This window comes from Trichosurus vulpecula, chromosome 5 (genome assembly GCF_011100635.1).
Source record: "Trichosurus vulpecula isolate mTriVul1 chromosome 5, mTriVul1.pri, whole genome shotgun sequence".
Classification (NCBI taxonomy): Eukaryota; Metazoa; Chordata; class Mammalia; order Diprotodontia; family Phalangeridae; genus Trichosurus; species Trichosurus vulpecula.
In genome coordinates this window covers 103,010,001-103,082,089 of record NC_050577.1, presented here as the reverse complement: position 1 = coordinate 103,082,089, position 72,089 = coordinate 103,010,001, and the positions used below count along the sequence as shown (strand labels likewise).

Genomic DNA, 72,089 nt, shown 5'->3' with positions numbered 1-72,089 from the left:
AAAGAATCTACTGATCTCCCCCTGAAAGAGTTGCCAAAAGCAAACTTCCAGGAATATTATAGCCACCTTCCAGATCTTTCAGGTCAAGGAGAAAATGATGCAAGTAGCTAGAAAGAAACAATTCAGATATTGAGGAGTCATATTCAGGATTACACAGGATTTAGGTGCTTCTACATTAAAAGATGGGAGGGCTTGTAATATGATATTCTGGAAGACAAAGGACTTTGGGTTACGACATAGAATCAGCCACCCAGCAAAACAAAACATAATCTTACAGGGCAAAAAAGTGGTCATTCAATGAAATAGGGGCCTTTTAAACATTTCTGATAAAAAGACCAGAGCTAAACAGAAAACTCAGTTTTCAAATACAAGACTCAAGAGAAGCATAAAAAAGTAAAGGGAAAGAAAAAAAAAACATAAGTTATTCAATTAAAATTTTCACATCCCCACATGGGAAGATAAGACTTGTAATTCTTAAGAACTGTATCTCTATTAGGGCAATTAGAAGTGGCACACATAGACAGAGGATACAGGTAATTTTGACTTTGAGGGGATGATATTAAAAAAATTAAGGGGTGAGAAAGGAATACACTGGGAGAAAAGGGAAGGGACAGGCAGAAAAGGGTAAATTATATCACATGAGGAGGCATGAAAGCTCTATTATAGTGGAGGGAAAAAAGGGGGAGGGGCGGTAAGCCTTGTTTGAATCTAACTCATCATATTTGGCTCAAAGAAGGAATGACACACACCCTCAGTTTGGTATAAACTTTTGTCTTACGCTATAGGGAAGAAGGAAGGTAAGGGACCAACAAAAGAGCAAAAAAGGGAGGACAGATTGAGGGAGGAGGTGGTTAGAAGCAAAATGCTGGGGAGGAGTGACATGGAAAGAGAAGAAAGTATGAGCAGGGTAAAAATAGGATGGAGGAAAATACACAGTAATCATAACTGTGAATGTGAATGAAATGAACTCTCACAAAACTGAGGTTGATAGTGCATTAGATTACATACCAGAATTCTACAATATGTTGTTTACCAGAAACACATCTGAAGCAGAGAGAGACCCACAGAGTAAAAGTAAAAGGGTGGAGTAGAATATATTATGCTTCAGCTGAAGTAGAAAAGGCAAGGGTTGCAATCATGCTTTCAGCCAAAGCAAAAGCAAAAATAGATCTAATTAAAAGAGATAAGGAAGGAAACTATATCTTGCTAAAAGGTGCCATAGACAATGAAGGAATATCAATAGTAAACATCTGTGCACCAAATGATGCAGCATCTAAATTTCTAAAGGAGAAGGTAAATGGGTTACAGGAGGAAACAGTAAAACTATACTAGTGGGGGAACTCAACTTTCTCCTCTCAGAATTAGATAAATCTAACCATAAAATAAACAAGAAAGAAGTTAAGGGGATGGATAGAATTTTATAAAATTATAAATTACAGTGTACTGGAGAGAATGGAATGGGGATAGACAGGAAAATATCTTTTTCTCAGTGTTACATGGCACCTACACAAAAATTGACCATTTATTTGGACATTAAAAACCTCACAATCAGATTTATAAAAGCAGAAATATTAAATGAATCCTTTTCACATCATGATGCAATAAAAATTATATTCCATAAAGGGCAGCTGAAAGAATGATTAAAAAATAATTGGAAATGAAATAGTGTAATCCTAAAGAATATATAGGTCAAAGAAAAAAAATTATAGAAACAATAAATAATTTCATCAAAGAGAATGATCACAATGAGACCACCTACCAAAATTTATGGAATGTAGCCAAAGCAGTACTTAGGGGAAAATTTATATGTTCAAAATTCTTACATCAATAAAATAGAGAATGAGCAGTTCAATGAATTGGGCTTGCAGCTAAAAAAAGAAGCTAAAAAAAATAACGAATTAAAATTACCCAATTAAACAACAAGTTGCAAATTCTGAAAATCAAAGGAGAGATTAATAAAATTGAAAGTAAGAAAACACTGAACTAAAAAATAAAACTAAGAGCTGGTTTTCTGAAAAAAAAAAGATAAATCATTCATTAATTTGATTAAAAAAGAGAAGAAAACCCAATATAAAGTATCAAAAATGAAAAGGGTAAATTCACAACCAATGAGGAGGAAATTAGAGCAATAATTAGGAACTATTTTGCCCTATTTTATGCCAATAAATCTGACAACCTAGGTAAAATGAATGAATATATATACAAAAAATTAAATTGCCCAGATTAAGAGAAGAGGAAATAGAATATTTAAATAACCCCATTTTAGAGAAAGAAATTGAACAAGCTATCAATGAACTCTCTAATAAAAAATCCCTAGATGGATTCGCAAGTGAATTCATTTAAAGCACTATTAATTTCAATACAATATAAACTACTTAGGAAAATAGGCAAAGAAAGATTCCTACCAATTTCCTTTTATGACACAAATATAGTACATATACTAAACCAGGAAGATCCAAAACAAAGAAAGAAAACTACAGACCAATTTCCCTAATTAATATTTATGGAAAAATTTTAAATAAAATGCTGGCAAGGAGACTACAGCGATACTTCACCAGGATTATTATACTACTACAGGTGGGATATATACCAAGAATGCAGGGCTGGTTCAGTATTAGGAAAAATATCAGCATAATTAACCATATCAATAACAAAACCAACAGAAACCATATGATTATATCGATAGATCCTAAAAATACTTTTGACAAAATACAGCTCTTATTCCTATTAAAAACGCTAGAGAACATAGAAATGAATGGATCTTTCCTTAAAATGATATGTAGTATCTATCTAAAATCATTAGCAGGTATCATCTGTAATGAGGATAAGCTAAAAGCTTCCCAATAAGATCAGGGGTGAAACAAAGATGACCATTATCATCATTAATATTTAATGTTGTACTGGAAATGTAAGCTTCAGCAATAAGGGAAGGAAATGAAATTGAAGGAATTAGAATAGGCAATGAGGAAACAAAACTGTTGTGCTTTGCAGATGATATGATGGTATACTTAAAGAATCCTAGAGAATCAACTAAAAACCATTTGAAATGATTAACAACTTTAGTAAAGTTGCAAGATATAAAATAAACCCACACAAATGATCAACATTTCTGTATATTACCACCAAAACTTAGCTGCAAAAGGTAGAAAGAGAAATACCCCTTAAAATCAATGTGGACAACATAGAATACTTTGGGAGTCTAACTGCCAAGTCAAATGCAGGAACTATATGAACACAATTACAAAATGCTTTTCACACAAATAAAGTCTGTTCCAAACAACAGGAAAATAGTAATTGTTGCTGGGTAGGCCAAACCAATATAATAAAAATGACAATGCTCCCTAATTAATTTATGTATTCACTCAGTTCAATTAATTCATTTATAACACTCAAACTACCAAAAATTATTTTGTAGAGATAGAAAAATTATAAAAAATTCATCAGGAAGAACAGAAATTCAAGAAAATAGAGGGAATTAATGACAAAAAAATGCAAAGGAAGGTGACCTATCAATACCGGACCTCAAACTGTATTATAAACTGGCAATCATCAAGCCATCTACTACTGGCTAAGAAATAGAGTAGTAGATCAGTGAAATAGATTAGACACGTAAGACAGTTATAAATGACCACACTAATCTACTGTTTCATAAAGCCAAAGACCCTGGCTTCAGAGATAAAAACTATCTGACTGCTGGGAGAACTGGAAAACAGTATGGCAGAAACTAGACATAGACCAACATCTTACGCTGTTATACTAAGGTAAAGACAAAATGGTACATGATTTAGACATAAAGGATGATACCATAAGCCAATTAAGAGAGCAAGGAATAGTTTATCTGTCAGACCTATGGAGAAAGAAAGAATTTATGAGGAAAGAAAAGAGTAAAATGGATAATTTTATTTATACTAATTCAAAAAGTTTTTGAACAACCAAAAGCAATGCAATCAAGATGAGAAGGAAAGCAGAAAGCTGGGCAATGTTGTTTATAACAAGTGTCTCTGATAAAGGCTTTATTTCTCAAATATGTACATAACTGAGTCAAATTTACAAGAACACAAACCATTCCCCAGTTGAGAAATGGTGAAAGGATATGAACAAGAAATTTTCAGGTTGGACCAGATGGCTTCTGAGGTTCTTGTTTGCTCTGCATCAATAATCCTCCTATCATCTGCTGAAGGTCACACAGCTAATATTTGATAGGGCTTGAACTTTGGTTCCAAATTCAATATTCTTTCCTTTGTATTAGTAATCTTGATTAAAAAAATATTTAGTAGCTCCCCGTTTGATCCAGGGGAAAATATAAAATACATCTGGGAAATTTAAGGCCCCCTGCAGTCTGGTTCTCACCTACCATTCCCAGTTCACCTAATATTCTTCATTTCACATACAAGCAGTTAATCTGGCCCCTGAACATACCAATTCATCGTGTGCTTCCTAGGCTTTCCCTAGGTAGTCCCTCACTATACCTTCTCTGTCCCCCCCTGTCTCTTGGAATCCTTATCTTCTTTCAAGGTACAGCTCAGGCAATTCCCTCTTACACAAGGATTTTTCAGATCCTCCTCCTCTCTCTCTGTCTCTGTCTTTCTCTGTCCCTGTTTCTGTCTGTCTCTTTCTTTGTCTGTCTGTCTCTGTCCTTATCTCTGTCTTTGTCTCTACCTCTCTGTCTGTTTGTCTGTCCTGTCCTTTCTCCCTCACCCCTCTCCTGCTGAAGAATGTAAGCTCTTTACCAGTAGCGTCTGTGTTGACTTTTGTATTGGCATCCTCCATGCACCTATGGTATTTTACATTTAGCTGCTGATTAGCAGTTTTAGCACCCTTCCTAAGTGGACAGTACACTGCAACTGGAGTCAGGACGACCAGGTTTTAAATTCAGCCTCAGATATTTACTAGCCCTGTGCCCCTGGGTAAATCACTAAACCTCTTCCTGCCTTAGTTTCCTCCACTATAAAATGGGATAATAATAGCACCCACTTCCCCAAAATCTCAAATAAGATATGATTTATAAAGTGCTTTGCTTTTTGAATTGAATTACAATTTCTGTTGTTTGGTCATTTGTGCTATTTTTTCTTATGAAAAAAATATTTTAATTTTTGAAGCAAAGCAGTCATTATTACTGACAATCGATAATAAATGAATTAGTAATCAAATTTCGAGGATTCTAGTAAAGCACATCTAGGTTGTGTGTTTGGGAGGGGTTTTGGTGGGGGTGAGGTGGGGTAACTTACAACAAGTCCTCCCCTAATGTTACTTACTGGGATATACTTAACTACTACCATCTAGTGGTAATGAGAAGTGCTGAAAAGAAGAAATGAGCCCAGGTGAAAACAAGAACACATATACCACCGCCATTCCCATTGCGGAAGAACCAACTAAGGGGTTGTAAGCAGGGTTGCATAGCCCAGAAACTATGACGGTAAACAATGCTGGCTCCTTTAATAACTAAGAAGCAAGTGGGAGGACTGTGAAGGAGCAGAATGACGTTACGATGTTGGATTCTTGGCAATAGTACATCGCAAGTAGCTTCATTTCATTTCTGGGTTTTTCTGAGATCACTGCAGCAACACAGGTAGAATTCTTGGGTGAGAGGGATATGTCTAATGCACAAATATGAGAAATGTTTTCAGCATTTCCTAAATTATGGGTTTTCATACTTCTTTAATATTATTTTCTTCAATATCCCCACATTTCCTTTATCCTCAAAGGCTGGTGAAATTTTAATTCTAAAATGAGTCCCTCCCATCTTCCCTGTAATTCTGCTTTATCTTTTTGCAGTTTTCACCCAGTGCTCCTTATTCTCCTCCTTGGGGAAAAGCAGGACAGATTTCATCCATTGTCCAGGAAACAACCCATTAAAAACTTCCCTAAGTCTTCTCTTCTTCAGTAATTGCTCCAACTACCTTCAACCAATTCTCATATGGCTTCATATTGAGGCTCTTCACCATTCTTGTTGCCTTCCTCAAGATACTCTCCAGTTTATTGATGTCCTTCCTAATATTTGATACTTGGAATTGAATTGGAATTGATGCCATGCTCCACATGTGTTCTTTTTTTTATTTTTAGTTTACAACACTACATAATTTTGAATTCCAGATTTTCTTCCCTCCCTCCCCTGCTCCCTCCCCAAGACAGCATGGAATCCCATATAACTTCCACACATAACTTTGCATTGAATTAATTTACACACTAGTCAAGTTGTGGAGAAGAATTATGACCAGTGGAATGAATCATGAGAAAGAAGAAACAGAACCAAAAAAAAAAAAACCAAAACCTAAAAACAAAAACAAAAGAGACAAAAAAAAAGGAAAAAAAGGCGAGCATGAAATGTGCCTCAATCTGCATTCATACTTCATAGTTCTTTCTCTGGATGTAGATAGTATTCTCCATCGTGAGTCCTTTGGAGTTGTCTTTGCACCTTGTATTGCTGAGAAGAGCAAAGTCTGTCAGGGTTGGTCCTCACAGAATCCATATATCTGTGGTTGTGTATAATGTTCTCCTGGCTCCGCTCCGCTCACTCAGCATTGTGTCGTGTAGGTTTTTCCAGGTTGTTATGAAGTCTGTATCGTCCCCATTTCTTATAGCACAATAGTATTCCATTACCTTCATATACCACAGCTTGTTCAGCCATTCCCCAATTGATGGGCATCCTTTTGATTTCCAATTCTTAGCTAGCACAAAAAGAGCTGCTATAAATATTTTTGTACATATGGGTCCTTTTCCCACTTGTATGATCTCTTTGGGACACAACCCTAGAAGTGGTATTGCTGGGTCAAAGGGTATGAACATTTTTATAGCCCTTTGGGCATAGTTCCAAATTGCTCTCCAGAATGGCTGGATCAGTTCACAACTCCACCAGCAGTGTAACAATGTTCCAATTTTCCCACATCCTCTCCAGCATTTCTCATTTTCCTGTTTTGTTATTTTAGCCAATCTGACAGGAGAGATGTGGTATCTAAGAGTTGTTTTGATTTGCATTTCTCTAATCAGTAGTCATTTTGAGCATTTTTTCATATGCCTATAGATATCTTTAATTTCTTCCTCTGAAAACTGCCTGTTCATAACCTTTGACCATTTCTCAATTGGGGAATGACTTGTATTCCTATATATTTGGCTCAGTTCCCTGTATATTTTAGAAATGAGGCCTTTATCAGTGACACCAGTTGTAAAGATTTTCTCCCAATTTTCTGCTTCCCTCCTAATCTACGTTGCATTAGCTTTTTTGTACAAAAACATTTCAATTTAACATAACCAAAATTATCCATTTTTCATTTTGTAATGTTCTCTATCTCTTGTTGTGTCATGAATTCTTTGCTTTTCCATAAATCTGATAGGTAAACTATTCCTTTCTCTCCCAAGTTGCTTATACTATCAGCCTTTATTACTTAATCATGAACCCATTTTGACTTTATTTTGGTATATGGTGTAAGATATTGGCCCATGCCCAGTTTCTGCCCTACCATTTTCCAATTTTCCCAGCAGTTTTTGTGAACTAGTGAATTCTTAGCCCAGAAGCTGGCCTCTTTGGGTTTATCAAAGAGTAGATTTCTATACTCGTTGACTTCTCCATCTTGTGTACCTATCCTATTCCACTGATCCACAAGTCTGTTTCTTAGCCAGTACCAAGTATTTTTGATGACTGCTGCTCTATAGTACAGTTTAATATCTGGTATGGCTAGGCCACCTGCTCTAACATTTCTTTTCATTAATTCCCTAGGTGTTCTAGACCTTTTGTTCTTCCAGATGAATTTTGTTATTATTTTTTCCAGCTCTGTAAAATAATTTTTTGGTAGTTCAATTGGTATGGCACTGTCCACATGTGTTCTTACTAGGAGAGAAGTATAGTAGATAGGCGTCAATATAGAGATTGTGCCAATTACTCAATATGTTAATATAATTCCTATATATAATATAATTATATTTAACATAATATAATTGTATTAAAAGTAAAATAAATTATATAAATATAATATATTTAAATATGCTACATTAATATACAATGCATATTAAATAGATATAATATAAAAGAAAATATAACATAATATATGAATATATGCTATGTGTGTATATATATATATATATCCACATATGTATATGGATATGTATATATTCCTGTAAACCATTTCCCACCACCTCTAATACTCAGGTTCTTCTCCAGCACCATTATGCTCTCAGAGAAAGGTCATCACCAGGAAACTCATCATCTGGAGACTATATCAGCTTTGGTACTCACTCCTCAGCAATATCCTCTATAGTCTCTGCCCCTCTGATTGGGAGTCTAGAGAGTGGAATATAAGCTCCTCCCAAAACCTCCATTTAAAGAAGACTCAGAACTCCCAGCCAGCTCATCATTTCCTTCCCTCTGCACTGGTTGGTTTGACTCCATTATCATCACACTCCTGGGCATGGCTATCTACTCCTGACCCCTCCTACCCTTTTAACTTCTGTTGGCAGATTGGTTTTCCCCATCACCATGGGAGACTGGGCCATTGACAGTCATACTGATCTTGCCACTGGACTCTGATGACTTTGGAGGAGCGAGTGGGTCTGATGACTTTGCATAGCTCTACCTCACTTAAATCCAATTCACTTGCAAGTCAAGACATTACCATCCTGAAGTCATTGGTACTCTTTGAGAACAAAGGATAAACAACAATTGCCCATAAGATTATAAATTCCTTTCATTAAGGCAGGGACTATCTTTTTCTTATTTATATCCCCAGTGCTTAGCACAGTGCCTGGCACATAGTAAGTGCTTAACAAAGGTTTATTGAATTAAATTAATTCCTTCAGAGAGAAATGAGACCTCTCTAGGGTATAATTTAGGGCATACTTCTCCCAGGGTAAGGTATATCTTCACCATCTTTCCTTCATTTACCTGCCCCTCTTTTCCATAGGTTCCTGACTGAAAAAGGGTTGTCCAACTCACAGTGTTTCAGGGACACCTCATTTTCATGATTCTAGGTCTCAGGCTAATAGTACTCAGGGCTGGAAGAGATCATATAGTTGATGCCCTTTATTTTTACAGATTAAGAAAATGAGACTCAGAAAAGCACAAATTCTTACCAAAGGTCATTCAATAGATGCAGGAGAAGGAAATGGCAAGCCACGCCAGTGTCTTTGTCAAGAAAACCCCAAATGGAGTCATAAAGAGTTGGACACACCTGAAAATGACTGAACAACAATAAAAGCAGAGGCAGAATTTAAACCCAAATTCTCTGGTCCCAAGGCTAGTGATCTTTATGCTACCCAATGTGGCATTAAAAAATGAGCTAACTTTTGAAAGACTAGAGAAAATAGTTGAAAACCTGATTAGTCTGGGCAAATCTTCAGGTTTCAGAAGTTTGGGAAGAAGATAAAATTAAATATTGGATGAAGCAGAAACTGATTTTAGTGACTGCTAATAACTGATTCATTAGACAAAATGTGGCAAAGTTTTTATTACTTTTTTCCCTTCTTTTATATTCTTAGCTTTGTTGTGAAAATAAACTTCTGTGACTGCTAGAATTCTCAGAGAGAAAGACCCAAAATCAAAATCCATCCATTCTTTTGTTTTCAGTTTCAAAAGCTCAATTTGACAACCATTGGTAAGTGCTTTCTATGTGTAAACCACAGTGGGAGACCTTAGGCTTTCAAAGACAAAAATAGAAGTCCCTACCCTACAGCATGTATATATTTAAGTGTGATTAGAAGTGATTTCAGTAGGGACCAAGTAGTAGCAATTGGAGATATGAAGGAAGATAAAGACTATGACAGAAAGATAAGGCTGGAGTTATCCTAGGCATGAAGACTGAATACACCAACTGAGGTGGGAGCTGGAATGCCAAATTTAGGGAATGGCTAGTTGGCCAGTTAGTATGAAACAAAGACATCCTTAAAGTCCAGCCCCTTAGAGCTACAATTTGTTATAAAACAGAAACTTCTGATAAGTTCAAGGAGTAATTTGTTAATTATCATCTTAAACTTATAAGAAAATGTAATAGATCAAATTAAACATTTTATGAACAAACCAAGCTATATACAATATTTTTATATTCCTAAACTAACAAAATGACCTTAAATCTGAAAATATGTTATAATTGCTTGGATTTATCTCAGTATTTCCACTTCCCTCTCAAATAAGAGAAAAATATAATTTATTTCTTGCATGGTTTCAAAATGTTTTATCTTTAGAAGGTATAAGAGATGGGGGTTTTGTTTCTGCAGAGTTGAAGGTGTCCTTCTACCCCTCCCGCACCCCAGCTTTAGCAGAATGTAAGTCAGGTGACTGATTGAAACTACTTCCAATCAGAGCTCTGATCTAGCAGAAACCAGGCCTCAGGTTGGTAGGGTGAAAGGTCAGATGTTTGTAGGCATGATTAAATGAGCCATTTGAGGACGGCATAATGTAGGCAGTCAGGGGGTTGTATCTGGCCAATGAAGAGCCTGGCAGGAGATTCGAAGGGAAAGTCAATAAAAGGACTGGCCTCCATCTGAGTCCTTTGTACTCTCCTGTACTCTGTTCAGGGGATTTTACCATTTATTCAGACCGAATAAATGTAAAACATAATTAAAATGCCCCCACTTGGGTGGCATCCTTTCTCATGAGAAAGCAATCAAGTTCCTTTCTACTTTCTACCTTGAGAAGCCTCTGAATTTAATTTGGGGAAGCATGGCTGTCCCATACAAAGGGAAAGAGATACTGAAGTAGGGAAGAGGAAACTGAAGGAGTCTCTGCTTCGTTGTTTCACTTGTCTTAACAAAGTAGAAGATGAGGTCATATGTACTGAAAGAGAGGGAAGAGGTTGAATTAGGGACTTGAACAAAAGGGAAATTTTAGAATAGCCATTGTGGGGAATGTGCTGAGGGATCAGCAAAGGATGAAAAGTAGTTTTTCTGAGCAGCAGTGATGGATGGCCCATGTGAATTGGGTATGATTGGGCTAACACAATGTTGTTGATCATTCTTTAGCACCTCGGGAAAACTTTAATTTCAGCCTCAGACAATTTTTCACCTACCTTATTTGCTAAAATGATAGAGGAAAGTGACAAATGTTGGAAGGGATGTGGAAAAATTGGGACATTAATTCATTTTTGGTGGAATTGTGAACTGATCCAACCATTTTGGAGAGCAATCTGGAGTTGTGCCCAAAGAGGTATTAAACTATCTATGCCCTTTGACCTCCCAATATCACTACTTTGTTTATTTCTGAAGATAAGGAAAATGGAAAGGAATTTAGATGTTCCAAAATGTTTATAGCAGCTCTCCTTGTGGTGGCAAAGAACTAGAAATTGCAGGGATGTCCATCAATTGGGGAATGGCTGGACAAGTTGAAGTGTATGATTATGATGGAATACTACTTTGCTATGAGAAATGATGAGCTCAGTGATTTTAGAAAAACATGGAAAGACTTGGACAAAATAATGAAGAATGAAATGAGCAGAACCAAGATAACATTGTATACAGGAATAATAATATTGTTTTAAGAATGACTTTGAGTGAATAAGTTATTTTGACTATTGTAAATACCCAAATTAATTGTAAAATTGAAAAAAGGTGGTGTCTGTATCCAGAGATAGAAGTGTGTATAGAATAATTTTACACACATACAGATGCACAGACGCACACGCACACCCCTATTTGAGTCTAATGGTAGTCATCTATAGGGTGGGGAGTGGGAGGAGGGAAGAAAAAAAGAAATTTACATGATAATTTTGCTGTATATTTGAAAGGAATAGCAAGTTATATATAGAAGGTTTGCAGTTTCATGAGCAATAATGTCTTTTTTTAAACTATACTTTATGTTTGTTTTATTCCATAAATTAAAGCATTTTTTTCAGTGCCCAGAACCAACAATTTACATAAAATGTTCATCACCTGGGACTTCAGTTGGCAGCTCCTGGGCTTCTGAAAGTAAAAGATCAGATTTGGACAGTCTTGTATTACCCATAAACTCAATAACATAAAAGAACTATAGGTATGTTACAAAGAGGAACAACCAGAGACCTTGCTTTCTGGTAGTAGTCAGCAGGGATCATTGGGGTGGACCTGATTAGAAGCATAGTTTTCAGCAAGAGTTGACATTAGTGGAGAAGACTAGGTGTGGAGTGACCATAAATGAGTCACTTAGTGTCTTTGAGTCTCAGTTTCCTCATCTGTAAAATGGGGATAATAATCGCTATAGTAATTGTCTTACAATGTTGTTCTGCAAAGAAAATGGATAATCAATGTAAAATTCTATGTAAATGTCAGTTATTTGAAAAAAGAAAATCTTTGCTGTGGAAATGAACTAATACCTAGACCACGATCAGGTATTGGGAGTGGGGGTTGAGGGTTGTCTCCTCTCCTCTCCCTTCCTCCCTCCCTCTCTCTCTCTTTCCCTTCCTCTTTCCTTCCTTCTTTCCTTCCTTCCTTCATCTCTCCCTCACTCCTTTCCTTCTCTCTCTCTGTCTCTGTCTGTCTCTCTGTCTCTCTCTGTCTCTCTGTCTCTCTCTCTCTTTTTTTCTTTTCCACGTAGGGATGGAACTGACTTTGTTACTGACTAGATAATAGGACAAAGGTTGTCAGAGCCACTCAGACCTTTTCAGTTTGTTTTAGGGGTGAGATTTATATGGTGCCAACAAGGTTGGCATGATTGCAGTGAAAGGGTTCAATCAGTCATTTAGCACTGGGGATACAAAGAAAGGTAAAAACACGGTCCCTGTCATCGAGGATCTTATATTCTAATGGGGAAGACAGTGTGTAAATAATTATATACATACAAGATACATACAGTGTTGATGGAAGGCAGGCAAAGTATGTGCATGTGGGAAATACCAAGAAAGGCCTTTAGCCATGGGTGGGATTTGAGCTGAGTCTTAAGGGAAGCCAGGAAGTGGTGGTGAGTGGAAGAACATATCAAGTATGGCAGAGAGCTGTTGTAAAGTCATGGGGACAGTAGATGGTGCGTAGTTTGTGAGTAACATCAAGTAGGTCAGAGTAGCAGAATTGCAGAGTGTGTGGAAAAGGATAAAGTGTAAGAAACATAGAAATTAGGTTGTGATGCGTTTGAAATGCCCAATAAAGCATTTCATATTTTATCATGTGAGTAATAGAAAGCCACTGGAGTATATTAAGTAGTGGGGTGATGTGGTGAGACCTACCCTTTAAGGAAATCACTGGAATGGATTAAGAAGAAACCTGAGGCACAGAGACCAGCCAGAAGGTGATTGCTGTACTGTCTTATCCTGAGGGCATGAGAGCCTAAAAAAGGCTGGCCGAAGTGGAAAAAACAGGACATAGACAGGAGACATGAAGGTAGAAATTTCAAAATTCACAACATACTGGATATGTGGGGTGAGTGTATGTGAGGAGTTTAGAATAACATTAAGTTTATGAGCCTGCATAATTTGGAGGATGCTGATTCCCTCCAAAGTAAGAGAAAATTTGGAAAGAGGAATGGATTCTGCTTGGAACATCTTGAGTTTAAGGTCCCTAAAATACATCCCATTTGAAATGTCCAAAAGGCAGTTGGTGATGTTTGATTGGAGCTCAGGAAACAAGTTATGCCTGGATATATAGATCTAGGAAGAATCTGCATAGAAATGATAATGTCTATGTAATGTCTACGCAAGCTATTGAGATCACCAAAGGATATAGTTGGATAGAGACGAAAAGAGGGTTGTGAATAGAGCCTTCGGGCATACCCAGGGTTGATAGGTGTGATTTAAATGGAAGTCTAGCAGAGAGAATTGAGAAAGAGTTTTCATACAAGTGAAAGGAGAACCAGGAGATAATAGTATCACAAAAATCTAGACAGGAGAAAATATCCAGGAGCAGAAGCCACTTGACAGTTTCAAAGACTTCAGAGAGTTCAAGAAGGATGAGACTTGAGAAAAGCCTATTAGATTTGGCAGTTAAAACATCATTGGTAACTTTGGAGAAAGCAGTTTTAGCTGAATGATGAGATCAGAGGTCAGATTGCAGGGGGTTTTGAATGGAGTAAGAGTAGAGGATGTGGAAGCCCCTAATACAGATGACATTCTTAAGGTGTTTAGCCAAGAATGGAATGAGAGATCTAGGATGGTAGCTATCAGGGATGGGCAGATTAAGGATGGGTGGTACATTGGTATGTTAGTAGGTATAGCATGGAAGGAGCCAAGAGCTGGGAAGACAGATTGAAAATGAGAGAGGGAGAGCTGATAGAGAGGTAATCAGCTTGAGAAGATAAGAGGTGATAGGATCAAGGGTAAATGTTGTGAATTTGCCTTGACAAGTAAAAGAGCCAGCTCTTTATGACAGATGGGTAGAAAAGATAGTGAAGGAAGACATCTAAGTGATGAGACATGGGAGGAGAGAAGAAGAAATTCTTAGTGAACAGCTTCAATTTTTTTTCTGTGAAGTATGGGCAGAAGTTCTCAACTTAGATGGTAGTGGGAAGAGAAGCTTTAGAGGGCATAAGGAGAGAGAAGAATGTTTATAGCAACCACTGTGGTGAATGGGATAACAAATTGATTAAGAGGATGCAAAATGATTGCCTAGTTGTAGTGAAGGCCCAGTTGAGATAATGTATTATAATTTTGTAGTGGACCAAGTCAGCATGATTTCATGGTTATCTCCAGCTTTATTTGTGCATGTAAATAGAAGACCAGGAGAGGGGTATGAGTAGAGTGCACCAGTACTGGAAAGGGTGTTATAAAATGGAAACTAGGGCTTAGTGAGAGTCAGAAGAAGGAAAGAGTGAGAAAGGAAAAAGTTTAAGGTGAAAATCAATTTGTTAATTATGGAGCATGTATTCCATAGAGCACAGTGGGTGGGGTGGGTAGATATGGAATGGAACATTTGAGGAGCAGAGTTAAAGGGGACAGGAGTAAGGGATCAAGAAATTAGGGATGGGAAATGGGTTTTGCACATCAATTGTTGGGGTTCAGAGCTTTACAGGTAACAATATGAAGGGGTTGTATTATGTAATTGTTAAGAAATAATTCCAGGAAAAGTGTCTGTGGTTGTAAAGCAGTCTATAAAGAGGCAAGTGATTAGATTGACTATTCAAAGTGCCCCCTCAAAATCCAACCTCATGGTGAGTGGTGATATTTGGGTTCTGCATGATCTACCTTGGGGCAGTCAGGACCAAGCAAAAGTATGACCTCATGGAGTCTGGTCAGGAGTCACGAGATGGCTTTTGAAGATGTTTCTAGGTAAGGATTGTCTCTGGACTGAAGAAGGCCTTAAGGGTTGAAAATTTGATCTTGGACTGATAGAACAATTGTTTGGAAGGTCTTAGAGAGAAGACAGAGTCTAGAGGTTGGTATCAAGATCCTGAACTGTGACAATTTAAAAATTCAAGAGACATAGTTTCTGGGAAATTTAATCATTTTATTAATAAGGCTATCAGGTTATTAATAGAAGGATGGTCATTTGGCCAGCTCACTCAGACCAAAGAGCCCAAATGGCAGCAGGGACATGGTTTATATGCCCTTCAAAGAGGAGGTGTTCCTCAGGGGTGCCTACTCAACTCTGATTGGTTAATCAAATTGGAGGTGGGTTATCTTGGTGTGTATGACTTAGGTGACTCAAATCTTGTTCAAAGAGATATTAATTATTAAATCACGTGTCTTTATGATAGGGATGATGAGGGTACAGTCTCTGGGAACCCTCTTGAACCTGGAGTACAGTCTCTGGGAACCCACTTGAACAACTCTCCTTGAATCTTCCCACTTGATCTGATCTTGGCCTGAGGCTATAACCTTACTGGTTATAGATACTGGTTATCGATAGGCCAAAATCTTTACCTAGCCTTGCCCTTTATTGTCCAGCTACTTCCCACCCTTAATCCTGATCAAAATATCTATACCCTAGCCCTGTTACCCTAGCCTTCTGTAGTCTTTCATCTCCAGGTAGCCTCCAGCTATTTCCCACCCTGGAGTCTGACCTTATCCTAGAGTCTGACCTCATCCCAGTCCCGTCAAGCTCCTCCTTAGACTCCTCCTCAAGACACTCCCTAAACCTCTCCTCTAATCACCCCAGACCACCCCTCAATGGCTCCCACAATCTTTGTGTATATAATCTCCATCTTGCCTCCATGAAAGGGGTTCAGATTCAATCTAGCTCAGTAGATTGAATCTGGCCTGCCTGTGAAAACAGGCACCACAAATGGTGGGATTTCTTAAGACAACCCATTATAGCAAACGCTTAATAAACTTTGTCTTTTTCCTTGGCTGAGAAGACTTGAGTCGAATTCTTTCAGCAGGACCCAGCATGTCGGTATTTTGGGGTCTCGAGCACCCCTTAACCCCAAACCTCTTCAGGGAGAATCAACATTGAGCAAACACAACAAGCAGGAATACACTTATTAGCCCAAACTTAGAAATTCTTTTACTGTCTGATTAGATCTTGAGCTGGGTAAATCTCTTAAGACAGATTTCCCACAGTAGTTGATTTCTAGATGAGGAAGTAGAAAAGGGGAAAAACTTTGGTCTTAATACAGTAATTAGTTATTAAATACAAGAGAGAAACATTCATTTCTCACAGAACTGATATAAGCCTCACAGAGGTCATCAAGAAGGCCTTGGATGAAAGACACGATGTCCCCCTGAACTAAGTGAATGATTTATGTATGTTTAGTTAAACTGAGATTGTTAACCCCTTAAAGTTGCTTTCTTTAGAAAAGCAGATCAAAGAACCTCTGTTGGCAGCTTTCTGTGTGCTGGTTGTTGCTGGTCTTACACAGCCACAGTAGCTGCTAGCCACGTTGTGGTTACAGGAGAACAAGCATCAGCAACAGAAATGAGTTATCATGATTTTGTGCATCCTTTTTCTCAGTGAAGATAGGGCAGCTCTGAAGAGGTCTAAGCTAAATGATGATTGTAGGTTTCTAGGGGTACTTGAGACCCCAAAATACCTACACGCCAGGTCCTGCTGAAAGAATTCGACTCAAGCCTTCTCAGCCAAGGGAAAAGACAAAGTTTATTAGGGATTCACCATAATGGGTTGTCTTAAGAAATCCCACCCTTTGTGAGGCCTGTTTTCACAAGCGGCCAGATTCAATCTACTGAGCTAGATTGAATCTGAGCCCCTTCATGGAGGCAAGATGGAGATTATATACACAAAGATTGTAGGAGGGATTGAGGGGTGGTCTGGGGTGACTGGAGGAGGGTTTTAGGGAGGGTCTCGAGGAGGAGTCTAAGGAGGAGGAGATGAGGTCAGACTCCAGGAACCAAGAGAATGGGATTAAGGGTGGGAAGTAGCTGAAGGCATGGATATTGACAGTATCAAGGGTGGGAAGTAGCAGGACAATAAAGGGCAAGGCTTGGTAGAGATTTGGGCCTAATCATAATGTAAGGCTTATGGCCTTAGGGGAAGGCCAGATCTAGTTGGAAGATTCAAGGAGAGTTCAAGGGGGCTCCCAGAGACTGTATTCCAGATTCAAGGGGGTTCCCAGAGACTGTGCCCTCATCAGCTCTGTGTATAGGGGAATCTTTCTTGTCACTTAATTTGCTGTGCTCTCTTATTAAATGTCCTTTGCTTTGGATGAAAGTAATCTTTGGTTGGTTGGTAATTTCATAAGATGTGATTTTGACTGGAGACTGACCCACAATGTGCCTAGAATCTGGCTTAGCTTTCAGGACATACCTATGTGAATAGAAACCGAAGTACTCCAATTTGTCTCATTCTTCTCAGTTCCCCTTTATCTACTCTATCATTTTGAATTTGTCCTTCATCCTCCCTTAACTCTTTTTCATAGGCATACGTAGAGGGGACTGTTTGTGCTGACAGACCTTCTTCCCCTTAGTTCTCTTGACATCCATCCTCTTACTATTCTTGTTCTACCAGGCATTCCCCTGGCCCATCCATCGCTGCTCTCACTTCCTGATCTGATCTGGTCTGAATATTATCACAGAACCATTGATTTCAAGTTGGAAGGGCCCTCAGAGATCAGATAGTCCAACCCCCTCGTTGTACAGGTTGAAGCAGAGTTACTGGTAGAATCAGGATTTGAATCCAGACCTTCTATTTTCACATCCAATATGCTTTCCATTTCTTCTCATTTTACGTATAAGGTAGAGTTGTCCCTGGGTAAAATGAAGTAGGGGAAGTCTGTGCCTTCTTTCCATGCCACCTGTATTATGAAGGCAGAATTTATAATTTCAAAGAGAATCATATACATGTATGAACGGTTCAGAACCACAGGATACAAGGAATTCCCTAAGTAGAAGGCAGAAGAATTAAAGCATTTATTCAAGCTCCAAAGTAGCAGACCCACGAACCAGCATCCCCATTTTGATATCCTGGTCAAAAGCTTCCAGGCCCAATAAGTCCGCCTCACAAGAGTAACCAGGAGGCCACAGAAAAACATGATGGCATTAAACCAAATCATATTCATGCTTCCCCCCACTCCGGTAAGATTACCCACTGGCCTCAAGCCCTTCTCAGCACTCCTTGGTCTACACGTGGGTCAGCCCTGCTACCAGCAGCTCCTGTGTCTTCAGCTCCTTTGGCTTCAGCTTTATCTTCAGCTTCGGCTGTAGCTGTCTCTGGCTGCAACAAGTCTCAATCTCCAAGCTGTTTCTCTCCTCTTATAGAGTTTTTGACATCATCAAGCATTGTCTGAATGACCAGAACTTAGGCTCCGGTGATTGGTTCTTGAGTTAGCCCCTCCCCTTAGGACCCTGGGAGGTTCACATCCACATAGATTAGGTTAACACCTAATAGAGGTTAGCACCTGGGGCTTAGCACTTAGCAAGACTCAAGCGCTTGGCTCTGGAGTTAGCACCTCCCCTTAGCCAGCCCCACCTTGGGCCCCACCCCAGTCACCAATCCACACCCACATAGATTCCACACCTAATAGGGGTTTGGACCTGGGGCTTAGCACCTAGTAAGGCTCAATAAAATATACTGAATTACTCAAAGAAAACAAAGGCCATTTTGCTTACCAACACACCACCTCACTGCCCTCTTCTCCCCTTCAGTTACTCAAAGCCTTCACAGTTACTTATCCCCAGGTCCTCAGAGTTCCTCCCCTCCCTACAGCTGTATTTAACCTCATTGGATACTTTTTCTCTGAGTAGCAACCTATCCTGTCTCTTCCTTTTTCCCTTCATAGAAACTCACTTGTCCTATTTTACATTCTCCCAGGACCTTGCCACTGACTGGAATCAGGAACAATTTAATGCCAAGGTGTTAATTAATATGATTCTTGTGGAAAAGATTGAGAGATGTGGGTTGAATGATTGTGCAATTGGGCAGATTCAGAACTGGTTGAATGGTGGGGCTCAAAAAGATGTAATAAATGTTTCAATGTCATCCTGACATGTACAAAGTGGGACATGATACACTAGTCCCAGAGAGCAAAATAGATGTGTAAATCCAGCTCATGAATTTTGGAAAACCAAGTGTTTACATTATAGACAGGAGGATGTTTAATAATGGAGGAGAATGGTAGATAAGGGCATCACTACAAGAAAAGGAGTGTGGGAAGATCTTGGAGAGCCTTATAGCTAGACTTAAGGGAGGGAAGCAGTATGGGCAGAGAACAAGAATGCACTTTTTTGAGAGGTCTTTGAAAGGTTCCAGGATCAGTAGCACATATTCAGATATTTCCTTGGGCTTGGCTCTGGTCAGGTACAAACAAATAGGATAAACAAATAGCAATTGAGTTCAGTGAGTGATCCATGTCAGATTTGCATCCATAGAGGTGGCAGGATTCTTTTCTAATCCACATTAGGCACACATAGAGGCACACACTCTATTCCTAATCTTCTACTTTTTCTTCCAGCTGGGCTCCTGTGTAAAGCAAAGAAGGCTGCTGAATCCTTGGGGAGTCTGGGCTGCTATCAGATCTCTTCTGGGTAAAGTAGCCTGGAACATCAGAGTACTAGCAGATGCTCAGTAGAGAAAGTATGCCCAGCTTACTCATTCTCTTCTTAATGATCTTATTTCTCCTGGAGTCTATGGCAGCAATGATAGGAAATGGTTTCATCATCATAGTGCTGGGCAGGGAGTGGGTGCAATGTTGGAGCCTGCCCCCTCGGGATATGATCTTGGCCAGCCTGGGCATCTCCCGTTTCTTTCTACAGTGGGCAGCAGTTCTTAGCAATTTCCATACATATTTCTACCCAGCTAACAGAAGTTTCATCCTTGACATTATCTGGAATTTTACTAACATGGCTACATTCTGGTTCACCACCTGCATTGCCTTTTTCTACTGTGTGAAAATTTCTTCCTTCACTCACCCAATCTTTCTCTGGCTGAAGTGGAGAATTTCTCGATTTGTCCGCTGGCTACTCTTGTGGTCCCTACTGATATCCACTTTGATATGCATCTCATTTTTTCTGAAGACCTATCTTGTTTTCCAACTGCAAGTCACTGGCAATTACTCAGAAAAGACCACTTTGGAGGATTTGAGAAGTATGTTATTACACAGTCATTTTTTCCTGCCTCTGCAAACATTTACTTTGTTAATTCCTTTCCTCTTCTTCTTGGTCTGCATCATCTTGATCATTTCCTCCCTGTGCCGACACTTGGGGAACATGCAGCACCGTATTGCTGGGCCTTGGAATCCAAATATGCAGGTCCATGTTACAACCCTGAAGTCATTTCTCTTCTTTCTCATCCTCTATACATCATATGTTCTGCCTCTGATGATTTCCCTCTCAAGACCTCGCAGTCTTTCAGTTTGCAGCTCTCAGTTTTGGGTATGGGAGGTAGTGATCTATGCTGGCATCTCCATCCATCCTGCCTTCCTGATCCTGAACAGCTCAAAGCTGAGGAGGGCTCTGAAGAAGATGCTGCATGACCCAGAGGCCGCCTGAGGGGAATCCAGCTCCGAAGTGACCAATATGAGTGATCATTAATAAGCATTACCAATATTGCTCTTTGTGACATGGATGCATGGAAGGAAGAATGAAAGCATAAAGGAAGGAAAAAGATATTTAATTGTGTCCTTGTGATATTTTTACATTCTAGTAAGCACTGGAGATACAAATACAATCGTTTAGGTACTGATTTTTCATCTTCTCCATTCTCTCTTGTCCCACAACCTAGATCATTCATCCCTATGCCCTGTCAATTTTTCCTCTGTAACATTTAATAGTTAATTAAAACATATTTTGGAGGCCAACTTCCTCATTTTACAGTTGGCATACTAAGGACATGAAAGATCAATTGATGTGTCCAATGACTCTGAGGCTATATTTGAACCCAGCTCTTCCTGATTCCAAGTATAGCATTCACTTCACTATGATTTTACCTTTCCTTGTCTTTGGTTCTCATACTCACCCCCATAGCCACAGGAACAGCCCCTGTCTTGGGCTCTAAACTCCTTGTGCCCACATGGTGGTGCCATCCTTTTTCCTGGCCTCCGTGTCCATCCTGCAAAGAATAGTTAGATATACCATAATTACTGGCAAGGGTGACTATGAGAAAGTGACTTAGCTGTCTAAGCCTTGAATTTCTTTGGCTAGGGAAAAAAAGTGCAGTGTGTGTGTGTGTGTGTGTGTATGCAGTGTACATTTTATAAATACGTGCAAAGTGTATATGCATATGTGTATGCACATATATATATATACACACACAATTAAATACATGTATACACACATATGTACTGTGGAGACAATAGTATTTTCTCTTCCTATCCCAGAAGGTTAACCAGAGCAAAGCACTTTGCCCACCTCAGAGTGGTAGAGAAACAAGACTTTTTGCTAGACCATCTTCACCCTTTTCAGAAACCTAGAGTAGTTGCCCATTGCCTCTCACAGTCCAGCTGAAATGCATCATGGGCTTCAGCTGACCACAACTCTATCCCTGTCAACAGACACTAGACTGTTCTCATTGCATTCATCTCACATGATTAAACTCCAAATGCTTTTTCTGTCATGGTCTGACTTTATTTTTTTTTTTTGCTTTCCCATTCCTTTCAAAACTCAGCTGGAAATAAACTTTCTATTCCCAGTATAATGTCAGTTCCTTAAAGGCACTAGTTTGTGTCTTTGGACCCCTAGAAGAGTTGCATAGGACCCAGACTCTTTGTCAGAAAGACCTGGGTTCAAGTTGCACTCAAGACATATGTTGGCTGGATGACTCAGAAAATTGACTTAACCTCTCAGGTCCCACAACAGTCCTTTAAGATCATAGGTTGCTGAACAGGTACTGATCTGTACTGGAATTTCACTTTACTAGTGAAACTGCTGGTCTACTCTTTTTGCTCCCCCCTCCCCACCAATAAAAACAAAACAAAACAAAACTATCACCCAAAACAGTTCCTTCAACCAATAAACATTTATTAAGCCTCTATTATGTGCCAAGAACCACTAGCATTTATAAAGCGCTTTAAATTTTGCAGAGTGCTTTACAAATATCATCTTATTTTCACTCTCAAAGTAATCCTGGGAGATAGGTGCTATTATAATCACGCCTGTTTTAGAGAGAAATAAACAGAGGTGGACAAGAGGTAGAGTGACTTGCCCAGGGTCACACAGATAATAGGTGTGTGAGGCTGTATTTGAACTCAGGTCTTCCTGATTCCAGGTCCAGCAGTTGATCCACTGTACCACATAGCCATTGTAAAAATGTGAAGAAAGAAATGAAACAATCCTTGTTCTCGTAGAGGTTACATTCAACTGGGAGCCTGCCACATAGTAGTTGCTCAATAAATGCTTGCTGAATGAATGAATTAATAAATAAGACATGTTCAATTTAATCATAATGACATTTTTCTAGACTATCTAACCCAGGGATGGGAAACTTGTGGCCTTCAGGCCGTATGTGGCCTTCTAGATCCTTAAGTGGGCCTTTTGACTGAATCCAAATTTTGCAGAACAAACTCACAATTCTATAACATTTGGATTCAGCCAAAAGGCTGCATTTAAGGATCTAGATGGCCACATGTGGCCTGGAGGCCACAGGTTCCCCACCCCTCATAACCACTTACCCCAATCACACTGGCGATGACCTACCCTGGTCCTATCCTCCTTTAGTGTCCTCCCTGACAGGACAAATGTTAAGGGGTGAGAATGGTGGAAGGACCTCCTCCATTGCTGTGGCATGACAGAGAAAACTAGCCTTGAGAATATGCAGAGAGAAGAAACATGATCCCCTGCTAGCAGAGATGGCATCTTCTTTCTAAAGTTTTCTGGGCAAGACTTTGATACTCAGCTCATGGCAGGAAATTCCTCTTCTCATTTGTTTGGTTTGAGAGGATCAGAGATAGAAATGAATTGAGTTCAATAAAACCAATAACTGAGATGTGGGGAAGTGGCTGTCTAGAGCTGAGACCAGAGTGTACAATCCCTCCCTCCCACCCCCATTCGTGGAGAGAGAGGAGAAGGTTTCAGTGTCTGAACACTGATCCACATAAGAGAAGTTACTCTGAGTGAAAACCTAGGACAAATGTCTTTGTCAGCTCCTGATGGGGAGTGGCTCAGTTGAACTGAACTGACTTTTGGCCTAGCTGGTGATGGGGCAGCTTAGGAACATTCTTGCTGGGTAAATCACTGTTTGTTTAATTCATTTCTAATAGTCAGGTTAAAGTCATCAGTATACCACTATGCCTTGAGAAGGGAAATCTAGCAGTATGGGAATTTCCAGCTATTTATCTAATTGGATAATCCACATGACAAATCATAAACTAATATGAATCTGGGATAGCTCCTACAAAGTGTTGGGGTCTAGAAGAAAGTGGTACTTGGCTCCCTAAAGGCCTGAGAGATGCCCAAGGAGCTGGGATGACTCTGGACACCCTCTGCTGCTAGGTGGTTCATATGAAATCAGGGAAAATTATTTGATTGACGGCAGATAGATCATGGACCTTACTACCAAATAATCTAAGGTAGTGGACGTAGCGCCCAACTTGGTATCATATCAGTTACTGAGCATTTACCTGTTTGAATTTATCTATTATCATTCCTTGAATACAATAATGTCTGTATGACTTATAAATACTCAAAGAGTTCAGTGGCAGTTCCCTCCAGTGTTGCAGGTTACATTTTATACATGCCTATGTATCTCCTGTGATCTTGTCAATGTACTCTCATGAGTTCGGGCATATGCCCGATAGGATAAAGGCAGACCTTCTTCACCTTCTTCCAACATCTTGAAGACACAATGGAGCACACAGCCTTTTTATGCTTTCCTTTTCTTTTGCCAGGTTATGATAGGACCAGAATTTTAATGACTAAGCTTCCAGGAAACCCAATCAGTCATAGCTTCCCTGACATAGTTTCCTGGTCTGGTGGCATGTAAAGGTCCCAGTCCAGTGGAACCAGAGCATTTCAGACTTAGTGAGTGCTTGTGACCATATGAGTTGCCATGCCCACATGACATATTGACCAGATGAAGTTTTGGGATGGAGAGGAGAATGACCACAACCAGAGAAGCTAATGTCCATTTTATATATTCTTGCTCTGTTAGGGCAAGGTAAACCTCCTCTTTTATTAAGTGTCCAGTGACTTGAGAGTGCATCATTTAGTACTAACTGAACTTGCACCAAGAGGGTACCGGCCTTAGAGCCATGTCGGCAACATACATGACCAGCCTATCTTCTCTTCTGACATGCGATTCCTTGATAACATCCTTTACTCCTGTTCTTTTTTTGCAATTTCTCATTGACTCTATGTCGAAGCTTGCTCACATTCACCATGTAATTTTCCATTGTCTTCTACATTATACTCATTTCTCGTTCTTCAGAGGCAATGGTGTTGCATTGCCATATAGCAACACTGGTAATATGTTACTATTGGGAAGATGGCTCCTTCCTTTCATAGGAAACCCATGAGACAAAGATGTGTTATAGAAGAGGAAAATATTTCCCTTAGATCTGGGCAAATAAGAGATGGAGAAAGAAAGGCAATGTCCCTTTCTTCATTCCTCCCCACCCTCCTCCCCCATCTCCTTTTCTGAAAAACATGTTAGTTTATCACCTAGAAGATATAGGTAAGTCTAAATTGATCACCACGAAGTGAAGAAATGCAAATACCTGAAATAGTAAAAATAGTTATAGACCTAGGAGGAACCCAGCCATCATTTAGTATTACCACTTCAGGAAATGTGGCCCTACAGGACTAAATGACTTGCCCAAAGTAACACAGTTATTTGGTTTGTGGTAAGTCTGTCTCAGAGGAAAAGAGGAAGGAGTCAAGAAGAGTAATAAAAAGGAGACAAGACTTGTACAGTTAAAAGTAGAAAGAAACAACCCTTGAGAGGCTTGGAGGAGAGGCCTGAATCAAGAGCAGGGATGGTCCTTGGACAGCTGCAGATAAACGCCTTCCTAAGCTAAGCACAAATGTGTTCTACACACCTGGGTTATCTAATCTAATAAATAGTATTTCATCTCTATCTATGCCTATTTATCATAGTGGACTGAGGTCAGACAGTGCCTGGACTACAGCTGATACTTAATAAATAAGTGTTTGTTGTTTGATTTAGACACAGTCCCTTACTCTAAATCTGGCTTTCAGAATGTGGCTTATGGTGTGTTAGTTAATGCTGAATATGATGAAGACAAAGATAGCTGTGATGATAAAAATGAATGAAATGTGTTTGAAAGGGAAGATATTCCGGTGTAGTTATTTTCCATATATACACAACAGATAGATATATACAGAGGTATACACACACATAGACACACAGAAACATATCCATATCTTCCCAAGAGCTCTCATTTCAGGATTGGTGTCTATATTCTAGGTAATACAGCATGTTTGTAATGAAGTAGTCATGATGCACTCAAGAAGGCTAGTCCAAATTTGTAGGGGCCAGCCCAATGACTCACTTTAGACAGGGGACTGGGAAATAGAGGAGCTGTGTTTTTGCTTTTTTACCTTGCCCATGTGTTGAAATTTTCTCTTCCCATTGGGTTGCAAGCAACTAGAAGACAGAGGCTGTTTTTTAGACCAAATATTCACTTGCAAGTATCTAGTTTATGCTATTATATTAACAATATATTATTAACATTATTATTAGTAGTAGTAGTAAGGAGGAAAACAATAGAAACCCCTTAGATTTCAAGCATTCAAGGCCCTTCATAATTTGGTCCTTCCCAAACTCTTCAAACTTATCTCTCCCTCCACAAATTATTCTCTAAAATGGTGATCAAAATGTCCTATTCTTTGTTTCTTGAACATGGTGGCCTGCCTCCAGTTGTTCCTTCTGCCTGGCATGCTCTTCTCTCTTCTTTCAACTCATCTACATCCTACATTTCTTTCAAGGACAAACTCTATGAAAACTTTCTTTACTTACTTAGTTTTCAGTGATTGCTCCTTCCTGGGGACTCCTGAAGGACTTACTGAATATCCCATTTACTTGCCACTTAAAATGTTTTGTCTTATATTGTTAATTATTTTTGTAAGTATATGTTCATGTCTCTGATGAGATTGTAGGCTCCTTGAAGAAAAAGGATGTATTGGAAGCCTCTTTTGAGTCCTTTGGACTTAGTGTAATGCCCTCTCCACAGTGGATACTTAGGAAAACACTTGATGGTGGTGATTGAGAAGCAGAATCTATGTTGAATCTCTTTTTGTATCCTCAGTGACTAGCACTGGACTTTGCCCAAAGTAAATGCTTAATAAATGTTTGTTGAATAAAGCTGAACAGTGTTAATGATGGATGATATTGACTGTATTAGAGTTCATAACATGAGGAACATCAGAGTTGGGACTAAATCTAGAGTAGAATTGGGGAACACAAAATCCCTTTTACCCAGTCAAAAGTGGAGGGCAAGAGGCTGACTGTATCTTATCCTTGTGACTTAGGTTTAGGTTGATTAGACTGGCTCTCCTTTCCACTCAGGAGTCAGGAGTGTGTAATTATACCATAAACTGTAGTCCAGAGGCCTCGAACACTGGGTCAAATAGAGTGAAATTCATCTTGACCTCTGAAGTTATTATTTTGTTAACTATTATTTCCACATAGAATTTATTATGGGAAGTTTCCAAGTATAGTTTGTGTATAGCTTATGTCTAGGTTTCTATAAATGTGGGTGAAACTAGCTCTTGTGTAACTATTCAAGGTAACGTGGTTTTCAATATGACTGCCTGTATTTCACTGTACTGAAAATGCGGGAGCTGTAGGGGACTGGAAGGAATTCAAATGTAGAAATCACAAAAGGATTCTCAATGACTCATCCAAAATATACACAATTCCCTTCACTCTCCAGGGGGTTCCGCTTTTCCCCAGGGTTCTGTAGACCAACTCAGTACTACACTATAGTTTGGATTTTCCTACAACATAAACTGAACTTAAGGTTACCATCAGGTCAACACCCTGACATTCTAATGACTCTTCTTCCTGAGAGTCCTCCTATACAGACTCCTGCAATGTTGTTACCCGATGACTTTTATTTCCTTGGAAGTTAAACATGGTATGGACAGATAATCCCTTTCCTATTACACCTACTTGGAATGTCCAAGTCAAGCCAAAATGTTTTGTTCTCCCTCTGTCTTGGCTTTAGCCCCTTTTTGGCTCCTCCATCTGGGAGAGGGCACAGTTGGATAATCCTGTCTCATTTCAAGAGGTACATTGCTCAGGATGCTCTTCTCAGGGTTTGTCACAGTCCTGAGAATCAACCCTCGAGTCTGCACTTCTCAAAACATCTGCATTTTTGACTAGAAGGCTAAACTCTGGAATTGGGCTGCCAAGGAAATAACCCTCCTTTAATGAACATGCAGGTATTGAGGAATGGTGGTATCCATCAACTCTGCTCCCAGGCCATGTGAACATGGGACCACGTGTAGTAGACTGATAGTATTTTTTTATGTTCTGGTGCTCCACTTTCTGGATATCCACTGCTGACAGCTCCAGTAAGGATTAGGCAAATGCTAGCTAGGTGAAAAAGGACCGGAGAAGGGAGCCATAGAAACTCTATCCAAGGGGCATTTGCATCTCCAAATGAAGGGAGGGTTAAATGACTCACCTCTTTGCATCTGTTCTCTTTTACCTAGATATACAGATAAACAACACTGTTTTCCTTATCTGCTTATGGAGACTTCTGAAAAGGGAGCAACCCTATTAACTACTGTGTTTTGAGGTGACATGGAAAATGATACTAAGTATTTTCTTCGTTGTCTTCTTTGTGCTGTCTGTGAAGCTAATAGGGACCAGTTTTTCCCATCATGATGTTGTCAAAGAGTCAAGCTACCAGATTCTTCTCTCATTTTCTCATTTAATCAACCCACATTAATTATGTGCCTACTAAGTACAAAACATTGTCCTAGGTACTGGTACTTTGATGTCTTAGAGAGATATTTTTTATTATCTCTAGTCTACACCCCTGACTCTCCAGGACTTTCACTAACATGCCCCAGAAACATCTTCCTCCTAGAATTCTTACATTGGAAATACTTTCTGCCACTGTGTACTATATCTCTGATTGGCTGCTTCCTTCTAGCACCTCTATTTTAAGGAAGAGGCTCAGGCCAGTCACATATTCATCCCTTTCCAGACTTTAGTCCAACTCTCCTGGACTTTGTCTACAATCCCACCCCACCTTCAGCTCACTTTTATATGTCTTCCCCTATTAGAATATAACCTAGAATATAAGATCCTTGAGGGAAGGGTTTGTCTTTCTGCTTTTATTTGTATTCCCAGAGCTTAACATAGTGCTTGGCATATTATAACCATTCAATGAAAACATATTGATTTGACTTAATATGAATCCTCCCTACTCCAATGTATAGTTAAATCTCTTCAAGCTTTCTTGTCCTCTGCAGATTTCATCCCTATTTTCTCACATCATCCTTAGAGTTTGCAGCAGATCACACACAGACAGCACAAGACAGAGCCATGATTTGACCCCAAGTCCATCAACATTTCAACTGTGACATACTGCTTCCTATTTGATTTATAAAAGAGTTCTTCTATAATCCATAATAATGGAGTCCAACTCCAATGGGCTGGGCCATGTCATTTGAGTGACAAATGTATGTTTGCCTAAAATACTATTTTTCAGAGAACTAACACAAGGAAAGTGCTTACATGGAGGTCAGAAGAAGTGATACAAGGACACTCTCAAGTCTTGCTGAAGTACTTTGTAATCAATTGTGTGACCTGAAAGACACTGGCAATGAACTGTGAGGCATGGAGTCCTGCATCGAAGAAAACAGAATGGCAGCAGCTATACAGAAATGTGCGATGCACAAATTTAGTGATGTCCCCACTACAAATGTTCCTGTGGGTTATTTGTGCCATATCCTATGGTAGAGCCTTCCAGAGCTTGCGTTGGTTTAATAGGCCACAGTCAGAAATGCTGTACCCTGACTGGGACATAGCGATGTCATTTTGGTCCTCTTCAAATCAAAGGAGAACAACCAACAAACCAACCAACCAACCAACCAACGATGGAGTATGGATGTTGATATTGACAATCATTTCAGATTATTTGAACCCCAATGAGATCCAAAGCCTGAATTAATCATCCAAACTGCTTTGCTCTACTCTAACGATGCCCTTTTCTGTGTTGGCAACTTCAAAGATGAGATAAGATTGACAGGGGGTATCTTCCTATTGGTGACAGGATGTCTGCAACCAGAACAGTGGGATTTCTCTTATCTTGATATTCTAGAGACATTTGCACCTTGGGATCATAATCTCTAAGTGACATTGCCTTGTCAATTGTCTTGTCTTACTGTATTTATGACCTATTCAACTAAGAAACTTCCTTTCTTACGATATGGAGACCATAAACTAGAGTTGGAACTGTTACTTAAACCTTGTCTTTCTTCTTTCAGTCAATCAGAAGTTTACTTCTGATTCCATGATCATGTCTCTGCTAGCTTTAAGAGAATAAACAATACGAACTTATATATCACCTAGCCTGTTTGCCTCCTTTAACCAAACTTTCAGGTTGACAATATGTACAAATTTCTAGAGAAACCTCTCCTCCTCTAGACTCTCTGGGTTCTTCTTTGGTGATTCAGAACCCCAGTAGAACTGAACAGGAAGATACGTGATTGCAAGCCAAGGACAATTCATCTTGAAAGAAATAGATGCAAATCTCCCACAGGCTCAATTACTGTCGTTCCCTTTGCATCCCTTTGATTTACATTGCATTTGACTAATTTTTTTTGAAAGTTAGGATGAGTTGAAATGCTCTTCTGTCTCTGCTCTGAATCCATACACTCCTCCACTTCTGTAGATGCTCTGTTTTTATTTTTTTCATTTAACTCCCCTTTACATCATTCTTTATATGCCTCAGATCTCTATTGTTCAGTAAATTAAAATTATTCCTTGCTTTCAACTATGGCCCTAGATTTTACTTTCATAAATTCATTCAGGGTTTAACTGATTACTCAAAGTAATCTGGAGGTAGATATTTCAAACACTTAACAAGGTAACCTTAGTCCAAAATAAAGTGAACCAAAGAAAGATTGTGTGGAAGCCATGGTAAAATTTCAGTTATCTGATTGGATTTACAGTTGAATGGTAGTCATCCTATTTTTTTTAGAGGCCCTATGAATGGTGGTGGAGCTAACATTTTAGATGCCTCTTGCTTGGAAAGTTATCTCCACTATTTTATTGATAATTGACCCTACTGAATCTTTCCAGGAGCATCTGTCTATCTGCCTGGAATGTTCTGTTTCTTCCTTTCTAATTATTCTTACCCAGATCAAGGCCCAGAATCCTGGCCTGGGCTGGACAATGTGAGGTCCCACCTAAGAGAACAGAAGCTGCTGTCTTATGGATGGAGAAGAGACCTTAATTTGGCACTCCATTCCTTGGGAAGACATAGAGATAATAAGATAACTATCCCATAGAACAAAATAATCTTCAGAGCTAGGTGCATGGAGAGTCAGTCTGCAGAGGTTGGATGAAGACAGTGCTTTAGGATTAAATCTTGTGCATGAGACTATAGTGACTCAGTGGTGAGCAGAGTGAGGAAGAATGTAGGCCTTGTTCATGAATTAAGAAATGTCCCTAGTATGGATATAAGACTTTTTCTCACTGCAGATAAAGAGCAAGATGGAACCCCATCTCAACATCTATGGACTTCAATCCCCAGGATGGGGGATTGTGCAGGAATCCAGGTGACATAAAGCCAGAGGGATGGCTGCCTGTCCTTGCAAGGGCAACACTGTTACTTGGCCTCTAATAAGAAAGTGTTAACAGCATAGAAGGAAAGGCCTCTTTTCCAGGGTGGGCAGGCTTACATGAAGCCTTTTTGACAATCCCTGCTTCTTTTCAGTACAGTTAAACTTTCAGTGTGCTTTCTACCTGCCACTCAGTGCACTTCCCTCTTCTTACTGTCAATGGGTGTGTATTCTGGGAATGCAATTCCATATTAATAAAAACCATTTCTCTCCTTTTCCCAGCATTTAGGTACTATGTTTCTTGCTTCCGTCAGTGCTCCCAACTGATTCTTGAAGTTTAGAGAATCCTCCCTTTCTTTCTCCAGCTGCCTTTCTATGTTCTGTAAAAGGGAGAGGCAATGAAAAGTACACTGGTTCTGGACTCAGATGACCTGGGTTCAAATCTTTCTCCAGATGTCTATTACTTCTGTGACCTTGGATGAATCACTTAACTTTTCCAGGTCTCAGTCTTCCTTTAAAATGAATGGGTTTGACTAGGTCAGGGGTTCTTAACTTGGGTCTATGCACTTAAAAATATGTACATATTTCTTGATATCTATTTTAATGTCAGTTGTTTGCTTTTTAATTCTATATATTTTATTCACTTAAAACATTATTCTGAGAAGAGGTTCATTGGCTTTACCAGAATTCCAAGGGGCCTGGGACCCAAATAGTTTAAAAAAGATAGTTTCTGAACTTTTTTCAAGTTTTATATACCTATGACTCCTCTGTGGCAGCTGGGCTGGAACATGAAAATTACCTGAGGACATTTCATTTAATCATCCATCAAGAAGTAGTTAAAATTAATGGCTAAAGCAGGGGTTCTTAACTTATTTTGGGTCACAGACCCCATTGACTATCCAGTTAAGTCTATATTCCCTGTCTTAGAATAATCTTTTTAAATTCACAAAATAAAATACATGATTACAAAGAAAGCCACTTCCTTTTTCCTTTTTTTCTGGGCTAACCAAACTAGTTATTTAAGCCAACCCCCAAATGGAATGGTTTCCTATCTCTTCACCATTCTAATGGCCCTTCTCTTTTTAGCATTCTTCCTAAGATATATCAACTAAAACAAAACATGATACTTGACATATGCTCTGACTAGGGTAGAGACCAATGGAACTATACATCTCCCTGATTCTGGATACCATGTTTCTATTAAGGGACCCTAAAGTCCTACTAGTTCTTTTGGCTGCCACATGATATATTAACTCATGTAGAGTTTGCATCTACTAACACCACACTGACCTACTGTGCAATTTTCACACAAATTGTTCTCTGGCCATTCCTTTTCTAGGCTTCAGGCCACCTTTAATTAATATACTATTACTTTTTTCATCCTCCTGGGTGTTTGGTATCTCATACCTGGAATATTTGAAATACCTTTCACACATTTTTCTCTATTTTGGTTTACCTGAAGGAAATTTACTAGCTGGTTGTTGTGGCTGGTTCTGTTCTTGGCTTCAAGCCTCCAGGGGTCGACTGAAGGGGTGCCTGGCTTCTCTACATGATTCTCTGTACGATTCTCTGGCACGCTCCAATTGTCTTCCTGTTAGAAACTTTCCCTCCTTTCCAGGGCACCCCCTTTCCATGCTTCTTCTCTCTGGGTCAACTTGGATTCCTAGTTCATTTTCAAAACTGAGATTGTAGGCAGGCTTACTATTTGTAATCATTTCCCTGTTTATTTATCATTAGGTAAAGGCCCCTCCGAGAGGAGTGTTCATCTTTGAAAAAGAACATTTTGTATATATTGTCACAAAATATTAATTCTTCTTTCTCTTACACTTACCTATAATGAAAGGGCAACACACACTCTATACTGTAAGTGTTGGCAGGTCATCTGGAAGAATAGTCCTGTTTTTAGGGAGTAGGGTTGGGGGCGCAGCATGGTACGGTGAAAGGAGTACTAGCTCTCAAACTGGAAGATGTAGGTTCAAATCCCACCCCTGCTGCTTAATACTTGTGTTTCCTTGGGCAAGTCACAGTCTTGCTGGCCCTCAATTTTATCATTCACAAAATTTGGGATTGGTACTAGATGGCAACTGAAGATACTTCAAGCTCTTGATTTAATATTTTATGTTATAAATATTCAATTTCCATGACAGGAGCCCAGAGAAATTATTTTCACTGATCCAGGCAAGACATCACATGCATTTGACAAGAGCAGTTGAAACTAAGGTTGATGGAGATTAGCATCCACATTGTGCTGTAAGGCCCTTTTCTCCCCAACCTCACAAGACTCTCTAATTATGCTGTGAGTTGGAGAGAAGGTAGAACATTCTCCCTACACATCTCATCAAGCAAAGCGGGAGCTCCATGAGTTCAAGGCCAGCAGAGAACTAAGCAAGAAGTGTCATTAGACGAATGACTGAATTGGTGGGAACATTCATGATGTTCACCATGGTTCTTTATATCACGTTGTGCTCCCTAGGGATCATGGCTAATGGCTTCATTGTTGTGGTATTGGGAAGGGAGTGGGTTCAATTCCACTGGCTGTCTCCCTGTGACATGATCCTGATCAGTTTGGGTGCCTTCTGCTTCTGCCTGCAGTGGCTTGGAATGATATACAACTTTTACTATTTTCTTCACCACCGGCAGTATTCCAAGGAGCCTTCCCTCCAGTACTTTGGAATTTCCTGGGATTTTCTGAATATGGCCACATTCTAGTTTGGTACTTGGCTTAGTGTCCTCTTCTGTGTGAAGACTGCAAACTTCACTCACCCCATTTTCCTTTGGCTGAAGTGGAGAGTCAAGGAACTAGTACCTTGGTTCCTACTAGCCTCCCTGCTAATCTCTTTCATTGTCACTATGCTGTTTATTGCTTTGTACTAGGCATTTTTGCAGGGGACATTCTCTGGGAACATAACCTTATTTGGCTTCACTAGGAAACTAAAAATCCTCTATTTTTTCTCTTTGAAACTCATTACTTATTCTATCCTCTCTTCTATGTTTGCAGTCTCAATAGCTCTGCTGATTTCCTCTCTGTGGAAACACTACTGGAGGGGGGGGAACATCGTGCCCATAGTACCCGCACCAGAGCTCTGAAGTCTCTGGTCTCTTTCCTAGTTATTTATGCTCTTTCTTTTATGTCTTTTATCATTGATTCTGCCTTTTCAGGCTTTGAGGATAGCTGGTACTGGCCATGGCAAATTGTGCTTTGCCTGTGCACGACTGTTCATCCCTTCATCCTTATCCTTGGCAACTCCCAGCTTCTTCTTCTGCCTAAAACCTTCTGGAATGGCAAGGGGATACCATCTCCTACATAAGATATGCACCTCTCTCTACCATACCAAAGAAATGACTCCACTGAGGCCTGGAGCAGAGCACATCCTTTGACTTAAAAAATTTCATCGTATTGAAGTCTTGATAGAAATTGAACATTTTCCTCATTCATTATTCCTCTACTCATAGATTCAAATGCATCTGTGATCTCATGGATTTAGGAGTGTCTGACTTCCAGTGAGGCCTTATTGATGCCTGTCTAGGTCTGCCCATCCTGCTTCACTCTTGTCTTCCCTTGAGCTCGCTGTAAGGGGTCTCCAGCCTGCATGCTGGAGGCCTTCCTTTCTCCTTATATTTGGATAGTGCCAGTGGAATACTCTCATTGGTTTCCTGTTATTTTTCACCTTTATCTCTGTGTCCTAGTCTTCTAAGAAAAGAAAAAAAATCATGTAGCTTTCAAAGGACATTTTTTTCTTTTTGAAATAACCACAGTTACCTTCTTACAAATGACCCTCAGGATAGGTGAACTTTGGTTGACATTCCAAAAACTAAATATTTATGTCTGTCACCAATACTTTTTTTGTCACAACATTCATTCAGTGAAAATACTTTATTTTTCTATTACAAAACTTAAAATTTCTGTTTACATGTTATTTTAATGTCTTTTGTTCTGGCTAGGACAGAAACTGTTTGAAAAAAACAATGTGAGGAAATCTTGGTTAGAACATTAATTATGGAAAGCAGGCTGTGTAACAACAATCCTGCTTGCTGCTACTGTGGCTGTATAAGGCCAATAACACCAGCACACAGGAAGGCTGGTAGCACAGGTTCTTTGATCTGCTTTTCTAAGGAAAGCAACTTTAAGGGATTTACAATCTCACTTTAATTAAACATACGTATATAATTCACTTAGTTCAGGGGAAGATATCAGCACCCTGAACTTCAGAAAAAACACAAAAAGAAATTGTAAGCAGAAATTATATAAATGGAGCAAATAACACAAATCAGCAGACAAGCTTCCAACTGTCTGACCAAGATATTACATACATAGTTACCAGAGTGAGGAGCACTAACATCTGGGTTTCTCAAAGCTGAGGGGTTCCTTAGTAATGGCAACCCAGAGTCTTCTCTGGTCAAATCACACAACACTCTTGCAGTGAGTGAGCCCCAAGCAAAATGCTAACCTCAGAGTATATATGCACTTCTTCAGGGTCAGAGGGCATTACAACCATGTGACTCAAATCCGTGTGACCTAGGCCTTCCTGTGACTTAAGTGAGTCATCAAAGACTCCCAATTCAATCAAACGCTCTTGATTGAAACAAAGGCAAGACTGAATCAAAGCCACTGCATTGCTTTAGTGCTGAGAAACACTCAAACAAAAAACAACAAAATGTCCTACTATGCTTGCCATTATAGGCTGTAAGAAGCTCAGGTTGCTAGAGTCAATGCCAGATATTAGAAGATGCCATTGTAAGTAAATTTTGTGGAACAGTTTTTTACTGGGAAGAAGTTAATGGAATCTTCTTTGATTCAGAGCTGAAAGGCCCTTAAAAGCCATTTACATGAGAGGAAAATGAAACCTAGAGAAATGAAGTTACTCCAAAGTCACACAGGTAACTTAAATTCAGGTCTTTTGAGTTCAAATCAAGACCCTTGACCAGTGGTTCTAACTCTTTTGTTTTTTTTTACCTTCTTACTACAACAACAACAACAACAACAACAAATGTATTACGACTTCCCAAGCGAAATTAATATTATTACTACTTATAATAACTAAAATGATAACTTTTGTCCTCAAAAGCACAAAATTAAAATGTAAATTATATAATTTAAAAATATACAGTTGAGTACTAAATGTAAAATTATAAAACACTTAAATATTTTATATTGGATATTCTCTAAGAATTAAATGAAGTAATTCAGTAAGACTTCATATGCTTACATATGACCTGCAAGACTTCAGATTAAATTTCTTTATATTTTTGTTGAATAAAAATAACATTTTAGATAAAATAAGTGACAACTTGGATGCTATTCAGCATACTATAATAATGGTATATAAATTTGATTTGGATTTTTGATTTTCTTTATTTGAATAAAGATTTGTAATATTTTGATCAATATCAGTCCACCACAAATTTTTACATCTGATTCTGCATTGATTTTATTTCTGCATTTTGAATTACAGCAAGAATAAAATGAAAATGCTTGACCACTGAAGGATGTGGTAGAAAATGGTAGGATAATTTTAAAGCTCTGTTGCTGAGTGATGAAAATTTAATTTTTTCTAGCCAAACATTTACAAGACGATCAGTTTTGAATGACTGTAGTCTAAAATCCATTGTTATATCAATACAATTTTTGTTTTTCATCCATTATCAATTCATTAGCTAGAGACATAAAAGACATGTCATATAAATTGCAAATCCAATGTAATTTATTGGAATATTCAGGGAGATTTTTTATTGAAAGTCATTTTAAAAAATTTCAGAGATCACTGATATCTTTTTTAATAGGCAGTTCACTTTCTCATAGGAAATAATGTAATGTCACAAAACAGTCAGTATTGTTATCAATTTTGCGGCTCCAAATCATACTTTGTGGCTCTCAATCATACTTTCTATTTTTGTTTTCTTACCCTGCAATAGTATATTAAGTTCATTAGTTTTTGAAGCAATGTCTGCTAAATATTGCAACAAATTCTTTTCCATATTCAATTAGATGAGTAAAAACTTCCCCCCAGGAAAGCCATCTAACAATCACATGGACACACACACAGACACAGACACAGACACACACACACCCCTATTTGTTCTAATTGTAGCCATATCTATGGTGGGGGGGGGGAAGAGGGAAGTAAAAAAAGAAATTGATATGATAATTTTGTTTTATATTTGAAAGGAAAACCAGTTGTGCATAGCAGAGATGCAGTTTCATGTGCAATCGTCTTTTTAAAAATTGTACTATGTTATGGAAATGCTTGTTTTCTTTTATAAATTAAAAAAAACAAAAAAAAAATAAATTCAGCCTCAGACATTTGTTAGCTGTGTAACCTGGGCAAGTCATTTAACCTCTGCTTCAGTTTCCTCCTTTACAACATGGGATAATAACAGCACCTCCTTCTCAAGTTTGTTATGAGGATAAAATAAGATAATATTTTTAAAGCATTTGCGAACCTGCAAACTCTATACAAGTGCTAGCTGTTGTTGTTGTTGTTGTTACTGTTACCAGAGCAAGTAGTTGGTAGAGCTGATTGGTGTCTGGGGAGTGGCACTACAATAATGCTAAGTCTCAGCTGTCATAGTCTATAACGCCCAAATTGGATTTCACAATTTCACTGAGCACTTTCTACAGCACTTTTTTTCAGTGCCCATAACCAACAATTTGCATAGGATGCTCACCACCTGGGACTTCAGCCTGAGCTCCTGGATTTCTGAAAGTAATAGATCATATTTGGATTGTCTTTTACTGCCCATAAGCACAGTAACACAAAAGAGAACATAAGTATGTGACAAGGAGGAATAACCAGAGACCTTGCTCTTAGGGAGTAGGCAGCAACGATTATTGGAGTAAAGCTGGTTAGAAGCATAGCTTTTGGTGAGAGCTGATATTAGAGCAGAAGATTAGGTGTAGAGTGACAACACATGAGTCACTTAATGCCTTTGAGTCTCAGTTTCCTCATTTGTAAAATGGGGATAATGATAGCCATAGCCATTTTCTTACAAGGTTGCTCTGCAAGGCAAATGAGGTCATCTATGCAAAAATCTATTTAAATTTCAGTTATTTAAAAAAGAAAAAGCTTTGCTGTGGAAACCAACTAATACCCAGACCATGTCCAGGTATTGAAAAAGGGAGTTAAGGAAGGTCTCTCTTCCTCTCTTCCTCCCTCCCTCCCTCCCTTCCTCCCTTCCTTCCTTCCTTCCTTCCTTCCTTCTTTCCTCCATCCTTTTTTCCTTAATTTCTTTCTTTCCTTTCTTCTCCTTCTCCTCCTCCTCCTCCTCCTCCTCCTCCTCCTCCTCCTCCTCCTTCTTCTTCTCCTTCTTCTTCTCCTTCTCCTTCTCCTTCTCCTTCTCCTTCTCCTTCTCCTTCTCCTTCTCCTTCTCCTTCTCCTTCTTCTCCTTCTCCTTCTCCTCTCTCTTTCTTCTGATTTTGTTACTGACTAGGTAATAGTACAAAGATTGTCAGACACATTCAGCCCTTTTCAATTTATCTCATAAGGGTAAGATTTTCTTGCAACAAGGTTGGTATGATGACAGTAGAAAGGAGTCAGTCAGTCATTTAGCACTGTGGATACAAAGAAAGATAAAACCATGGTCCCTGTCATCAAGAATCTCCCATTCTAATGAGGAAGACAATGTGTAAATAACTATTTACATACAAGATACATACAGTGTTAATGGAAGGCAGTTTTAGTAGGCAGCGAAAGGCCTCTTCTCGAGGGTGGAATTTGAGCTGAGTCTTTTTCTTTTAACTTTATTTATTTTTAGTTATCAACATTCATTTTCATAAGATTTTGATGTCCAAATTTTCTCTCCATCTCTCCCCTACCCCCACCCGAAGAGAGCATTCATTCTGATTGCCCTTTCCCCCAGTCTGCCCTCACTTTAATCACCCCCTTCCCACCCTTATTCCCTTCCCCCTTACTTTCTTGTAGGGAAAGATAGATTTCTATATCCCATTGCCTGTATATCTTATTTCCCAGTTGCATGTGAAAACAATTTTTAACATTTGTTTTTAAAACTTTGAGTTCCAGATTATCTCCCTTCTTCCCTCCCCACCCACCCTCATTTAGAAGGCAAGCAATTCAATATAAACTATACATGTGTACTTATGCAAAGCATTTCCATAATAGTCATATTGTGAAAGACTAACTATATTTCCCTTCATCCTATCCTGCCTCCCATTTATTTTATTTTCTCCTTTTACCCTGTCCCTTTTCATTCCCCTCCCCATTGTGCACTTCCCCCCTACTTTCCTGTAGGGTCAGATACCCAATTAAGCATGTATGTTATTCCCTCCTTAAGCCAAATCTGATGAGAGTAAGTTTGACTCATACCCTTTCACTTTCCACCTCTTCCCCTCCATTGTAACAGCTTTTTCTTACTTTTTTAATGTGAGATAATTTATGCTATTCTATCATTTCCTTTCTCCTCCCAATATATTCTTCTCTCACCCCTTAATTTTATTTTTTAGATATCATCCCTTCATATTCAACTCACCCTATGCCCCCTGTCTATATATACATATACATATATATGTATGTGTGTATGTATGTATATATGTGTGTGTGTATATATATGTATATATGCATATACATATATATATATATATATATTCCCTTCAACTACCCTAATACTCAAGTTACAATGAGTTACAGTGAGTTACAAATATCATTTTTCCAGGTAGGGATCTAAACAGTTCAACTTTAATAAGTCCCTTATTATTTCCCTTTCCTGTTTACCTTTGCATGCTTCTCTTGATTCTTTTATTTGAAAGTCAAATTTTCTGTTCAGCCTTGGTCTTTTCATCGAGAATCCTTGAAAGTCCTCTATTTCATTGAAAATCCATTTTTTCCCCCTGAAGTATTATAATCAGTTTTGCTGGGTAGGTAATTCTTGGTTTTAATGCTAGCTCCTTTGACTTCTAGAATATCATATTACAACCCCTTTGATCCCTTAAAGTAGAAGCTGCAAGATCTTGTGTTATCCTGATTATGTTTCCACAATACTCAGATGGTTTCTTTCTGGCTGCTTGCAATATTTTCTCCTTGACCTGGGAACTCTGGAATTTGGCTTCAATAGTCCTAGGAGTTTTCCTTTTGGGATCTTTTTCAAGAGGTGATTGGTGGATTCTTTCAATTTCTACTTTACCCTCTGGTTCTAGAATATCAGGGAAGTTTTCCTTGATAATTTCTTGAAAGATGATGTCTAGGCTCTTTTTTTTTGATTATGGCTTTCAGGTAGTCCAATAATTTTAAAATTATCTCTCCTGGATCTATTTTCCAGGTCACTGGTTTTTCCAATGAGATATTTTACATTGTCTTCTATTTTTTCATTCATTTGGTTCTGTTTTATCATTTCTTGATTTTTTATAAAGTCATTAACTTCAATTTGCTCCATTCTAATTTTTAAGGAATTATTTTCTTCAGTGATCTTTTGGACCTCCTTTTTCCATTTGGTCAATTCTACTTTTTAAGGCATTCTTCTCCTCATTGTTTTTTTGGAGCTCTTTTGCCATTTGGGTTAGTATATTTTTTAAGGTGTTATTTTCTTCAGTATTTTTGGGGTCTGCTTTGGCAAGCTGTTGACTCATTTTTCACAATTTTCTTTCATCACTCACATTTCTCTTCCCAATTTTTCCTCTACTTCTCTTACCTGATTTTCAAACTCCTTTTTGAATGCTTCCATGGCCTGTGACCAATTCACATTTTTCTTGGAGGCTTTGGATATAAGAGGTTTGACTTTGTTGTCTTCTGGTTGTATATTTTGATCTTCTTTGTCCCCAAAGTAAGATTCTATAGTCTGATTTTTTTACATTGTTTGCTCATTTTCCCAGTCAGTTACTTGACTTTTGAGCTTTTTGTCAAGGTAGGACTCTGCTTCCAGAGTGAATAGTGCTCTGTTCCAAGTTTCAAGGTTTTTGCGCAACTGTTGTCAGAGATACTTCTAGTCACCTGTAAATTTTCAGTTCTTCCATGGTGGTATGATCAAAGGAGAGGTGTTACTTCTCTCTTGGCCTGTGCTCTGGTCTGTGAGTGATCACAAGCACTCTTTTCTACCTTGGAACTGTGAGGAGAATTCCCTCTCCACAGCTGCCACAAACTCTGTCATGCTAGTGTCCCTCCTCACCCCAGGACTGCCACCCAGGACTATGACCCAGATCTAAGCAGTGCACCAGCAAAGTGATCCCTGCAGTCCTCCTCTGATCAGCTGCTTGATCCCCCACCATCTGTGGGCCTGGAGCTCCAGAAGCACCTGCTGCTGCTGCTACCACCACCGCCACTTCTGCCACCTCAGGGCTGGTGCCAGACTGTGCTCTTCTCTCACCGAGGTCTGACAGAGTTTCCCCACTAACCTTCTACTTTGGTGTTTGTGGGTTGAGAAGTCTGGAAACCACCACAGATGCCAGTGATTCAATCCCTTGAGGCCTGCTCTGGCCCAGTCTGTGCCTGCAAGGCTCACATTGGACTGTGCTCCACTCCCAGCCCGGTGTGATAGATCCCTTCTGGTTGTCTTAGGTTGGAGATTTGCTTCACGCTGTCATTTTGTGGGTTCTGTAGCTCTAGAATTTGTGTAAAGTTATTTTTGCAGGTATTTGGAGGGGTTTGGAAGAGAGCTTAAGCACATCCCTACTTTTACTCTGACATCTTAGCTCTGCCCCACCCCCTATCTCCTGAGCTCAGTTTTAAGAGAAGTCAGGAAGTGGTGGTGAGTGGGAGGACATATCAAGCATGGCAGATAGCTGTTGTAAAGTCATGGGACAGGAGATGGTGTGTAGTTTGTGAGGAATATCAAGTGGGTCAGAGCAGCATGATTGTAGAGTGTGTGGAAAAGAATAAAGTGTAAGAAAGGTAGGAATTAGATTACGAAAGCCTTGAAATGCCCAATAAAGCATGTTATATTTTATCATATGAGTAATAGAAAACCATTGGAATATATTAAGTAGTGGGGTGATATTGTGGGACTATGACTTTAAGAAAATCAGAGAAAACTGAGGTATGGATACCAGTCAGAAGGCTATTGCGATATTGTCTTATACTGAGTCAATGAGAGACTGAACAAGGTTGGCCTAAGTGGATCAAACAGGACAAAGACAAGAGACATGAAGGTACAAATGATAACAACATATTGGATATGTGGGATGAGTATGTGTGAGGAGTTGAGATTGACACCTAAGTTATGAGCCTGCAAGATTTGGAGGATGCCAATTCTCTCCAGAATAAGAGAAAATGTGGGAAGAGGAGTGGATTTTGTTTGGAACATCTTAAAATGGCTAAAAGACATCCCATTTGAGATGTCCAAAAGGCAGTTGATGATATTTGATTGGAGTTCAGGAAAGACGTTATGGCTGGATATATAGCTCTGGGAAGGATCTACATAGAGATGATAATTTAGTCTATGTAAGCTGTTGAGATCAGCAAAGGACATAGCATAGATGGAGATGAAAAGAAGGTTGTGGATAGAGCCTTGGGAGACATACAGGATTTAATTGATGTCAGTTTCAAAGGCTTCAGAGAGTTCAGGAAGGATGAGGCTCAGGAAAAGACTATTAGATTTGGCAATTAAAAGACCATTTATAACTTTGGAGAAAACAGTTTCAGTTGAATGATGAGATCAGAAGTCAGATTGCAGGGAGTTTTTAGTGAAGTGAGAGTAGAGGATATGGGAGCAGGTGTATAGATGATTATCTTAAGAAGTTTAGCTAAGATGGAGAAGAGACATCTAGAATGGTAGCTAGCAAGGATGATCAGATTGAGAGGCAATGGGTGATACATGGGCATGTTTGTAGGAAGAAAAGGAGCTAAGAGATGGGAAAAGACATTGAAAATGGGAGAGAGAAAGATTGTAGAGAGGCAATCTACTTGAGAAGATAAAAGGGGGTAGGATCAAGAGTACACATTGAGAGTTTGCCTTGGCAAGGAAAATGGAGGAGAGAAGAAGAATTTCTTAGTGAATAGCCTCAATGTTTTTTTCTATGAAGTATGGAGTGAGGTTCTCAAATTGGATGGTAGTGGGAAGAGATACTTTAGAGGGCACAAAGAGCAATGAGAATGTTTATAACAACCATTGTGGTCAATGGGATAGCAAATTGATTAAGGAAATACAAAAAGAGTGTCTAGCTCTAGCAGAGGCCCAGTTGAGATAATGTATTATAATTTTGTAGAGGACCAAGTCAGCATGATTTCATGATTATCTCCAACTTTATTTGGTAGCATATGAATAGAAGACAAGGAGAGGGATATGAGTAAATTTCACTATTACCGGAAAGGGTGGCCAGGAGTATTATCAGGTGGAAACTAGAGCTCAGTGAGAGCCAGAAGAAGTAAAGAATGAGAAAGGAAAAAGTTTAAGGCGAAAATCTATTAGTTAATTATGGAACAGGCATTTCATAGAGCACAGTGGGTGGTGAACATAGCTCTGGAGAGGAACACTTAGGGAGTAGAGATAACAGTGATAAGAGTAAAGGAGCAAGTAACTGGGGATGGGGAATAGATTTTGCACATCAATTGTTGATGTTCAAAATTGTAGGGATCTGAAGAAGCTGGCTTATGCCAATTACTGAGGAGTAATTCCAGGCAGAATTTCTGTGGCTGTAAAGCAGTCTATTAAGTGGCAAGTGATTCGATTGACTATTCAAAGTCCTCCTTCAATATTCAACCTCATGGTAAGTGGTGATATTTGGGTCCTGCATAATCTACCTTGGGGTAGTCAAGACGAAACAAAGATGTGGCCTGATGGAGTCTGCTCAGGAGTCAGTACATGGCTTTTGATGATGTTTCTAGACAAGGATTGTTTCTGGAGCACTGAAGAAGGTCTTAGGGGTTGAAGATTCGATGTTGGGCTGATGTAGGGATGGCTGGGAAGGTTTTAGAGGGAAGAGAGACTAGAGGTTGGTAGTAGGATCCTGAACTGTGACAATTTAAAGATTCAAGAGACATAGTTTCTGGGTAATTTAATAATTTTATTAATAAAGCCAGCAGGTTATTAATAAAAGGATGGTCATTTGGCCATCTCTCTCAGACCAAAGCCCCCTAATGGTGGTGGGGGTCATGGTTTATATGTTCTTCTAAGAGGAGATATTCCCAAGGGGTGCCTACTCAACTCTGATTGGTTAATCAACATTTCCCCAGACCTGTTTGAGAAAACACAAACTAAATGAGCAGAAATACACCCATTATCCTAAATTTATAATTTCTTTTACTGTCTGATTAGATCTTGAGTTGGGTAAATCTCTAAGACAGATTTCCCTCACTGGTTGATTTCTATATGAGGAAGTAGAAAAAGGGGAAAAACTTTGTTCCTAATGCAATAATCAGTTATTAAATATAAGAGAGAAACATTCATTTCTCATAGAACTGATATAGACCTCACAGAGGTCATCATGAAGACCTCGGAGGAAAGACATGATATGGGTGTGCAGAGGTTGGACAAATGGTAGCCATATTCTGGACTGAAAAATTGTTAGTCTCTGGAGAGAAAACAGAGCATCCAAAGTCAGGTGGCCAGATCCCAGGGTGACTTAGGGATCAATGGGAAGGTTCTGGAAGAAAAGGATATTTCTAAACTCAAATGACATAGTAGCATAGGGTCATGGGTGGCAGGTGAGGAAGACATAGGTCGATTTAAAAAACAGGCTTAAATTTCTAAGAACTTCTGTTGTTAGCTGGCTAGATGTAGCTGACTAGAGAGTATAGTCACAAAGGAATTGTAATGGTCCTGGGGCTATGAACTAAAGAATTGGGAAAAAGTAGCTGAAGACCACTGGATCGCAACTCAGCGGCAACAATTCAGTAGAGCGCCTTAGCAGAGATCAAGATGGAACTGATAAAAGATTCACTGGAGGAAGCAGCTCCCCTGATGATACCACCAAAGGATACTGGTTGCTCTGTGGAGAGACAAGCATCAGTATTAGAAACACGAGTTACCTTGATTATGCACTTTGTGCATCCTTTCTCTCAGTGGAGATATGGCAGCACCGTGTATAGGAGAATCTTTCTTGTCACTTGTTTTGCTATGCTATCACACTAAATGTCCTTTGCTTTGGATGAATGTAATCTCTGGTTGGTTGGTAATTTCGTGAGATGTAATTTTTACTGGACACTGACCCATGATGTGTCTAGAACCTGGCTTAGCTTTCAGGACATACATATGTGAGTAGAGATCCAAGTACTCCCTTTGACTCTTTCACCTTAGTTCCTCTTTATCCCTGTTCTTTTAAAAATTTGTCCTTCATGCTCCCTTAACTCTCTTTCATTGGCATACATAGGCTGGGCTTTTTGTGCTGACAGACCCTCTTCCACTTTGTTCTCTTGATGCCCTCTCACTACTCCTGTTATAAGAGGCCTTCCCCTAGCCCATCCTTCCGTTCTCCCAATTCTGAATTGGCTCATCTGAACTACTATCACAGGACCCAATGGGAAAAAACATTGATTTAAATTTGAAAGGGACCTCAGAGATCAGATAGTCCAACCCCTCAATGTACAGGTGAGAAAACTGAGCTCCAGAGATGGTGAGAAAGTGTAGTTATTGGCAGAGCCAGGATTTGAATCCAGACCTTTTGATTTCACATCCAGTATGATTTCTACTGTGTTGAATTGCTTCTCACTTTACTTATAGAGCAAAGTTGGCCCAAGGTAAAATGAAGTAGGCTAAGTCTGTGCCTTCATTCCATACAGATTCAGAAGTGGTTGAATGGTGAGGCTCAAAAAGATGCAATAAGTGGTTCAATGTCAACTTGACATCTACAAAGTGGGAGAGCAAAATAGATGTGTGAATCCAGGGCATGAATGGAACACTAAGTGTTTACGTTATAGACAGGAGGATGTTTAATAGTGGAGTGGGGAGGGTGGTAGATAAGGGCATCACTAAAACAACTGGAGTTGGGGAAGATCTGGGGGAGCCTTGTAGCTAGACTTAAGGGAGGGAAGCAGGATAGACAGGGAACAAGTTTGCATTTTGAAGGGGTTCTTGAAAGATGACAGGATCAGTAGCCCAGATCCGGATATTTCCTTGGCCCTGGCTCTGGTAAAGGACATGCAAATCTAAAGACTGTGTTCAGAGAGTGATCTATGTCAGATTTGCATTCATAGAGGCGGTAGGATTCTTTCCCAATCCACACGAGGCACACATAGTCTCCTCCTGCTCCCCCACTTTCTCTTCCAGCTGGGCTCCTGCTGAACCCTTGGAGAGTCTGGCTTGCTATTAGATCTCTTTTGGGTAAGGTGTCCTCATACATCAGAGCCTCAGCAGATGCTCAGTGGAGAAAGAATGCCCAGCCCACTCATTCTCTTCTTAATGATCTTTTTTCTCCTGGAGTGTACCATAGGAATCATAGAAAATAGTTTCATCATCATTGTGCTGGGCAGGGAGTGGGTGCAATGTTGGACCCTGCTTCCTGGTGACATGATACTGGCCAGCCTGAGCATCTCCCGCTTCTTTCTACAGGGAGCAGCAGTTTTTAGCAACTTCTTCTCATATTTCTTCCTAACTAGCAGAAAGCTATACATTGACATTTTCTGGAATTTTGCTAACACGGTCTCATTCTGGTTCACCACCTGGCTTGCTGTTTTCTACTGTGTGAAAATTTCATCCTTCACTCACCCCATCTTTCTCTGGCTGAAGTGGAGAATTTCTGGATTTGTCCCCTGGCTACTGTTGTGGTCCTTAGTGATATGCATTTTGATATTTATCTTATCTTTTGTAAAGACCTCTCTTGTTTTCCAACTGCCAGTCACTGGGAATTACTCAGAAAAGACCACTTTTGATGATGTCATAAGAGCATTCCAGAGTCATTTTTTATTGCCACTGCAAATGTTTATTTTGTTAATTCCTTTCCTCTTCTTCCTTGCCTCCACCATCTTGCTAATTTCCTCCCTGTGCCGACACTTGAGAAACATGCAGCACCGTAGTGCTGGTCCTCAGCATCCAAGTATGCAGGTCCATGTTACAACTGTGAAGTCACTTTTTTTCTTTCTCATTCTCTATGCGTTATACGTTCTGCCTATTATCATCTCCCTCGCAGCACCTATTTCAGTTTGCAGCTCTCACTATTGGGTATGGGAGATAGTGATCTATTCTGGCATCTCCATCCATTCTGCCTTCCTGATTCTGAACAGCTCGAAACTAAGAAGGGCTCTGAAGAAGATGCTGCATTATCGTGAGGCTGCATGAGGGGAATTCAGCTCTGAAGTGATTAATATGAGTAACCAATATTGAATGTTACCAATATTGCTGTTTGTGACATGGATGCATGAGACTTAGAAAGGAAGAAAGGAAGGTGTGAAGGAAGGAAGAAAGGAAGTAAAAAGATATTTAATTATATACTTATAATATTTTGGCATTGTAATAAGAACTGGGGATACCAATACAGTCACTTAGGTACTGATTTTTCATCTTCTCTATTCTCTCTTCCCCTACTACCTAGTTCATTCACCCCTAAGCCCTGTCAATTTTTCTTTTCTAATATTTCATGGATAATTGAAAGGTATTTTGGAGGCTGACTTCCTCATTTTACAGTTGGCGTACTAAGGACATGAAAGATCAATTGATTTGTCCAATGTCTCTGAGGCTATATTTGAACCCAGCTCTTCCTGATTCCAAGTATAGCATTCACTTCACTATGATTTTATCTTTCCTTGTCTTTTGTTCTCATACTTACACACACAACCACAAGAACAGCCCCTGTCCTGAATTCTAAACTCCTTGTGCCCATGTGGAGTTGCAATCCTTTCTAATGGCCTCTGTGTCCATCCTGCAAAAAACAGTTAGATACATCTCAATTATTGAAAAAGGTGACTATGGTCAAGTCACTTAGCTTTCTTAGCCTTGCTTTCTTCATCTAGGAAAAAAATGAAGTGCAGTATGTGAGTGTATGTGTGTGTGTGTGTGTGTGTATGCAATGTATACTTTATAAATACGTGCAATGCGTATATGTATATGTATATGCACACACATATATACATACCCTGGTTGGCTGTTGTTCTTCATTCTCAAAGAGGACCAAAATGACATCACTATGCTAGAGTCAAGTTTCAGTGTGTCTGACTCTGGCTGATCAGACCAATATGAGCTCTGGATGCTCTACCATAGGTTGGGCATAAGCAGTCTGTGTGAATACATATATATACACACATATATGTTATACACACATACACATACATATATAATGGAGATTATGGTATTTTCTCTACCTACCCCAGGAGGTTACCCAGAGCAAAGCACTTGTCAACTTCAAAGTGATAGAGAAACAAGATTTCTTGCTAGTTCATCTTCACCCTCTTCAGAAACCTAGAGTGGCTGCCAATTGCCAATTGCATCACGGGCTTCAGCTGACCACACCTCTGTCCCCATTGACAGACAGTAAACTCTTATTGCATTCACTCAACTATACTTGAGAGGTTTTTTCAGTCATGGCCTGACTTTTTGTTTCTTTTCCATTCCTTTGAAAACTCAGCTGGAAACACACCTTCTATTCCAACTTCAATGTCAGATCCTTGAAGGCACAAGTTTGTGTCTTTGTACCCCTGGAAGAATGGAACTGCAGATAAGGACCCAACCTCTTTGTCAGCAATGCCTGGATTCAAGTCTTATCCAAGACATATGCTGCCTGGATGACTCAGAGAATTGACTTAAGCTCTCAGGACCCAAAACAGTTCTTTAAGATTATAGGCTGGCTGCTTGTGGTTGCGATTACCAACTTTGATAGACTTAGTTCTTCTCATCAATGAAATAATTTAAGATAATTCCAAGGGACTCATGATGGAAAATGCTTTTCATATCCAGAGAAAGAACTACAGAGTCTGAATGAAGATTGAAGCATACTATTTTTTTCTTTGTCTTTGTTTTTTCTTTCTCATGGTTTTTCCCTTTTGTTCTGATTCTTCTTTCACAACATGACCAACGTGTAATTATGTTTAATATGATTGTACATGTATAGCCTTTATCAAATTGCATGCTGTCTTTGGAAGGGGGGATGGGAGGGTGGTAGATAAAAATTTGGAGCTCACAATCTTTTAGAAGTGAATGTTTAATAGTATCTTTGCACATAATTGGAAAAATCAAATACTTTTAAATGGGAAAAAAGAAATAAAAAAAAGACTATAGGTTGCTGAGCAGGTGCTGATTTGCATGGAGATTAACCTATACTCATGAAATTGTAGGCCTACTTTCCTTGTTCCATGTCACCCTCCTCAATAAAAACAAAACAAAACTCTATCACCTAAAACAATGCCTTCAATCAATAAACACATATTAAACCTCTATTATGTGCCAAGAACTGGTAGCATTTATAGAGCACCTTAAGGTTTGCAAAGTGCTTTATGAATATCATCTCATTTTATCCCCACAATAACCCTGGGAGGTGGGTGCTATTTTTATCATCCCTATTTTGCAGAGGAAGAAACAGAGGCAGGCAGAGGTGAAATGACTTCTGCTGGCTCACACAGATAATGGGTGTTTGAGGCTGGATTTGAACTCAGGTCTTCCCAACTCCTGGTCTACCACTTGATCCACTGTGCCATATAGCTGTGGTACAAATATGAAGAAAAGAAATGAAATAATCTTTCTTCTCACGGAGGTTACATTCTGTTGGCGGGGAGGGACCTGACAAATAGTAGGTACTTAGTAAATGTTTTCTGAATTAATGAATTAGTAAATAAGACATATTCAGTGAAAGCATAGTGACATTGTTCTAGACTACCTAACCACTTACCCCAATCACTCTGACAATGTCCTACCTTGGTTCTATCCTCCTGTACACTGCTCTTCCTGAAAGGAAAATGTTCAGGGGTGAGAATGGTGGAAGGACTTTGTCCGTTGCTGTGGCATGACAGAGAATACTAGCCTTGAGAATATGGAGACAGAAGAAAGATGCTAGCAGAGATGTCATCTTTCTTCCTAAGCTGTCTGGGCAGGGCTTTGATACCCAGCTTGTGGTAGGGAAACCTTTGCTTGGTTTGAGAGGATCAGAGACAGAAATGAACTGAGTTCAATGGAACCAATAACTGGGATGTGGAGCAGTGCCTGTCTGGAGCTGAAACCTGAGGGGGATATAATTTCTTTGTGCATAATCCCTCCCTCTCACCTCTATTCACCAAGATAGGAGAAGAATCAGTGTCTCAACACTGATCTACATAAGTAGAATGGAAACCCAGGACAAATGTCTTTGCCAGTTCCTGGTGGGGGTGGCTCCATTGAACTGAACTTCTGACATTGAGTATGATGAAGACAAAGAGAGCAGTGATGATAAAAATGAAGGAAATGCATTTGAAGGCAAAGATGTTTTCAATGTAGTTATTTTTCATATATGCACAAGAAAAAGATGTATACATAGCTTTACACACACATACATGCACACATATATACATATCTTTCACAGTGCTCTCATTTTAGGGGTGATGTCTATATTCTAGGTAATCCTCCACATTTGTAATAACGTAGCCATGATGCACTCAAGAAGGCTAGTCTAAATTTGCCTGGGGCCCATCATAGGCAGGGGGGCCAGGAAAGAGAGGAGTTGTGGTTTCTTTTTTTTTGCCTTGCACATGCATGGAAATCTCCTCTTCCCATTGGATTGCAGGCAACTAGAAGACAGAAGCTATCTTTTGTCTCTATGGCAATTTATGTATGTAGTAAATATTTTGTTGGGGAAGCTGATGATCATGATGACTGTCACTCTTAACATAAAGACCCCAAGTATGTTTTGGATATTTTCCTGACTTTCCTAGCTTACAGTCCCTGTCCAAGATAGCTGCAGAATGCACACATCATAACCCTGATTGTCTAGAGACCAAATATTCACTTGTGAGCATCCAATTCATGGTATTGCATTATTGTTGTTGTAGTCATTATTATTATTTTTGGTGAGGAAGAAAACAATAGAAATCTTAGAATGAATCAGCATTTGTTCCAAAGGTAATTCTCTTTCTCTCTCTCTCTCTTCCTCTGTGTACCTCCCTGCCTCACTCTCTATCATATCTGTATTATACCTATACCTGCATTTACCTCAAAACCCATTTCTGTGCCTATATCAATATGGGAGTCTATACCTATATCTGTACCCATATCTGTATCTATATTTATATACATACCCATCTTCATCTCCATGTCTGCCTTTATCTTTTCTATGTCTATAAGCAAAAGATATGCCCATAACTCCTTCTTACTCACTTCCCATGGTTCTATAGCATACATGATTGTCCTCATTGTTGGGCAAGATTAGAATATGTTTTCATAGAATTCTCTGGTCTTTCTATACCATTTGCCTAAAACAAGAAGAGGGCAAAAAAGAAAAATCTTCTTGAGTCTTTTTCTTCTCTCTCTGGAGGTCCTTCTTTTCTTCTCCAAGTTACCAATTTCACTAATCACCATGAATATCCCTGGGGCCAGTAAACTTTATTTCTTCCAGTTATTTAAAAGTAAAAAGAAGGAGCAAGAAATGTGCATGGAGTCCAGCAATTGCTATGTAACAGTATACTTTGTGAATCAGCCATGGTCTACACCATGATTCTAATGTCTACTAGGCACACTGTAAAATTTGATCATGAGCTCTTGTTTTCTAGTATCCTCTTTACAATTTGTGGGGCAGATAGCATCAAAAACTTGATAGCTTCTAGCGCCATAACTAGGCTACCCGCCCCCTCCCTCCCAGACAAACACAATTACAGGGAAAGGATAGGAAGCTGTGCGCAGAGGACAGCCCAGTCATGGAAGCAGTTGTGCAAGGAGAGGGGGAATCCTGTTTTCCAGAGAGTCTGGCATAGCCTAGTAGAAGTTGGGAGAGAAAGTGGCCCTGGGAAAAGGTGATCCTTAGCAATAGGACAATAGTACTGGTGGCCTGGGTGTGGCAACAGTACCACAGACAGGAGAGGACTTCAAGTTGATTTGTGGGTTGAGGAGGGTGAAAGGGGTAACATGCCCCACTGGATGTTAGCACACCGGGATAAAGCCCTCTTCATTCCATGCCAGTTAAAGCCCTGATTGCTTTCCATTTCCTATGGGATAAAATCTAAACTCCTTAGCTTAGCATTCAGGGCCCTAAACAATAAGGTACCTCCTAAACTTTTCAAACTTATCTCTCCCTCCACAAATTATTCTCTAAAATAGTGGTCAAAATGTCCTACTCTTTGTTCCTTGAATGTGGTGGCCTGCCTCTAGTTGTTCCTTCTACCTGGCATGCTCTTGTTATGGCAATCAGACTTTTCCCTGTACTTCCCTTTTGGGATGCCAAGACTATCAAGTCTCCCCTTTTTTTTTGAATGGGTGGGAAACTTTTTGTTGTCTTTGTTTGGAGTATTTCTCAGCTATTTCTCAGCACTGAGGGCAATCAGGAGTCATTGACTTGTATATGATATGATGCTGAGGATGGGGAACTTTCACACACCCAGCCTGGGTGAGGTCAGAACCCTCAGGGCTCCAAACAGAATATAACTGAGGGGAGATTGGTGTTTTGACTTTTGAGGCTCACTTATGGACAGAGTGTTGAGACTCAGGGCAAGCCATTGTAACTGCCCCCCAGCTTTTCAATCCCAGACCTGTTGGTTCTTCTCTGGTAACTATGAATTGTGATTTGAATCAGGCAAGGTCTGTCTGTTAATGTTTGTAATTTCTTTTTTTTTTTGGATTTTTTTTCATTTCATTTATTTTTTTAAAATTTACTTATTTAATTTATTTAATATATTTAATTTTCAGCATTGATTTTCACAAGAGTTTGAATTACAAATTTTCTCCCCATTTCTACCCTCCCACCCACTCCAAGATGGCATATATTCTGGTTGCCCCATTCCCCAATCAGCTCTCCCTTCTGTCACCCCACTCCCCTCCCATCCCCTTTCCCCTTATTTTCTTGTAGGGCAAGATAAATTTCTATGCCCCATTGCCTCTGTATCTTATTTCCCAGTTGCATGCAAAAAAATTTTTTTTGAACATCTATTTTTAAAATTTTGAGTTCCAAATTCTCTCCCCTCTTCCCTCCCCACCTACCCTCCCTAAGAAGACAAGCAATTCAACATAGGCCACACATGTATCATTATGTAAAACCCTTCCACAATGTTGTGAAAGACTAACTATATTTTGCTCCTTCCTAACCTATCCCCCTTTATTCAATTTTCTCCCTTGACCCTGTCCCTTTTTGATTACCTCCTCCCCCTGTCTGCCCTCCCTTCTATCATCCCCCCTTTTTTATCTTCTTCCTCCTTCTTTCCTGTGGGGTAAGATACCCAACTGAGTGCGTATGGTATTCCCTCCTCAGGTCAAATCCGATGACAGCAAGATTCATTCATTCCCCCTCACCTGCCCCCTCTTCCCTTCCTACAGAACTGCTTTTTCTTGCCACTTTTATGCGAGATAATTTACCGCATTCTATCTCTCCCTTTCTCCCTCTCTCAATATATTCCTCTCTCATCCCTTAATTTTATTTTATTGTTTTAGATATCATCCCTTCATATTCATTTCACCCTGTGCCCTCTGTGTATATATGTATGTATATACATGTGTGTGTGTGTGTGTGTGTGTGTGTGTGTGTGTGTGTATTCCCTTCAGCTACCCTAATACTGAGGTCTCATGAATTATACACATCATCTTTCCCTGTAGGAATGTAAGCAAAACAGTTCAATTTTAGTAAGTCCCTTGTGATTTCTCTTTCTTGTTTACCTTTTCATGCTTCTCTTGAGTCTTGTGTTTGAAAGTCAAATTTTCTATTCAGCTCTGGTCTTTTCACTGAGAAACCTTGAAAGTTCTCTATTTTATTGAAAGTTCATACTTTGCCTTGGAGGGTGATACTCAGTTTTGCTGGGTAGGTGATTCTTGGTTTTAATCCTAGCTCCATTGACCTCCAGAATATCATATTCTAAGCCCTTTGATCCCTTAATGTAGAAGCTGCAAGATCTTGTGTTATTCTGATTGTGTTTCCACAGTACTCAAATTGTTTCTTTCTGGCTGCTTGAAGTATCTTCTCCTTGATTTGGGAGCTCTGGAATTTGGCGACAATATTCCTAGGAGTTTTCTTTTCAGGATCTTTTTGAGGAGGTAATCTGTGGATTCTTTCAATTTCCATTTTACCCTCTGGTTCTAGAATATCAGGGAAGTTCTCTTTGATAATTTCTTGAAAAATGATATCTAGGCTCTTCTTTTGATCATGGCTTTCAGGTAGTCCAATAATTTTTAAATTATCTCTCCTGGATCTATTTTCCAGGTCAGTGGTTTTTCCAATGAGATATTTCACATTGTCTTCCACTTTTTCATTCCTTTGGTTCTGTTTTAAAATATCTTGATTTCTCATAATCTAATGCTCTAATCTATTTTTTAAGGTAGTATTTTCTTCAGTGGTCTTTTGGACCTCCTTTTCCATTTGTCTAATTCTGCCTTTCAAGCATTCTTCTCCTCATTGGCTTTTTGGAGCTCTTTTGCCATTTGAGTTAGTCTATTTTTTAAGGTATTGTTTACCTCAGCATTTTTTTGGGTCTCCTTTAGCAAGTTATTGACTTGTTTTTCATGGTTTTCTCACATCCTTCTCATTTCTCTTCCCAATTTTCCCTCTACTTCTCTAGCTTGTTTTTCCAAATCCTTTTTGAGTGCTTCCATGGCCTGAGGACAGTTCATGTTTTTCTTGGAGGCTTTTGATGTAGGCTCTTTGACTTTGTTGACTTCTTCTGGCTGTATGTTTTGGTGTTCTTTGTCACCAAAGAAAGATTCCAAAGTCTGAATCTGAATCTGAGTCTGTTTTCACTGACTGTTCATGTTCACAGCCAACTACTTGACCCTTGAGTCTTTCGTTAAGGTATGACTGCTTGTAGAGTAGACAGTACTTTGTTCCAAGTGACAATATTCCTGTTGTTTTCAGAGCTATTTCTATACAACTAGCTTTGCCACACTAGCACTCCTCTTCCCCCAAGAACCACCAACCCAGACTGGACTCAGATATTAAGTAGCCTCTGCACTCCTGCTCTGATCTGCCACTTAATTCCTCCCATCAGATGGGCCTGGGGGCAGAAGCAACCGCAGCTGTAGTTCTGTAGCTGCACCACCTCTGCTGCCCCCAGGGCAGTGGCCTAACTGTGAACTCCTTTCACTCTGTCCCCACAGCTTTTCCCACTAACCTTCTCTGTTGTCTTTGGTGTTTGTGGGTTGAGAAGTCTGGTAACTGCCAGGGATCACTGATTCAGGGTGCTAGGGCCTGTTCCTCCCAGCTTCTGGTCTGGTTGATTGTTCGCCCTCCCCACCCCCCCACTCCCTGCCTTGCTGGGCTCTGCTCCACTCCACTCCCAGCTCCATGAGTGATAGACCTTACCCAGTGACCATCCAGGATATCCTGGGCTCGAGCCCTGCTTCCCTCTACTATTTTGTGGGTTCTGCAGCTGTAGAATTTGTGCAAAGCCATTTTTTATAGGTTATTGGAGGGACCTGGGGGAAAGCTCACGCAAGTCCCTGCTTTGCAGCTGCCATCTTCTAATGTTTGTAATTTCTGTTTGTGTTTGCCTTGAAGTTCAGAGGGCTGATCTTTTCTCCCTGAACTATGTGAATGATATATGTATGTTTAATTAAACTGAGATTGTTAACCCCTTAAAGTTGCTTTCCTTAGAAAAGCAGATCAAAGAACCTGTGTTAGCAGCCATTCTGTGTGCTGGTTGTTGTTGGTTTTACACAGCCACATTAGCTGCTAGCAAATTGTTGCTATAGCCCTTCTCTCTTTTTTCAACTCATCTAGGTCCTACATAAAATAGTGGCCAAAATGTCCTACTCCTTGTTCCTTGAACATGGTGGCCTGCCTCCAGTTGTTCCTTCTGCCTGGCATTCCCTTCTCTCTTCTTTCAGCTCACCTAAGTCCTACATTTCCTTCAAGGATAAACTTTAAGTCCCATCTCCTCTATGAAAAACTTTCCTTACTTAGTTTCCAGTGACTGCTCCTTGCTGGGGACTCCTGAAGGACTTATTGAATATCCCATTTACTTGTCACTTAAAATGTTCCTGTCTTATATTGTTAATATTTTTGTAAGTATATGTTCATGTCTCTGATGAGATTGTAGGCTCCTTGAAGGGAGAAGACATATAGGAAGCTTTTTTTTTTTGAGTCCTTTGATCTTAGTGTAATACCATCTCCACAGTGGAATCTTAGAAAAAATACTTGATGATGGTGATTGAGAAGCAGAGTCTATGTTGAATCTCTTTTTGTATCCTCAGTGATTAGCATTAGACTTCACCCAGAGTAAATGCTTAATAAATACTTAGTGAATAAAGCTGAACAGTGGTAATAATGGATGATATTGACTGTATTAGAGTTTATAATGTGAGGAACATCAGAGCCGGGACTAAATCTAGAGTAGAATTGGGAGGAAGAGGAACAGCAAATCCCTTTTACAAAATCAAAAATGGAAGGCAAGAGGTTGACCGTATCTTGTCCTTGTGAGTTAGGTTTAGGTTGCTTAGACTGGCTCCCCTTTCCACTCAGGAGTCAGGAGTGCATAATTATAGCATGAACACTGACTGGGTCAAATAGAGTGAGATTTATCTTGAACTCCAAAGTTATTGTTTCATTAACTAGAATTGTTTCATTAAGTAGAATATACTATGGGAAGTTTCCAAGTATAGTTTGTATATAGCTTATGTCTAGGTTTCTATAAATGTGAGTAAAACGAGCTCTTGTGTAACCACTCAAGGTAACACGGTTTTGAGTACAAGACTGCCTATATTTCACCCTACTGAAAATGCAGAAGCTGTAGGGGACTGGAAGGAATTCAAATGTAAAAATCACAAAGGGATTCTCAATGACTCATCCACAATATACACAATTCTCTTCTTTCTCCAGGGGGTTCCACTTTCCCATAGGGTCCTGTAGACTGACTCAGCAGTACCCTGTGATTTGAATTTCCCTACAAGGTAAACTGAACTTGGGGTTACCATCAGGGTAACATAATGACATTCTAGTGACTCCTCCCTGAAAGTCGTATACAGACTCCTGAAAAGTATTGCTATTCCACGATTTTTTTTCTCTGTAAGTGAAACATGTTTTCAACAGATAATCCCTTTCCTATTAGAACTACTTGGATTGTCCAAGTCAAGGCAACATTTATTGTTCTCCCCATGTCTTGGCTTTAGCCATTTTATGGCTCCTCCTTCTGGGGGTGGGGGACACATGGATAATCCTGTTCTTTCTTCAAGAGGTACAGTGCTCAAGATGTTTCTCTTCTCAGGGTTTGTCATAGTCCTGAGAAGCAACCTTCAAGTCTTGTACTGCTCAAGACATCTCCCTTCTTTGACCAGAAGGCTAAACTCTGGAATTGGACTGCCCAGGAAATACCCCTTCTCTGATGAGGAGGTGGGCATTGAAGAATGGCAATGTTTCAGGCCGTGTGAACAACTACAAAAAGGACCATGCATATTAGATTCATAGTATTTTTTATCTTCTGGTGCTCCACCTTCCGGAGATCTACTGTCCACAGCTCCAGCAAGGACTGGCAAATGCTAGCTAGGTGAAAAAGGGCTGGAGAAGGGACATCTACTCTCCTTTACCTAGATATACAGATAAAGAACACAGTTTTCCTTATATACAAATGGAGACATCTGAAAAGGGAGCAACCTTATTAACTACTCTCTTTTGGGGTGACATGGAAGATGAGGATACTATGTATTCTCTTCATCATTCTCTTTCTGTTATCTGTAGAGCTAGTAGGGTTGAGCTTTTTTTTTCCATCATGATGTTGTCAAGGAGTCAAGCTACCAGATTCTTCTCTCATTTTCTCATTTAATCAAGAATATTAATTATGTGCCTACTAAGTGCAAAACACTGTTCTAGGAACTGTTACTTTGATGTCTTAGTGATGTGATATATATATATATATATATACATATACATATATATATATATGTATATATCATATATCACTCTCCAGGACTTTCACTAAAATGCCCCAGAAACACCTTCAGACTAGAATCTACACTTTGGAAATAACTTTTGCCACTGTGCACTCTATTTCTGATTGGCATTCTTTCCAATAGCTCTATTTTAAGGAGGAGACCTAGGCTAGCCAAATCCTCATTCCTTTCTAGAATGAACCCCTGATTCTCTTGGACCATCCCATCCCACCTTCAACTCCTTTTTATTTGTCTTCCCCTATTAGAATATAAGTAAAAGCCTTGAGGCCACATGTGGCCTTCTAGATCCTTAAATGTGGCCTTTTTACTGAATCCAAGTTTTACAGAGCAAATCCTGAAGGTGACAGGATTTGTTCTGTAACATTTGGATTCAATCAAAAGGGTTCACTTAAGAATCTAGAAGGTAACATGTGGCCTCAAGGCCACAGGTCCCCCACCTCTGTGCTCCCTTGAGGGGAGGATGGTCTGTCTTTATGCTTTTATGCCCAGTGCTTAGCACAGTGCTGGACATATTGTAAGCATTTAATAAAAGCTTGTTGATTTGACCAATGTATGTTTAAATCTCTCTAGCTTTCTTGTCCTCTGCAAATTTTATCCCTGTTTTTCCATACATCATCCTTAGCAGATCACACAGATAGCACATGGCAGAGTCAGAATTTGCACCTAGGTCCATCAACATTTCAATTGTGCCATATTGCCTCCTATTTGCTTTATAAAAGAGTTCTTCCACAATCCATAATAATAGAGTACAACTCCAATGGGCTGGCCATGTTATTTGAGTGCCGAATGTAAGTTTGCCAAAAAGACTATTTTACAGAGAATTACACTACACAAGTGCTCACATGGAGGTCAGAAGAAGTGATCCAAGGACAATCTCAAGGTCTCACTAAAAATTCAATTATGTGACATGAGAGACACGGGTAAGATAACACTCAGTATGGTATATTTGCATCAATTAAGGTGTTATGTTCTGTGAGCAAAGCAGAATTGCAGTAGTTCTAAAGAAACATGAGATGCACAAATTTAGAAACATCTCCACTCCAAATGTTCCCATGGGCTCTTTGTGCCTGATCCATTGGAGAGCATTCCAGAGCTCATATTGGTCTGATAGGCCACAGTTAGACACACTGTACCTTGAATACAACATAGAAACGGCACTTTGGTCCTCTTCGAAAATGAAGGAGAACAATCAACCAACCAATAATGGAGTGTGGATGTTGATACATACAAATTTCTAGAGAACTCTTTACTCTTCTAGATTCTTTCTGGGTTCTTCTTTGGTGATTCAGAGCCCTAGTAGAACTGGACAGGAAGATACATGATTGCAAGCCAAGGACAATTCATCTTGAAAGAAATGGATGCAAATCTCCCACAGGCTCAATTACTGTTGTTCTCTTTGCATGCTTATGATTTACATTGCATTTGACTAACTTTTAACAAAGTTAGAATTAATCAAAATGCTCTTCTGCCTCTGCTCTAAATCTATCCACCCCTCCATTTCTGTAGATGCCCTGCTTTTTTCTTATCTTTTCCTCATTTAACTTCCCTTCACATTATTCTCCACATGCCTCAGGTCTCTATTATTCAGTAATTAAAAAAAATTCCTTGCCTTTACCTATGACCCTAGAATTTATTTCCATAAATTCTTTCAGGGTTTAACTGATAACTTAAAGGAATCTGGAGATAACTATTTCAAACACTTAACCACCTAACATTACTCCTAAATAAAATAGACCCAAAGGGATAGTATGGAAGCCATTGTATAATCTCATGCGTTTGATTGGATTTATACTTAGTGGTAGTCAACCTGTTTTCCTAGATGCCTTGTAAGTGGTGGTGAGACTAATGCTTCTAGATGCCTCTTGCTTGGACAACTATGTCCATTATTTTGTTGATAATTGAACCAACTGAATCTTTCAGGAGCATCTATCTGCCTGTCTGGAATGTTTTTTCCTTTCTGTTTATTCTAATCCAGACCAAAGCCCAGAATCCTGGCGTGGGCTGGACAGTGTGAGTTCCCACCTAAAAGGACAGAGGCCTCTGCCTTGTGGAAGAAGAAGAGGTCCTAATTCTGCACTGCATTCTTTAGGAAGACACAGAGATAATAAGATAACTATCCCGTAGAACAAAGTCACTTCAAAAGCTAGGTACATGGAGAGTCACTTTAGATATATTCAATGAACACATTACTTCAGAACTAAATCTTGTGGGTGAGAGTATAGTGACTCATGGTGAGCAGAGTGAGGAAGAATGTAGACCTTGTTAATGAATTAGCAATTGTCCCTAGTATGGATGTAAAACTTATTCTCACTGCAGACAAAGAGCAGGATGGAACCCCATCTCAATGTCCATGGACTTCAGTCCCCAGAATGGGGGATTGTGCAGGGATCCAGGTGACGTAAAGTCAGAGGGATGGCTGCCTGTCCTTGGAAGGGCAACACTGCTACTTGGCAGGTATTAGAAAGTGTTAATAGCACACAAGGAAAGGCCTCCTTTCTAAGGTGGGCAGGCTTATATGAACCTTTTTTGACAATCCCTAATTCTTTTTAGTACAATTAAACTTTCAGTCTGGTTTCTACCTGCCACTCCATGCACTTCCCTCTTCCCACTGTCAATGGGTGTATATTCAAGGAATATAATTTCATTTCAGTAAGAACCATTTCTCTCCTTTCCCCAGCACTTAGGTTCTATGTTTCTTGCTTCTTTCAGCATTCTCAACTGATTCTTGAAGTTTAAAGGGATCCTTCCTTTCTTTCTCCAACTGCCTTTCTGTATTCTATGAAAGGGAGAGGCAATGGAAAGAACACTGGTTCGGGAGTCAGATAATTTGTGTTCAAATCTTTCCCCTGATGTATGTTACCTATGTGACCTTGGATGAATCACTTTTTCCAGGCCTCAGTCTTTCTTTAAAATGAATGGGTTTGAGCAAGTCAAGGGTTCTTAACCTGGGGTCTGTGAACTTAAATATATGTATGTACTTTTGATAAGTATTTCAATATGTCATTTCCTTTGTAATTCTATCTATTTTATTTTATTCATTTAAAACATTATTTTGTGAACATGTCCATAAACTTCAGTAGATCCCAAAGGGGACTGGGACCCAGAGAAGATGGTTTCTGAACTCCTTTCTAGCTGTATATTCCTATGACACCTCTGCAGCAGTGGGGCTGGAACATGAAAATTACCTGAGGCTGTTTCTTATAACCCTCCATCAAGAAGTAGTTAAAATTTACTGCTAAATCAGGGGTTCTTAACATTTTTTAGGTCATAGACCCCATTGGATGTCCAGGTGAGTCTATATTCCCAGTCTCAGAATAGTGCTTTTAAATGCACAAAATAAAATACACCTGAATACAAAGGAAGCAACTTATGTTGAAATACAATTATTAATAAAAAAGATACCACATAATTTTAAGAGAACTCAGGTTAAAAATACACATGAAGGGAAACTCCTTTAGAAACTGGGACCTGTGCCAAGGGAGAAAGTCTTGCACTGAGGACAAGTATGTTTTTTAATAATTTCTGCTCCCTTCTTTCTTAGTCTAAGTCTCTTTTTCCCAGTGAGATTGAGATGTCTGTAGTTGAAGACTCTTTGGGGCCATGATTGAAACAAGCTTTTTTTTTCACACAGGGGCCCAAGGGCAAATTCTAAAAGTTTGGAACCATTGAAGCTTCTAGGGAAAGCAAGAAAAATGCTTTTATCATCCTTTCAGGACACTCTGGTTCAAAGAAAAGGGTGTGAAAAATATATAGCTTTTGAAGCTCATGAGGTCAATTCACTTAGGAAAGAAGAAATACAAAGAGAGAAAAGAAACAGAGGTATCATGTATTCATAGCCACATGGTGACCAGGAGGAGTGATAAGGCAGCTAGGGACAATAGTCAGGGCTACCTCTTTCTGTACTACTTGGCAGCTCATGAATTTCTTTTTCCTTATGTACAAATTGCCAAAGAAGAGAAAGAGATTTTGTCCATTCAATCTTTTTGTATGCAAACACAGTTCTGGCTTGCCAGGCAATCAAAAGACTTTTTTTTTGTCAGCACTCATCAAGCCTGTTCAGGTCCTGAGGTGTTTATGGGTAAGGAAAGGGCCCCTCCAGCTCCCATTTCCAGAAGCAACCTCACCACAGCTTCCATATGGATTGTCAAATTGCACTTATGCACTTATGGACTGAAACCTCATGAACCAGTCCTCTCATTATACTAGTGATGTGGAAATGTTACAATTATATATATGTGTGTGTGTGTGTGTGTGTGTGTGTGTGTGTGTGTATGTGTGTGTGTATAAATTTACAATTTAGTATTAATTTTCCATATGAAATTAAAGAAAGATAGGCTTCCATATTGCTTAGATGTCTTCTCTACCTTGTCTTCCTTTCCGCACACTCCGTATCCTGAATCCATTGTCCAAGGTTTGTTTCTGGAGTCAGTTGGGCCAACCTCTTTGGTTTCTAGATAAGTTTTATTCATGAGTAGTGGGTATTCTTCTATTCTTCCTTTTTCTTCCTGGTGACTGTATGAAAACTTGAGCATTGCCTGCTTGCTTCTGGCTATGTATGATTCATCAATGTTTTGAGTTCCCTAGTTAGTTGAGGAGCTAGAACTTTGGGGTTATGCTAAAGGAATGACTTTGTCCCCCAGCATTATTCTTTCTTTCCAAGTTTGAAGGGAAGACTTTTTGGAGCTGTGTCCAGGAGAGTAGGGTTGGGATGGGGGTAATGTTGGAAGCCTTATTCCCCTTTTGGCCCCATATGTCCATCTCCACATGTCCTAGCCAGCAAATTTGTACTTGAGATGGGGCTTCCTCTGTTTTATTGTTCTTCCTTTCCCAAATAGGTGACTAAGCAGTAACCTTGAGATGGATAAGTCCAGGCAACCTAGTGAGTTTCAGAAAGTCCTGAGGTCCTGAGAGAGTGGTGGGACTGAGTTCAGTATCCATTGTAGTGGATGATGTAGTCATTGATTGTGTTCTTAATAATAGTAGCTGGAATGATCTGGTACCAAGGGAAGAATCAGTGTCAGAAGAAAGGAGGGAGGAAGGGGGAGGAGGGAGGGAGGGAGGAAAGGAGGGAGGGAGGGAGAGAGAGAGAGAGAGAGAGAGACAGACAGAGAGACAGAGAGACAGAGAGAGAGAGACAGAGAGACAGAGAGAGAGAGAGAGAGAGAGAGAGAGAGAGAGAGAGAGAGAGAGAGAGAGACAGAGAAGCCACCAGTACACCAGTAAAGAAGATCATTCTTGGATTGTACTTGGCATTTGATTGGACCATGCTCAGTAGAAGTAAAAATATGAAAGTCTAATTAGCAAAATTCTCAGAATGAATTTTGTCTTGCTACCAGACTCCCAGAATATTGTAATGTCCTTAAAATTGAATTTATGAATCCTGTTGAAAACATTCTGTCAATGAAAACTGTGAGTCTCTTTATCCTTGCTTTCTGTAGGGGAATAAAATGGCCTATCTTATATTCAGTTCACATGATGCTTTGTATATCACTTTTAACTTCCCCCTTTTTGGGAAATCTAAGACTAGAGCCAAAAATAGATTTGTGGGTATGATGAACCAAATGAATCTGAGAAATGGGGAACCTACTTCTCCTATTGAGAAGTCAAGTTTTCTCCAGTGCTAAACCCTGGGAAAAACATGACATTAGGTAAAGGGGAGGAAAAGTGGAATGAAGCACTTACATAGCACCAACTATATTCCAGGCACTATGCTAAGCCTTTTCACAAATATAATTTCATTTCATACTCACAACAACTTTGGAAAGCAGGTGCTATTATTATCCCCATTTTTGGAGTTGAGGAAATTGAAGCAAACAGTGGTTAAATGACTTGCCCAGGGTCACACAGCTAGTAAGTATCTAAAGCTGGATTTGACTTCAGTTCTACCTGATTGCACACTCAGCCGTCTATTGTGCTACCGGTTGCCTTGTAAGTACAGACACTTACATAGGTCAGCGGTTCCTGTGACTTCAGAGAAGCAGAGCAATGTTTATCTAGTCATTATATTAGACATGCTTTGAGGTTTCTTAGCTTTTCTGTCCCTCATATCCTAGCCTTATTTGCAAGTGTGGGCACCCAAGCTTGAGATATGTCTTTTCCTTTCAGGTCTCAAAAGGTCAATCGTGGATGTTTGGAACTTAAAGGGATCTCAGTGGCTGCCCATGACAACTTATACCTGAGTAGGAACCTCCACTAAAATATACCTGACAAGTGATCTCCAGCCTGCATTTTAAGATCTTCATTTGTTTAGAACTCATGACCTCTTAAGGGAGTTCATTTCATTTTGAGGTACCTTTAGTTTTTAGGAAATTTTTCTTTATATCAAACCAAAATCTGTCCCTTTTCAGTTTCTGTCATTCGCTCATAATTCTACCATTTCAGGACAAGTGAAAACAAAACAAAACAACAACAAATGTATCTTCAAATATTTAAGAACTGCTATTATTTTGTTTTCTTTTTTCCAGGCTATACAAACCTGGTTCCTTGAGGCAACTCACAAATGGAATGACCTCCTGCCACTTCACCAACCTGATGGCCCTTCTCTTGCCAGCATTCATCCTAATATGTAGCTGCTAAAACTGATCATGATACTTAAAACATGCTCTAATTAGAGAAAAGAACAAGGAAACGAAAAATCTCCCTGATTCTGGACACCATGTTTCTATTAATGGACCTTAAGGTTAAGCTAGCTCTTTGGCTGCCACCTCATCTTTTGACTCATCTCAAGTTTGCATCCACTAACACTGCACCTACCCTGTCTTTTTCACACAAATTGTTCTACGGACATTCCTTTTCTGGGCTTCAGGCCACCTCTAATTAATATATTATAACTTCCTTCATTCTCCTGTATGTTTGGCGGCTCTGGCACTTGGAATATTTAAAATACCTTTCACACTTTTATCTCTATTTTGGTTTTCCTGAAGGAAATTCGCTAGCTGGTTGTTATGGCTGGTTCTGTTCTGGGCTTCAATCCTCCAGTGGTCTACTGAAGGGATGCCTGACTTCTCCATGTTATTCTCTGTAAGGGTCTCTGGCAAACTCCAATTGTCTTCCTATTAGAAGCTTGCTCTCCTTTCCAGGGCAGAACCTTTCCATGCTTCTTCTTTCTGGGTTAACTTGGATTCCTAGTTCATTTTCAAAACTGAGATTATTGACAGGTTTACCATTTTGTCTTCTCTGTTTGTTCATCATTAGGTAAAGGTCCCTTTTGGAGGAGTGTTAATCTATGAAAAAGAAGAATTTGTACATATAGTCACAAAAAGGTAATTTTTCTTTCTCTTCCTCCCACCTATAATGAAAGAACACCACATGCCCTATACTCCAAGTGTTGGCAGATCATCTGGAAGAATAGTCATCTTTTCAGGGAGTAGGGTTGGGAGGCAGCTTGGTACAGTGAAAGGGGCACTAGCTCTCAAATTAAAGGATATGTGTTCAACTCTCACCTCTGATGCTTAATACCTGTGTGACCTTGGGCAAGTCACGATGTTACTGCCCCTCAATTTTTTCATTCACAAAATTTGTGAATGGGACTAGACAGCCTCAGAAGACCCTTCCAACTCTTGATCTATGATATTATGAAAGAAATGCTCAGTTTCCATGACAGGAGCCCAGAGAAATTATTTTCACCGATCCAGGCAAGGAATGCAAATCAAATGCATTTGGAAACAGCATTTGTAACTGAGACTAGTGGAGATTTGCATTCAGGTAGAGCTGCATGGACCTATTCTCCCCAACCTAACAGGATTCTCTAATTATACTGTGGCTAGGAAAGGAGGGGTAGAGCATTCTCCTTGCACATCTCATCAAGCAAAACAGGAACTCTATGAATTAGTGACTAGTAGAGATCTAAGCAAGAGCTTTCATTTCAGGAATGACTGAAATGGTGGGACCATTCACAGTCTTTTCCATGGTTGTCTATGTCCTGTTGTGCTCCCTGGGAATCATGGCTAATGGCTTCATTGTTGTGGTACTGGGAAGGGAGTGGGTTCGATGCCACCGGCTGTCTTCCTGTGACATGATCCTGATCAGTTTGGGTGCTGCCCGCTTCTGCCTGCAGTGGGTTGGAATGATACGCAACTTTTACTATTTTCTTCACCACCTTCAATATTTCAAGGAGCCTGCTCAACACGTCTTTGGGATTTACTGCGATTTTCTGAGTTCAGTCACATTCTGGTTTGCCACTTGGCTTAGTGTCCTCTTCTGTGTGAAGACTGCAAACTTCACTCACCCCATTTTCCTTTGGCTGAAGTGGAGAGTCAAAGGACTAGTACCTTGGTTCCTACTATTCTCTCTGCTAATTTCTTTCATCATCACCATGCTTTTCTTTGCAGGGAACAAGATTTTGTACCAGGCATTCTTGCAGGGGACATTATCTGGGAATATAACCTTATATAGTTTCACTAGGGAACTAGAAATTCACTATTTTTTCCCTTTGAAACTCATTACTTTGTCTATCCCCTCTTCTTTGTTTGTTTTCTCCATAGTTCTCCTGATAGCCTCTCTGCAGAGACACTTCTGGAAAATGCAACATAGTGCCAACAACGCCCAGGATTCTAGTATTCAGGCTCACACCAGAGCTCTGAAATTACTGGTCTCCTTCCTAGCCCTTCATATTCTTTCTTTTATGTCTTTTATCATCAATGATTCCTTTTTTGGCTTTGAGAGTATCTGGTACTGGCCATGGCAAATTGTGATTTACCTGTGCCCATCTGTTCATCCCTTCATCCTTATCCTTGGCAACTCCCAGCTAGACGGGACACTCATGAAGCTTCTTATTCTGCCTAAAATCTTCTGGAATGGCAAGGGGACATTGTCTCCTACCTAAGACATGCACCTCTCTCTACTATACCCAAGGAAACAACTCCACTGAGGACTGGAGCAGAGCACATCCTTTGACTTTAAAGTTTTCATCCCATTGAAATCTTGATAGAAATTAAACATTTTCCTCATTCCTTATTCTTGTACTCAGATATTCAAATGAATCTCTGACGTCATGGATTTAGGAGTGTTGACTTCAAGTGAGGTCCTACCTCACTGCCTGTCTATACCTGCATATCCTACTTCACTCTTGCCTTCCCTTGAGTTCACCATAATGAGTCTCCAGCCTGCATGATGGAAGTCTTCCTTTCTTTGACATTTGGAGAGTGCCAGTGGAATACTCTGCTTGCCCTCTTGTCATCTTTTACCCTTGTCACTGTTTCCTCTTCTAGGAAAAAAAAAAAGTCATGCAGCTTTCAAAGGATGCTGTTTTTTAACCATAGGGTCATTTCAAGAAAGTAACTATGGTTAAAAAACAGCATCCTTTGAAAGCTGCATGACTTCCTTACAATGGCTTGTTCTAATATCTAGCATTAACTCTAGCAACCTGAGCTTCTTACAGCCTGACTTCCATATTTAATGCTCTAACCAAGATTTCCTCACATTTATTTTTCAAATATCTTCTGTCCTAGCCAGAAAAAAGATAATTGCCTCATTTCTAAAATATAGAGAACAGAGTCAAATTTAAAAGAATACAAGTTATTCCCAAATTGATAAATGGTCAAAGGATATGAACAGGCAGTTTTTAGATGAAGAAATTAAAGCCATGTATAATCATACGGAAAAAAATGCTCTAAATCACTATGATTAGAGAAATGAACATTAAAATAACTGTGAGGTACCGCATCACATGTATCAGATTGGCTAACATGACAACAAAGGAAAATGATAAATGTTGGAGAAGATGTAGGAAAATTGGAACACTAATGTATTGTTGGTAGAGTTGTGAATTGACCCAATCATTCTGGAGAGCAATTTGGAGCTATGCCCAAAGGGCTATAAAACTGTGCCTACCCTTTGACCCAGCAATACCACTTCTAGGTCTATATCCCAAAGAGATCATAAAAAAGGGAGAAGGGCCCACACGTACAAAAATATTTATAGCGGATCTTTTTTTTGTGGTAGCAAATAATTGGAAATTAATTGGGGAATGTCTGAATAAGTTGTTGTAAATGAATGTAATGGAATACTATTGTTCATAAGAAATGATGAGCTGATGGATTTCAGAAAACTCTGGTAAGACTTACTCTGGTAAGACAACGGATGCTGAGAGAAGTGAGCAGAACCAGGAGAACATTGTACACAGTAACAATAACATCATACAGTGACCAACTTTGATAGACTCATTTCTTCTGCACAATACAAAAATATAAGACAATTCCAAAAGACTAAAAATGGAAAATGCCATCCACAACAGGAGAAAGAAATATAAAGTCTGAATGCAGATCAAAGCATACTATTTCTCACTCCTTTTTTTTTGTGGTTTTCCCCTTTGATTTGGATTCTTCTTTATGACATGACTAATGTGGAATTATATTTAATATTGTTGTACATGTATAGTTTTTATTAGATTGCATGTTATCTTGGAGAGAGGAGAAGAGAAGGGGAAAATTTAGAACTCAAAATCTTATAAAAGTGAATGTTGAAAACTAGAAATAAATAAATTTTTAAAAAATAAAAGGTATTTGGTGATTAAGAGATCATTAGGAACTTTGGAGAGAATAGTTTTATTTGAATGATGAGGCTGTAATCCAAACTGTAGAGAGTTAAGAAAAGAGTGAGAAGAAGGAAATGGAGGCACCGATTACAGATGGTCTTCTCAAGCAGTTTAGCCACAAAAGAGAGGAGAGAAATAGGATGATAGCTAGGGGGAATGGTTGGATTAATTCAGGGTTTTTTGAGGATGTATGTACAGTTCTTGTATTTATGTAGTTATTATCATATTAGAATTGTTAGAATGTGTGCTCCTTGGCAGCAGAGTCTATGCTTTTCGTATTATTTGTATCCACAGAGCTTAATGGGTGCCTGGAACATAGTGTGTTTAATAAAAGTTCATTTAGTGACTGACTTGCTAATGAACTCTCTTATCCATCCTGTTAGCTATCTCTCCCAACATTGTATTATCTGCAAATTTTCTGAGTGTGCTAACACTGTTAAAATGTTAGACAAACAGGGTGAAGTATGGACCCATGGGGTACTCTAATGGACATCCCTGGTTACATTAACATTGAATCATCATGTGGCTATTCAGTCATTTCTGAATCTAACTAGACTATTTTCCAATCCAAATTTCTCTATTTTCTCCATAAGCACAGTAAAGATACTTTATTACATTCATTTCTAGAATCTGTAGTGTTACTATCATCTACCAGTTTGATAAATCTGTCAAAAAAGAAAGTAGGTTAGTTTGGAAAGGTTTGTTCCTGATCATGCTGGCTCTTGATTGGATTAGATAAGTGGTGTCAAACTCAATAGAAATGGGGGCACTACACTGTAAATAGGGATCCTTACAAAATCACATATTAACATTATCTATGTTTTATTGTATTTTTGTTTTGATAAACATTTCCCAATTATATTTTAATCTATTTTGGTGTCACTCAGCCCACTTTGGTGTGGGCTGCAAGGAGTGGTCTCATAGGGCACTTGGTTCAAGATATTCTGTCCACATGTGGGGTGCTTCATTGTGATTGCTATCACCACTGCTGAATTGGCCGGGCAAATAAACCAGAAAGCTATGGCTAGATCCACATAGATATATTCCATGGCACATGACTGTGACATATTGAAAGGTTTCATATACTGTTACAAAGTGGTCCTAATTCATTGCTGCCAACAGTAGAAACTTGATTCTATCCAGTGCCAAAGAGAAGAAGAGCTGGGGTGCACATTGGGAGTAGGAGATGGCTTTTTTCTCCATGAGATACTATTCTGTGTTTGCATCGTTAGCACCCTTCCAGTTGTGTAGCAGATGTCAATGACTGAGAGGCTGCAGAGGAAGAAGTACATGGATGAGTACAGTTGAATATTCATTCAGATCAGAAGGATGGTCAGCCCATTGTCCAGCAAGGTCAGCAAATAGATGACAACAAATGGCACAAAGAGCCCAACTTGTGTCTGCTGGTCAGTGGAGAGTCCCAACAAGATGAATTCTTTGACCCAGTCATGCTATCCTCTCCCATGGAGTAGGGAAGGCAAGACAAAATGCAGAATAGCATTTGGGGCTTCTGCTTGATAATAACAAATTGAATAAGACTCTCCTCTGGGCATTACCTTGAGATTCTTGACCTAGGTTTGGAGGGTAAGCTCTTCGATGACTCCACCAATGTTAACTTTTGAGTGATTAAAATAGCCCCACTTTGAGGCTGATAACTCTGGTTATCATGCTTGTTCTTCAAACTATGCTATTAGGAAAATATTGACATTCATTTGACAATTTAAAGAAGAAATTAATAAAAGATAAGTGTAGCAATATTTCACGTGTATTGTAAACATTTGGAATGCTTTTTCACAGATGAAGGCACTGATGTGAGAAAGTCTAACCGAGCTTTTAGGTGTTATGATAGCTCAGTTTTTTTAGACTTTCAGTGTGAGAGTCATTCCTCTCATTGCTAAGACCTTTGTTTTTTTCCTTGCTTGCCAGGCCCCCCAGGGGAAAAAATTTAACTATGACACCAGCATTTCATTTTGGTCTTGTAATTGTACTGCTTGAATCCAATGCAACATTTTAAGATCCTATAAAAATTACTCTATTAGACAGCAAGTCATTATGATATAATGGAAAGAACAATTATGTTGGATTCAGTAACCATGGGTTTTAATACTGACTCTGCCAGTAATAAGTTATGTATAATTTACCTTTTGGCATCTCATGTCCTTCCTTGGTAAAGTGAGAATATTAGATTCAGGGATTCTTAACCTTTTTGGTGCCTTTTGGTATTCTGGTGATGCCTGTGTGACCCTTCTCGGCAATATGTTTTAAGAAATATAAACATAAAATAAATATGAATGCAAAGGAAGTAAATTGTATTGTAATACAAGCATTAAAATGAAAGAATTAAATTCATGGGTTATGAAACCCTAGCAATTTTATTTCCCACTCTAATCTTCCTCAATTCTAATGTACCAGTTCATCGCCCTGATCTCTTTCCCCACCATTTTTTTACCATCCTATTTTTGTCCAGCCCAGAAAGAGCAAACATTGTTGTTGGTCATTATTTGGTTGGAGATTAGAAAGAGTAAAGTCAAGTTGATGACAATAGCAGTAAGATTTAGGGCATCAGAGAAGTGTTCAAAGGAACCCCAGAGGTCATCTAGGTAGGCCAGCCGTGACTGAACAGGAATTCTCTCTAAAACATTCTTGAAAAATGACCATTCCTTCTTTACTTGCAGACCTCACATGAGGTGTTCTCAAATAAGAGGAAACCCAGTGCCCCTCAAGATAGATCATTCCTCTTTGGGATAGCTTTCATTGTTGGGAAAATTTCTCTGACAACCATCAACTTCTACTCATTGCTCCAAGTGCTGCTCTCTGGAACTAAGAACAAGTTTATGGTCTTTGTCTTTCTACAGCTCTTAAAACGCCTAAAAACAGTTATCTCTGCTATGTTTTCCCCAATAAGTCTTCTGGAGGCTAATCCCTTTCACTTTAGCTAATCTTCATGATGAGGGATCTTGAAGCCTTCCCATCTGGGACACCAGCTTGTTAGTGTTATTTGTGTGACCTAGAGTAAGATCCCTTAACCTTCCTCTGAAGTTTCCTCATTTGCATGTAGGCTGGACTAGAAGTCTCTGAGATCTCTCCCAGTTCTAAATCTATGACCCTATGGCCCTTTGCCATTCTGCTTCTTCTCTACTGAATATTTTCTAGCTTATTAATGTCTTCCCAAAAATATGGTACCAAGGAATGAATACAATCCATGAGCTGTGATCTGACCATTACAAGGTGAAAGTCCTATACTCAGGAAGACCTGGATTCAAGTCCTTCCTCTGATGTACACCAAATGTGTAACTATGGATAAGTTATGTATGATTTCATTGCTCCACATAATTAATTTTCCAAGATTCAAAGCTTTTGAACAATTCCTTATTTGGATCCTTCAAGGGAGTTTTAACACTAGGAATTCTCCACAATAATGAAATTACAGGCATGGGTTTTATTTAAAAAAAAAGCAAACCAAAAAGGTATCCCCATGCTTTAGAGCCTAGTACAATGACTTGTGCTTAGTAATTACTTAATCAATGCTTGTTGAATTGATAAGCAAAGTCACAGTGATCTTACTCAGTTTTTCACAGTGAATAAGAGTGGCTCTGAGGTATTTAACTCTCAAGGCTTTCCATTTTTTTTCCTTAGCTTTCTTAGATTTAAATCAGAGATATTTTTTGGGCTGATCTTGAAACTAGATAAAATAAAACAGGCAAAATGATTGGATTATAGAAGTCAGAGAACCA

General features: G+C 39.3%; 3 protein-coding genes and 1 pseudogene across 3 annotated transcripts; all 4 read left to right on the top strand.

The window, feature by feature from the left end:
* Window positions 1-19,853: 19,853 nt before the first annotated feature.
* On the top strand, window positions 19,854-20,765 carry LOC118849901 (taste receptor type 2 member 16-like). Its single transcript, XM_036758992.1, has one exon. It carries the CDS (start codon window positions 19,854-19,856, stop codon window positions 20,763-20,765), a length of 912 nt encoding a protein of 303 aa, XP_036614887.1.
* A 12,612-nt stretch (window positions 20,766-33,377) lies between these two features.
* LOC118850983 lies at window positions 33,378-34,279 on the top strand (annotated as a pseudogene).
* Window positions 34,280-46,223: 11,944 nt separating this feature from the next.
* LOC118849856 (taste receptor type 2 member 134-like) lies at window positions 46,224-47,126 on the top strand. Its single transcript, XM_036758905.1, has one exon. It carries the CDS (start codon window positions 46,224-46,226, stop codon window positions 47,124-47,126), a length of 903 nt encoding a protein of 300 aa, XP_036614800.1.
* Window positions 47,127-65,691: 18,565 nt separating this feature from the next.
* LOC118850982 (taste receptor type 2 member 41-like) lies at window positions 65,692-66,645 on the top strand. Its single transcript, XM_036760585.1, has one exon. The coding sequence runs from the start codon at window positions 65,692-65,694 to the stop codon at window positions 66,643-66,645; it is 954 nt and encodes a 317-aa protein (XP_036616480.1).
* The last annotated feature ends 5,444 nt before the right edge of the window (window positions 66,646-72,089 follow it).

Excerpts from the sequence above, each read along its gene's own strand:
- LOC118849901 (XM_036758992.1), top strand. The coding sequence starts at position 19,854 with ATGCCCAGCTTACTCATTCTCTTCTTAATGATCTTATTTCTCCTGGAG.
- LOC118849856 (XM_036758905.1), top strand. The coding sequence starts at position 46,224 with ATGCCCAGCCCACTCATTCTCTTCTTAATGATCTTTTTTCTCCTGGAG.
- LOC118850982 (XM_036760585.1), top strand. The coding sequence starts at position 65,692 with ATGACTGAAATGGTGGGACCATTCACAGTCTTTTCCATGGTTGTCTAT.